Here is a 70,478-nt window from a genome sequence, read left to right on the forward strand (position 1 = left end):
ACAAATCTGCTATGACTGTTTTTGGCTTCAATTTAGAAAGCATGGAGTTCCTACTCTGGTTCAATGTAAGGTTTTGCTTCTCTGAGAGAAGATCAATGATCAAAACTAATCAGTTGGGCACACTGGCTCACGCCTGTCATCTCAGCACTTTGGGGGGCCGAGGTGGGCGGATCACATGAGGCCAGGAGTTCTAGACCAGCCTGGCCAACATGGTGAAACTCTGTCTCTACTAAAAATACAAAAATTAGCTGGGTGTGGTGGTGCACGCCAGTAATCCCAGCTGCTCGGGAGGCTGAGGCATGATAATCACTTCAGCCTGGGAGGTGGAGGCTGCAGTGAGCCAAGATCGCACCACTGCACTCCAGCCTGGGAGACAGTCTCGGTCTGTCTCTACATAAATAAATAATAAATAAATAAATAAGGTTTCTTTAAAAGGACTATAAGAAAATTAGTTCCCTGACTCACCTAGTCTAAGAGTTTCTATTACTCACTCTTTATATAATTTTCTAATCTATCTCAGGTGGAGAAAGGTACATCACTGTTCTACTTACTTAGGGCTAAAGAGCATTAAATATTGTACACTAATATGCTACAGGGATGCTTTAGGCTATGGTTTATGTTTACGGATTAAATTATCAAACAGCTATCCAGCAAACAAGTGGCATTTCTGAAGATCAAAATGAAAGCATTAACACCACTAGGCCACAACATCTCAGGACATTACTGAAAGCATGAAAACACTCAAAGCAAGGAAGCATTCCCTAAGAGAAGACATTTCGTGCCAGCAATTACCTCATAACACTTTTAACGAAAGGCCAGTGAAGTTTCTTTACAAGTTATTTACTAGATGTTTTACAGAATATAAGCAACAACTAGATTGAAACACTTTTGAACTCAGTGTTAGAGGAGAGTTCAGAAAACGAACAGAGTCAAACGTTTCTTCAATGGAATTTCTACTGTAAGTTCTCATTTTCTAGCAGTGCTGTTCCTGGCATTTTGTAGTTTCACATGAACAAAATCAAAGGTTCCTTTTATAAAACCATAGCCTGTGAGCGCTGAAAGGGACCTAAGAGCTCATCTAAGCCAACCTCTTTTTAGGAAGGAGGACAGCGAAGCCCCCAGCGGGTGTCCCTCAGCTAGGCAGTGAGTGGCAGAGCAGAGCTTCACTATACATCTGCTTTTCTGCTTTTCAAAATGTTTAACCAACTCCTTCAAAAAAGATTTGTATGGAAAAGAAACTATGCCTTAATAAAGGCTGCGCGCTAGTGTTCTGGAATTCCTAAGGGTACCGCAAAGATCCCTCAGTGGACACTTAGTGACTGTGATTAAATTTAGTTCCAGACCATCTTAAAGAACGAGACAGCCCACTTGACCCAATCGATTACTCTTAATCAGCACCAGTAACATATGTTATTAATGTGACAGTCTCTCAAGAATTGCCTGACCAAGTTAAAAGCAGAGTTCGATTAAAATAAGCACTGACCACCGCAGTGATCTGACACACACACATGCACAATCCACTGCGCGGCAACCCGGCCTCTCAAAGCACCGATCCGTAACGCTGCAACTCATGGGCTTTATTAACCGACTAGACTGCCGGCATAATCCATATACTTCGCAGACCCGCCCGCGAACAGAGGGACAGGGCGGACTTCTGGAGGAAACGGTCCGACCTGGCTGCCTCTTGGGTGACTACGGCCTGCCCTCTATTTCCAGAGCGTTCGGCTGGGAGGAACACCCGACTGCAAGGCACTGCCCGAGGAGCACGAATGCCACCCCGAAGGTCCGCCAACTACAACGCCCAGGTTACTTACGTTTTCAGTGTCTCGTTCATTCACCGTTGGCAATGGGGTCCTAGTGGACATTTTACTGCACTTTAATTCTGCACAATGCGAGGGTGAAAACAAAACAGCACAGCCCTAGAAGGCCGGCGACCAGCGTCCTCGAGTCCACGGCAGTTCTGAAAAGGCGCCGTGGGGAGGGCGGCTCCCTTCCCCCAACGGCCGTCTAGATCCCGGGCCTGGCCCGGGCCGTCCCCCGGCGGGTCCCGGGGCTCATTCTCTCCCTGCCTCGGCGGCCGAGGCGAGGAGCCCGGGAGGGCGGCAGTGGCGGAGCCGAGCCTGCGGGCGGCAGGCTGCGCTTCGGCCCGCCGGCGTCTCTTCGCCTCAGGGCGCCCCGCGATCCTGGGCCCCCTCGCCTCCTTCTCCACTCCCGCCCGTCGCGCCGCGAATTTCAGCTCGCGGGCCTCCACACAGCGCCGCCGGCGGCGCCTGAAAAAGAGGAGGCGGAGAAGGATGTAAAGGAAGTGGAGCGCAAGACAGGCCGCCGCGGGCTGTGGGCGCCGACCATGGAGCGGGCTGCAGAGGAGGCGCCTGCGCCCGACTGCTTCTCCCTCTCTAGCGAGCTTAATGCCTCAGCCTCCGCCCTGCTGGCCGCCGCTGCCGCCGCCGCACCCCGGCACCTCGGAGCCTCACGGACCCAAGATGGCCGGCCCTCGGCTTCCTCTGCTGCCTCCGGCTGCCGGAAGTGACGACAGGCCGCCACCCGGAGTCCCGCCAATCAGCGTGGCCTGAGAAAGCCGGCCCGGCTGTTGTTGCTAGGGGCGACTTGGTCCAGACCCCGCCGCTGGGGCGGTGCAGAGGGCGGGATAGTGCTGGCCGGGTCTCCGCTGACTCCCGCGGGCTGCGAGTTCCTCCTGTCCGGAGCGCGCCGGCAACCCCGAAAGAGCCGAGAAACGGCTCTGGGCGACAGCCGGAGCCCTCCCGCTGAGTTGGCATTTACAGACTACAGGCCTGGGTTGGCTGGATTACAGATCGAGAGCCTACTGTGCGCAAAAGTTGCGGTTGCATCCCTGGGACTGCGCTGCACCGAATGGAGCCCCAGCATTAATTAATGGCAGGGCCGCGGCTACGGGAAGGCGCCGGGCTCTTGCATCCTTAACTGTGACCCGGGCGTCAGGCTCTCGCCAACAAACCTTCCTGTCTCCGGATCTGAGCAGCTGCGGGCTGGGCGGGGACCCTGAGGGCAGCAGGCGTCTCTTGCCCTCAAGGAGCTGGTGGTCAGACGGATGACAGACCCGGACCCAGCTAAATGCTATCCGGATGGAAGAGTGCAATAACGAGGGTGGCACAAAGGGGATGGGGTCGGGGGCGAAATGAATCTGTAGAGGCACCCAGGGACCAGTTCCCAAATGCCTGTAGGGGATTTATAAGCAGGCATTTCTTACAGTCAGTGCGCTGCTGCTGGAAGACTGGAAGCATCTTTGGGTGCCAGCCTCGGGCTAGGCTCGGTAGATGCCTGCAGGCTGGAACACTGGAAATGCTACCTGACCTGGAAGCCTTCCTTGCCTGTTCACCTCTTCACGTGCTCGGTGCCTCTACTCAGCTCCTGGCCAGCGGTGGATGGAATCCATGGGTGCAGGGTCCGAAGTGGGAGAGTAGTGTGAGATGGGGGTGACACGAACTGTTACCGAGAGTCGAGTCCACCTTGTGGGTTCATGACATTTGTTACCTCATTTAGCCTCAGGGTAACCCTATGAGATGGGCAGAAACACATGTGATCCGAAGTCTAGACAGTTACAGTGACTTGGCTAAAGGACACAGGTTGGTTAGCGACAGAGCTGGGATTCTAACCTAGTTCCCAAAGCTGGGATAATAGGTAAGCCCTTGTAGTGGGTGGCTATGTCATGCTTGCTTTCCCTTTGTTCGTTGGCATCCCAACTGTCTTGCTATGTTTGAGACATTCCTTGCTCCAAGAAATATATGTATTTTTTTTTTTTTTTTTTGAGACGGAGTTTCGCTCTGTCGCCCAGGCTGGAGTGCAGTGGTGCGATCTCCACTCACTGCAGGCTCCACCTCCCGGGTTCACGCCATTCTCCTGCCTCAGCCTCCCGAGTAGCTGGGACTGCAGGTGCCCACCACCATGCCCGGCTAGCTTTTTTGAATTTTTAGTAGAGACGGGGTTTCACCGTGTTAGCCAGGATGGTCTCGATCTCCTGACCTTGTGATCCGCCCGCCTCGGCCTCCCAAAGTGCTGGGATTACAGGCGTGAGCCACTGCACTCGGCCAAATATACGTATCTTTAAACGCCAGATTCACTCCCAGAGAGGCCAGAGGCTCCCAATGCTAAAACACCTGAGGACTAAGATAACACTCAGGGCTCCCATCTAACCCTCAGAGAGGAGTGCTCAGGGGGCCAAGAGTGGTTCTATTCAAAATGTGAGTAGGGGCCCGGCGCGGTGGTTCACGCCTGTAATCCTAACACTTTGGGAGGCCGAGGTGGGCGGATTGCCTGAGCTCAGGAGTTTCTGACCAGCCTGGCCAACATGGTGAAACCCCATCTCTGCTAAAATACAAAAAAATTAGCCAAGCACGGTGGTGTGTGCCTTAGTCCCAAGCTACTAAGGAGCCTGAGGCAAGAGAATCTCTTGAACCTGGGAGGCGGAGTTGAAGTGAGCAAAGATCGCCCCACTGCACTCCAGCCTGAGCAACAGAGCAAGACTGCGTCTCAAAAAACAAAATAAAATAAAATAAAATGTGAATAGGGAGATGGCGTGCACATCTGTAATCCCAGCTACTTGGGAGCCTGAGGTGGGAGGGTCACTTGAGCCCAGGAGTTGGAGACCAGCCTGGGCAACAGAGTGAGACCTTGTCTCTACAAAAACTTAAAAAAAAAAAAAAAAAAAAAAAAAGGCAGAAGGATGATGCCCACTGCACTCCTGCCTGGGAGACGGAGCAAGAACGTGCCTCAAAAATAAATAAATAAGTAAATAAATAAATAAAGTTATTCTCTTTCTCCTTCTGGCCAAGAAGAGTTAGTGGAATTCCATTAGTTAAATGTGTGCTTCACACACTTCAACTGCAATGTTGGTTAGGATAAGACGGGGTGAGCATGAGTGTTGTGGGAGACCCGAGCAGGGACATGTAGCTCAACTTGGGGGTTTGGATCAGGGAAGGCTTCCTGGGGGAGAGGATGTTTATGGTGAGTCTAAAAGCATGAGCAGAGGTAGCTGTGGGAGGATGGGTAGGAAGGACAGTCCAAGCAGAAGGATGGCCTGATGAGCACCGCAATGAGAAGCCACACGGCGGGTCTGGGTAAGTAGTGAGACTGCAGGAGAAGGCCAGAGCCAGGCCGGGTTTGGACAGGGCGTGGCACCTGGTTCTGCATCCCATCCTGATGACAGTTGGGAAAACACGCGAGAAAGGGTTTCAGCCTCAGGCAGAAGCTGCGAGAAAGCGTATGGGAAGTTCAGAACAGTCCACATTGGCCAGAGAAGTAGCTGGGGGAGGAGGTTTCCACCCAGGTGCTTTTCTCACCCAAGCCACATATGAAATAATGAGTCAGCGAATGCCAAAAGTTAGGATATGAAGATAATAGTACTTAACTACTGAAGTACTATTAAATGAAGATAATAGTACTTAACTAATGAAGATGCTTCTGGGTTTTGTAAAAGCTAGAATTAAACGCCTTGAACTTTTCCTTGCACTTATGTTAAAGGACATCGTGACACTATAAAGAGTGGGAGATGGGTGTGTGTGTTTCTTCTTTTCTCTTTCTTTCTTTCTTTCCTTTCTTTCTCTTTCTTTCTTTCTTTCTCTTTCTTTCTTTCTTTCTTTCTTTCTCTCTTTTCTTTCTTTCTCTCTTTTCTTTCTTTCTCTTTCTCTCTTTCTTGCCCTGCCTGCCTCTCTCTCTCTCTTTCCTCCCTCCCTCTCTCTCTTTTTCCCCTTCCTTCCTTCCTTCCTCCCTCCCTTCCTCCCTTCCTTCCTTTGTTGTTGCTTGAGCCAGACAGGGTCTTGCTCTCTTGTCCAGGCTGGGGCACTGTGGTGTTATCATAGCTCACTGCAGCCTTGAACTCCGGGGCTCAAGTGATCCTTTGCCTCAGCCTCCTGAATAGCTAGGACTACAGGTATGCACCACCACACCCAAGTAATTTATTTGTAGAGACCAAGTCTTTTTTTTTTTTTTTTTGAGATGGAGTCTTGCTGTTTCGCCCAGGCCAGAGTGCAGTGGCGCGATCTCGGCTCACTGCAAGCTCTGCCTCCCGGGTTCACACCATTCTCCTGCCTCAGCCTCCCAAGTAGCTGGGACTACAGGCGCCCGCCACTGTGCCCGGCTAATTTTTTGTATTTTTAGTAGAGATGGGGTTTCACCGTGTTAGTCAGGATGGTCTCAATCTCCTGACCTCGTGATCCACCCGCCTCGGCCTCCCAAAGTGCTGGAATTACAGGCGTGATCCACTGCGCCCAGCCACCTGGGTGTGTGAATTACAAGCAAAAAAGAAAAGGAGAGGAAGAGAAGAAAGAGTAAAATATTGTTCTGTCCAAAGGACTCCCTGTGGCCCAGAATTATATGCATCTATGGTCTGGAAGGAATAGAGAGGAGGGTTTGGAAGTTGTCCTTGGAAAGCCTTCTTCAATCCCTTTTCATATTTCTTGTTTCCTGTCTTCATATTAAAATAGTTTCTACCTTGGGGCCCCAAGCTGAAAAGATATAACTAAATTTACTAAGGTGTATATGTGCATAAGCAATACTTACTTTCATGGCAAGAAGGAAGGCACCATGAGACGTCAGAAGCTGGAGATAATCTAGCCCTACCGTGTCCCCGTGGGACAGATGAGAAACTGAGTCTCAAAGAGGTGACATGCCACCTCTGAGCCATTAGGATAGCTACTGCCAAAAAAACAGAAAATAACAAATTTTGGCAAGAACGTGGAGAAATTGGAAACCGTGCACTGTTGGTGGGGATGTAAAATGGTGCAGCTTCTATGGAAAACAGTATTACGCTTCTTGAAAAAAATTAGAAATAGAATTACCATATGATCTAGTAATCCCAGTTCCAGGTAGATACCCAAAAGAATTGAAAACACAGTCTCAAGGAAATATCTGCACACTCATGCTCATGGCAGCATTATGCACAATAGCTAAAATGTGAAAGCAAACCAAGTGTCCATCCATAGACGAATGGCTGAACAAAATGTGGTATGTCCATACAATGGAATATTATTCAACCTTAAAAAGAGGGGAAATTCTGACATTAGCTACAATATAGATGAACCTTGAGGACATTATGATGAGTGAAATAAGCCAAACACAAAAGGACAAATTCTGTATGATCCCTCTTCTATGAGTTACCTGGAGCAGTCAAATGTATTGAGACAGAAAGCAGAATGGTGGTGCCAGTGGGGAGGAGGAAATAGAGAGTTCCTGCTTAATAGGCAGAGTTTCCGTTTGGAAAGAAAAGAGACATGAGGACGGATTGCACAACAGTATGAATGTACTCAGTGCCACTAAACTGTACACTTAAAAATGGTTAAGATGGTTAAGATGGGGCCGGGCGCCGTGGCTCACGCTTGTAATCCCAGCACTTTGGGAGGCCGAGGCGGGCGGATCACGAGGTCAGGAGATGGAGACCACGGTGAAACCCCGTCTCTACTAAAAATACAAAAAATTAGCCGGGCATGGTGGCGGGCGCCTATAGTCCCAGCTACTCAGAGAGGCTGAGGCAGGAGAATGGCGTGAACCTGGGAGGCAGAGCTTGCAGTGAGCTGAGATTGCGCCACTGCACTCCAGCCTGGGCGACAGAGTGAGACTCCGTCTCAAAAAAAAAAAAAAAAAAAAAAAGATGGTTAAGATGGTTTTATGTTACATGTTTTTACCACAATTTTATGTATTCATTTTTGAGATAGGGCCTCACTTTGTCATCCAGGCTGGAGTGCAGTGGCACAATCACAGCTCACTGTAGCCTCAACCTTTGGGGCTCAAGTGATCCTCCTGCCTTAGTTTCCCAAGTAGCTGAGTCCGCAGGCATGTATCACCATGCCTGGCTAATTTTTTGTATTTTTTTTTTTTTTTTTTGTACAGACGAGGGTTTGCCATTTTGCCCAGGCTGGTCTCAAACTCCTGGCCTCAAGCAATGCTCCCACCTCAGCCTCCCAAAGTGCTGGGATTCCAGGCAGGAGCCACTATACTCAGCCCGCAATTTTAAAAACAAATAAAGAAATGCAGTGAAAGCTTCAGAAGCTTTGTCTGAAGCTGCACAACTAGTTAGAACAGAGCCAGAATGGGGGCCCAAATCTCCCAAACTCCGGCAGAGGCCCCCCATATACACTATCACCAGAAAGTATCTGGGTCCCCGATGGCAGCTTCAAGTACCTGCACTAGCAGTGAGATTGCCATCCCCCTGATTTCTTATGCAAAAAAATAAGCACCTGCTTGTTGCACCCACTACAGTTGGGTTGTGTGTTACTCGCCGCCTAGCTTGGTCCTAACCAGTACCATCATGCTAAGTGTCACATCTGCTGATCCACAGGCCCGTGCTCTCTGCACCACATCGAGTTTGGATGGGCGTGGAAAGGCTGCTGTAGGCTCGTCACCCCATCACAGCCCTCACAAACACAACTCCTCTACCAGAGAGTGGGAACTACTGGGACCCGGGAGCCATTCCTCAGTGTGTGTGTGTGTGTGTGTGTGTGTGCAGATATGTTGCAGACCAAGAGCTGAACACTGAGAATATGTAAAGCCACAGAGATGGAGAAAAGCAGAGTGTGATAATTATGAGACACTGGGGTCATCATGCTTGGTGGCAGGGGAAAGAGGAGGGGCAGGGCAGTAGGTGTTCCTGGGACACTCCAGGTAGGCCCCAGATGCTTTGAGTCTTTGGGAAATATGAGGTCCATTTGGACTCCATTCCAGGCTGCTCCCCCCGCATTGGGGATGAGGGCAGACAAGCTGCTGTTCTTTAAATTTACCTCTCCAGTCCCCTTCTTCACTCCGGCGGGGTCCTGTTGCCTTCCGTGAGCCCTGCTTCAAGGCCCAGAAGGCACCCCAGGAATTCTCACTTCCAAGATTGTGTTCCTGGCCGGGCGCGGCGGCTCACGCGTGTAATCCCAGCACTTTGGGAGGCCGAGGCGGGCGGATCACGAGGTCAGGAGATCGAGACCATCCTAGCTAACACGGTGAAACCCCATCTATACTAAAAATACAAAAAATTAGCCCAGCGTGGTGGCGGGCGCCTGTAGTCCCAGCTACTTGAGAGGCTGAGGCAGGAGAATGGCGTGAACCCGGGAGATGGAGCTTGCAGTGAGCTGAGATCGTGCCACTGCACTCCAGCCTGGGCAATAGAGTGAGACTCTGTCTCAAAAAAAAAAAAAAAAATGTGTTCCTGCCATTCACCCACCTGGAAAGGCTCCCCTGCCTGCCCAAAGCCTCCCTGCTGTTACGCAGCCATCCTCTCATCCTGTCCTCATCCTGGGTCCTTGTCCTGGTCCTCGCTTCTTCCCTGAAGACTGTGCAGACCAGCCCCCAGGGTGGCCCACCCCTCTTTGCCTTTTCCTTCCTGAGGTCACAGTACATTTATTGAGCTCCAGCTGTGTACCTGGCACAAGACACCTATGCTAGGACTCCCTAACTCTCCAACGGCCTGTGAGACGTCAATGGGCAAGTGACAGGCGACTGACTGAGACTCAGGAGGGGCTGTAACTCTTCCAGCGTCAGGAGCAAGCAAAGGGAGAGCCAGGACTGGGCTCCAAGGCCGAAACTCTGCAATTGATCCTTTCATTCCTGGTCAGTGGAGAGCCCTCGAACCTCCTGTGCTTAGGTCAGTGTGGGGCCCAGTTGAAAACTCAGTAGAGCTGCATCAGTGATTCTCCACCTTCTGGCTTCCGGTACCCCAGCCTTTCCCAATCGCTCTGGATGGAACGCCTCTCGGGAAGAACACGGGCTCCCCTGCCTTCCTAAACACACTATTCTGAAAAATCATGTCAGCTTTTCCCACAGCTCGAAGGTGTCCTTTTCCCACATCCCTTGCTTCACTGCAGTGTAGAGACGGCCCTGGGGGATGCGGGAGAGAAAGGGCCGTTTGCTCCTGCAGTAATTCTCCAGCTCTTGGATCTGCTGAAGATGATTGATCCCCATCTAGTTCTAGATCAGTCAGTTCCCATCTAGATCCATCAGTTGCCTCTCATGCACACATACACAGTTGTCATTACCAGATTCTGGTAGCATAGCCCTCTGGAGCCTGCCCTGACCCGCGAGCCACTCTGCTCTGAGCTGGGGAAACCCACTGTCAGGAACTATATCTAAAGGTCTAGGGAGACCACAGTGGGGAGGGAGAGGAAAGGGCTTTGGAGTTTGAACTCTGGCTATGACCCTGAATGCTGTGGGACCTTGGGCAAGTGACTTCATGTCTCTGAGGCACGGTTTCTGAGCCAGTCAAATGGGAATGGTAATAGCTACCACTCACAGTTGCTCTGGAGGTCCATGGAGAAAATTCCCAGACAGCACCAGCACAGTAGGTGCAGAGTCCTCCCTTCCAAAGCTCAGAGGACTCACCACCTCCTGGGGCGCTGCCCTTTCCACTTCTCCCCACGAAAGGAGCACAGAGCTCAGAGTCTGTAGAACACAGATCAAGGCTTATTAGGCCGCACAGGGTGGGGAGTTAGAGACTCACTCCTCCTCCCCGGTTTCCTCCTCCAGTTTTGCCTACCTCACTGAGTACTGAGCTCATGATAGGAGACATAGAAGCCCTCGGTAAGGGATCCTGCAACACCAGATAAGGTGTTAGTGTTTTTATCATTGCCTCTGCTTTGCAGGCAAGGACTTGGAGATTCAGAAGGGCAAGAGGCTGTCTCAAGCTCACGAACCGAAAGCAGTGCCCTTAGACTCCAGTCTGCTGGCTCTGACACCCACTGGCTGCAAGGCAGGTGGGTGAAAAAGGATAGAGAGAAGGAATAAGTGGGTGAATAGACTACCCCAGCACTCCTGGAGCCTCAGACCTGCCCATTATTGCAGGGTTGACCTATTAAAGTAAGCACATCTCCCAAATACAAACAGGTCTTTCCAAGCTCTGCTTGAGGAAACACCGTTTCCTCCATCCCTTAGGCTGCTGCCCTACCCTTGGAGCCATTTGGGCTTCATTGGATGGAGTCATGAAAAGCCACATCGGCCTTTGGTGGCTGCCCCCCTACTCCTCTCTCCTTCCTTTGTTCCTTCCATCCACAGTGTTTATTGAGCACCTACTTTGGGCTCCCAACACTTTGAGAGGCTGAGGAGGGCAGATCGCTTGAGCCCAGGAGTTTGAGATCAGCCTGGGCAACATGGTGAAACCCCGTCTCTACTAAAAATACAAAAATTAGCAGGGTGTGGTGGCACATGCCTGTAATCCTAGCTACTCGGGAGGCTGAGGCACAAGAATGGCTTGAGCCGGGGAGGCAGAGGTTGCAGTGGGCCGAGATGATGCTACTGCACTCCAGCCTGGGTGACAGAGTGAGACTCCATCTCAAATAAATAAATAAATAATCCTTACTCCGTTCTCCCCTGTGGATCTGGTTTTACCTGGGAGTCAGTGCACCAGGGCATAGCTAACAGCAGACCCTCCACTGTTCTGGCCCTCATTATGGATTCCATGCAGGAGGCTGATGGGGGATGGTCACCAGGAGACAGAGATTCTACCCTGACTTTGCATTTGGCTGCCAAGTGGCCTTGCCTATAGCCTTCCTTCCCACCTTGAACTTGAGCTTCCTCATCTGAGGATCACAATGGCTCTGACTGTCCATAATTTTCCCCAGCACACATTAGCTGTCATCATTTTTTTTTTTTTTTTTTGCTGCTAGTATAATTTCAGGTCAAGGACAAGAGCAGAGTTGAAAGAGCAAAACCCTCAAAGGTCTAGCCCTTCATCTTGACAAATCCCTGACCTCACATGGACAGCTCAGCATGGCAAGGCAGCATGTAGGCTGGGAAGTTGTTACAACAAGATTCTGTTCACTCAGCTCTGCTGCCTCCTCTCCCTCGGATGTGACCTCAGACATGAGCTGGCCAGGGCTGGCCCTCTGAGTCAGCCCTGAGTCCCAACCATACGCCTTCCCCGTGGGGCTGCTGGCCTCAAAGCCTCCTTTAACAAAGAGGGCAGGAGGATGGATGACTCGGCGTGTGTAATATACCCAAGTGCAGATGAATAATTGATGTGTTTGAGTATTAATAAGCAGGAACTGGCTATTTTAGCCAGTAAAGCCAAAAAGATATTCTGTTAAAGCAAATCCTCCAATTTACACCTAAGGCAAAAAAACAAAAAACAAAAAACAAAAAAAACAAAAAAAACCCATAAACAACAACACCCCCAAACTTCCTAGAACCCCGGTTTTTAACAGAAACCTACTTGGAAAAGATTCTATTTTTATAAGCATGTTATTTTAAAAATTACAATTTTAGGGTTGAAATGGAAAAGGGACAGTGTGTAAGTGTGCGTGTGTGTGTGTGTGTGATGGTGCCACTGTCTTCCACTCCTCAGGCCTGGCCCTGAGCAGCACACTGTCATTCCTGACTCTGTTTTTTGTTTGTTTTGTTTTGTTTTGTTTTGAGACGGAGTTTTGCTCTTGTTACCCAGGCTGGGGTGTAGTGTGGCTCAATCTCGGCTCACTGCAACCTCCACCTCCTGGGTTCAAGTGATTCTCCTGCCTCAGCCTCCTGAGTAACTGGGATTACAGGCACCCGCCACCACACCTGGCTAACTTTTTGTATTTTTAGTAGAGACGGGGTTTCACCATGTTGGCCACGCTGATCTCAAACTCCTGACCTCAGGTGATCCGCCCACCTCAGCCTCCCAAAGTGCTGAGATTACAAGTGTGAACAACCGCGCCCAGCCAAAAACAATATAATCATATCAATAGGCACAGAAAAAGCATTTGACAAAATGCAACACCTTTTTTTTTCTGAGACGGAGTTTTTCACTCTTGTTGCCCAGGCTGGAGTGCAGTGGCGGGATTGGTGGGATCCTGGTTCACTGCAACTTCCGCCTCCCAGGTTCAAGCACTTCTCATGCCTCAGCCTCTCAAGCAGCTGCGATTACAGGCACGTGGCATCACGACTGGCTAATTTTTGTATTTTTAGTAAAAACGGGGTTTCACCATGTTACCTAGGTTGGTCTCGAACTACTGGCATCAGGTGATCTGCCTGCCTTGGCCTCTCAAAGTGCTGGGATTACAGGCATGAGCCACCATGCTCAGCCATGCAACACCTTTTTTTAGAGGCAGGGTCTAGCTCTGTTGCCCAGGCTATAGCGCAGTGGCACAGGCGTACCTCACTGTAGCCTCGAACTCCTGGGTTCAAGCAACCCTCTTGCCTCAGCTTCCTGAGTAGCTAAGAATACAGCTATGCACTGCCACCACACCTGGCTCATTCTTTTTTTTTTTTTTTTTTTTTTTTTTTTTTTTGGGGGCTCTCTCCTGCAGTGGCGCGATCTCGGCTCACTGCAAGCTCCGCCTCCCGGGTTCACGCCATTCTCCTGCCTCAGCCTCTCCGAGTAGCTGGGACTACAGGCGCCCGCCACCACGCCTGGCTAATTTTTTTTGTATTTTTAGTAGAAACGGGGTTTCACTGTGGTCTCGATCTCCTGACCTCGTGATCCGGCCGCCTCGGCCTCCCAAAGTGCTGGGATTACAAGCGTGAGCCACCGCGCCCAGCCTGGCTCATTCTTTAAAAACAATTTTTTTTAAATTAGAAATGGGGTCTTGCTATGTTGCCCAGGCTGGTCTTGAACTCTGGGCCTCAAGTATTCTCCAATCTCAGCTTCCCAAAATGCTGAGATTAGAGGTGTGAGCCACCATACCTGGCTCCAAGACAATTTCATGATAAAAAACAAAAAACCACCCTTAACAAACCAGGAATACAAAGGAACTTTGCATAAAGGGCATCTATGGGCCAGGCGAGGTGGCTCATGCCTGTAATCCCAGCACTTTAGGAGGCTGAGGTAGGTGCATCACCTGAGGTCAGGAGTTCGAAACCAACCTGGCCAACATGGTGAAACCCTGTCTCCACTGAAAATATAAAAATTAGCTGGGCATGGTGGCGCCCACCTGTAATCCCAGTTACTCGGGAGGCTGAGGCATGAGAATTGCTTGAACTGGGGAGGCAAAGGCTGCAGTGAGCCAAGATCATGCCACTGCACTCCAGCCTGGGTGACAGAGTGAGACTCAGTCTCAAGAAAAAAAAAAAAAAAAAGGAAAGGCAAGAAAAGACTGAATGCTTTCTTCCTAAGATCATGAACAAGACAAGGATGTCTGCTCTTGGTGTTTCTACTCAACATTGTACTGGAGGTTCTAGCTAGGGCAATTAGGCAAGAAAATAAAAGGCATTCAGATTGTAAAGGAAAACTATCTCTATTTGCAGATGTCATGATCATGCATAGCATTAAGAGATATACCTAATGTAAATGACGAGTTAATGGGTGCAGCACACCAACATGGCACATGTATACATATGTAACAAACCTGCACATTGTGCACATGTACCCTAGAACTTAAAGTATAATAATAAAAAAAAAAATCAAAGAACATGCCCAGGAAAAAAAAAATACTAAGAAATCCGGCCAGGCATGATGGCTAATGCCTGTAATCCCAGCACTTTGGGAGGCAGAGGTAGGTGGATCACCTAAGGTCAGGAGCTGGAGACCAGCCTGGCCAACATGGTGAAATCCCATTTCTACTCAAAATACAAAAAAAAAAAATTAGTCAGGCATGGTGGTGTGCACCTGTAGTCCCAGCTACTTGGGAGGCTGAGACAGGAGAATCGCTTGAACCCGGGAGGCGGAGGTTGCAGTGAGCCGAGATTGTGCCATCGCACTCCAGCCTGGATGGCAAAGCAAGCTTCCGTCTCAAAAAAAAAAAAAAAAAAAGGGAAATACTAAGAAATCCACTAAAAAACTAAGAAATAATGAACGAATTCAGCAAGGTTACAGGATACAAGATCAATATACAAAAATATATATATATACACACACACAAATATATGTGTGTGTATGTGTGTATATATATATTTTGTTTTGTTTTGTTTTTTTAGATGGAGTCTTGCTCTGTTGCCCAGGCGGGAGTGCAGTGGTGCAATCTTGGTTCACTGCAACCTCCACCTCCCAGGTTTAAGGGATTCTCCTGCCTCAGCCTCCCGAGTAGCTGGGATTACAGGCACCTGCCACCACACCTGGCTAATTTTTGTATTTCTACTAGAGTCAGGGTTTCACCATGTTGGCCAGAGTGGTTTTGACTCCTGACCTCAAGGGATCCACGTTCCTTGGCCCCCCAAAGTACTGGGATCACAGGCGTGAGCCATCATACCTGGCCCAATTATATTTCTTTCTTTCTTTTTTTTCTTTTTTTTTGGGATGGAGTCTCGCTCTGTAGCCCAGGCTGGAGGACAGTGGCATGAACTTGGCTCACCGCAACCTCCACCCCTCAGGTTCAAGTGATCCTCATGCCTCAGCCTTCCGAGTAGCTGGGATTACAGGTGTGTGCCACCACAAGTGGCTAATTTTTGTATTTTTAGTAGAGACAGGATTTTACCATGTTGGTCAGGCTGGTCTCAAACTCCTGGCCTCAAGTGATCCACCCACCTCGGCCTTCCGAAGTGCTGGGATTACAGGTGTGAGCCATCATGCCCAACTAAAAATCAGTTATATTTCTATGTAGTGGCAATGAGCAAACTGAAAAAGAAATTTTAAAAAGTTTATAAGATCATCAAAAGTAATAAAATACATAGAAATAAATTTAACAAAAGAAGTGCACATTTATACTTTAAAACTACAAAATATTGTTGAAAAAATTAAAGACCTAAATATATGGAGAGACACCCATGTTTATGGATCAGAAGGACTTAATATTGATAACATAGCAATGCCTTCTAAATTGATCTACACATTCAATGCAGTCCTTATTAAAATCCCAGTTGACTTCTTTGTGGAAATTGACAATCCAAACACTCGCATGGTAATTCGAGAGACTCAGAATAGCCAAAAGAACTTTGGGAAAAAAAAAGAACAGAGTTGGAGGATTCACACTTTCTGACTTCAAAACTTACTAGCAAAGCTATAGTAATTAAGACCATGTGGTACCGGCAGAAGGATAAACATATAAGTCACTGGAATAGAATTGAACCCAGACGTAAACCTTCACATTTGCAGTCAATTGATTTTAGAGAAGGTACCAAGGTAATTTTTTTGTTTGTTTGTTTTGTTTTGTTTTGTTTTTTATTGTTTTCGAGACAGAGTCTAGCTCTGTTGCCCAGGCTGGAGTGCAGTGGCACAATCTCAGCTCACCGCAACTTCTGCCTCCCAGGTTCAAGCGATTCTTCTGCCTCAGCCCCCGAGTAGCTGGGATTACAGGAGCCCGCCACCACGCCCGGCTAATTTTTATATTTTTAGTAGAGACAGGGTTTCATGGTGTTTGCCAGGCTGGTCTCTAACTCCTGATCTTGTTATCTGCCCACCTTGGGCTCCCAAAGTGCTGGTATTACAAGCGTGAGCTACCATGCCCGGCCACCAACGTAATTTAATGGGGGCAAAATGGTGCTGTGACAACTGAATATCCACGTTCAAAAGAATGAATTTGGACTCCTATCTCAAGTCATATACAAAAATTAACTCAAAGTGGATCAAACACCTAAATATGAGACTTAAAATTATGAAACTCTCAGAAAAAAAAGTAGGTGGAGGTCTTCACGACCTTGCATTAGGCAATAGTTTCTTAGCTATGACACAATGCACATACAGCAGCCACAACAAAATAGATGAAGTGGACATCATCAGAATGAAAAGCTTTTATGCTTCAAAGGAAACTACCAAGAAAGTAAAAAAAGAAGCCACAAAATGGAACAAAAATTTTGCAAATCATAGATCTGTTAAGGGACTTCTATCTAGAATACATAAAGAACTCTTACAACTCAATAATAAAAAGACAAAAAAATTAAAAGTGGATGAAAAATCTGCACAGACATTTCTACAGAGAAGACATACCAATGGCCAATAAGCATATGAAAAGATGTTCAACATTATCAGCCATGAGGGAAATGCCATCTAAACCACAATGAGATCTCACTCCACACCCACGAGAATGTCTCTCATCAAAACACCAGATAATACTATACAGCTGTTGACTGAATATAGAGAAATACACTGCTGGTAAGTATGTCAAATGGTGCAGCCACTTGGGAAAACAGATTAATAGGAATTACAGAAAAAGAGAACAGAGAAAACAGAGGGAAGAAAATTATCAGAGAAATAATAAATAAGGCTTTTCCAAAGCTGAAAAATCACCTCCAGTGACCAACCCAATGAGTGAAATTTCTTTTTCTTTTTCTTCTTCTTTTTTTTTTTTGAGACAGAGTCTTGCTCTGTTGCCCAGGCTGGAGTGCTGTGGCACAATCTCAGCTCACTGCAACCTCCACCTCCCGGGTTCAAGCGATTCTCCTGCCTCAGCCTCTCAAGTAGCTGGGACTACAGGCACCCGCCACCACGCCTGGCTAATTTTTGTATTTTTACTAGAGACGGGGTTTCACTGTGTTAGCCAGGATGGTCTCGATCTCCTGACCTCATGATCTGTCCGCCTCAGCCTCCCAAAGTGCTGGGATTACAGGTGTGAGCCACCGCGCCTGGCCCCAGTGAGTGAAATTTCATGACATCAAGGACAAAGAGAAAGCTGGGAGCTCTGCTTTCTGCAAAGACAGCTTACTTGGCACTCTGAGTGGCAAGCAGTGTGATTAGACCTTGGGTAGGGGATGCTCTCTGAGTAGTTTCTGGTCTCACAAGGGTTCTAAGAAAGGCCCTCCTTGTATTGTTGGGAAGGGAAGGTTAAGATGTTGCTTAAATTAAAAATTTTGATCCTTTTGTAGTTCATGAGTGTGCTGATTGGGTGTTCATGAATACGTGTGAGATGTGCCACTTTTAAACTTCGTTAGGATGTTGACACATTACCTTCTGATGTGAAAAAAATTAGATTTTGCTAAATTAAATATGCATGGTAAAACTTCAAGGGCAACCATTAAAAGAATGGAAATGGAATGCATACATTCCAAAACAGACAAGAGAATAAACTAGAATGGGAAAATAAGCATACCATCAAACAAAATACCACCAATCAGTCCCTCCAAAAAAGGCAGGAAAGGAGAAGAAACATAAAATTCAGAAAAATATAAATAATATTGTAAAAACTCAAATATTTAGTAATTATAATAAAATCGAATAAAACTTATCAGTTAAAAGAGTAGGAAGCTGGGCATGGTGGCTCATGCCTGTAATCCTAGCACTTTGGGAGGCTGAGGTGACGGGATCACTTGAGCCCAGGAGTTTGAGACCAGCCTGGGCAACATAGTGAAATCTCGTCTCTATTTAAAATTAAAAAAAAAAAAAAAGACTAGGAGACTGATTATCTTATTGAATTTTTTTAAAAAATCAAAATCCAAGGCTGGGCATAATAGCTCATTCCTGTAATCCCAACACTTTGGAAAGCCAAGGTGGGGGAATCACTTGGGCTCAGGAGTTTAAGACCAGCCTGAGCAACATGGTAAAAACCTGTCTCTACAAAAAATTAAATAATTAGCCAGGCACGGTGGCACGTGCCTGTAGTCCCAGTTACTTGGGAGGCTGAGGTGGGAGGATCAATTGAGCCTGGGAGGTTGAGGCTGCAGTGGGCAATGTTCACACCACTGCCCTCCAGCCTGGGTGACAGAGTGAAATCCTGTCTCAAAAAACAAAACAAAACAGGCCAGGCACGGTGGCTCACGCCTGTAATCCCAGCACTTTGGGAGGCCGAGGTGGGCGGATCACAAGGTCAGGAGTTTGAGACCAGCCTGGCCAACATAGTGAAACCCTGTCTCTACTAAAAATACAAAAATTAGCCAGGTGTGGTGGTAGGCGCCTGAAGTCCCAGCTGCTCGGGAGGCTGAGGCGGGAGAATCGCTTGAACCCAGGAGGCAGAGGTTGCAGTGAGCTGAGATGATGCCATTGAACTCTAGCCTGGGTGACAGAGTGAGACTCCATCTCAAAAAAAAAACAAAAAACAAAAAAAATCCCGAAAAATAAAAATAAAAATTCAGCTATATGCTGTTATAAGAGACACATTAAGCCCTAAGGACACAGAAAAGCTGAAATAAAAAGATGGAAAAGGATAGGCCAAGCAAATACTAATAAAAAGAAAACTGTTGTAACCATATTAATATCACACAAAATAGGTTTTAAGACAAAATGCACCGTTAGAAATAAAGTGTGTCACTATATAATAATAAAATGTTTAATTTACCAGGGTGATACAATAACTTAAAACTTGTATGCATCTAATAAAATAGCTTCAAAATATATAAAGCAGGGGCCAGGTGTAATCCCAGCACTTTGGGAGGCCAAGGCAGGCAGATCACGAGGTCAAGAGATCAAGACCATCCTGACCAACATGGTGAAACCCCATCTCTACTAAAAATAGAAAAATTAGCTGGGTGTGTGGCACACACCTGTAACCCCAGCTACTCGGGAGGCTGAGGCAGGAGAATCGCTTGAACCCGGGAGGTTGAGGTTGCAGTGAACCGAGATCGTGCCACTGCACTCCAGCCTGGCAACAGAGCAAGACTCCATCTCAAAAAAAAAAAAAAGAAAGAAAAGAAAAAAGAAAAAAGATATAGCAAACATTGCCAGAACTATGGAGGACATACTGACAAACATGAAAGATTTTAATAACTCCTTCAATTGTTGGGAAATCAAACATACAAAAATCATTAAAGATACTGATTGTTTGAACAATGCCGTTTATAAGCTTGATGTAATGGACATATACATAACTTTTTTTTGTTTTTGAGACGGAGTCTTGCTCTGTTGCCCAGGCTGGAGTGAAACGGTACGATATTCACTCACTGCAAGCTCCGCCCCCCCGGTTCAAGCCATTCTCCTGCCTCAGCCTCCCGAGTAGCTGGGACTACAGGCGCCCGCCACCACACTCGGCAAATTTTTTTGTATTTTTAGTAGAGACGGGGTTTCACAGTGTTCACCAGGTTGGTCTCGATCTCCTGACCTCATGATCTGCCCACCTCAGCCTCCCAAAGTGCTGGGATTACTGGCGTGAGCCACTGTGCCCGGCCCATATACATAACTCTTGATCAACAATTAAGGACTACATATTTTTCTGAACCACACATGAAACATTTTAAAAAAATGGGTCATGCCAGGCACAGTGGTGCATGCTTATAGTTTCAGCTACTGGGGAGGCTGAGGTGGGATATATTACTTGAGCCCGGGAGTTTGAGATCAACCTGGGCAACATAGCAAGACCTCGTCTCAAAAAAAATCATGTATTGGGCCATGAAGAAAGTCTTAAACCACTTTCAGAACAGATATCATAAGGCCACATTCTCTGACCATAAAGCAATTAAAGAGTCAAAGATAATAAAAGAATCCCACAAATTTGAACACACACACACACACACACACACACCACGCCAATAATTTATGGCCAAAGAAATCAAGAAGAGGCCGGGCGCAGTGGCTCACACCTGTAATCCCAGCACTTTGGGAGGCCAAGGCGGGTGGATCACGAGGTCAGGAGATTGAGACCAGCCTGGCTAACACGGTGAAACCCTGTCTCTACTAAAAATACAAAAAATTAGCTGGGCGAGGTGGCGGGCGCCTGTAGTCCCAGCTACTCAGGAGGCTGAGGCAGGAGAATGGCATGAACCCCACGGGGCGCAGCTTGCAGTGAGCCGAAAACGTGCCACTGCACTCCAGCCTGGGCGACAGCAAGACTCTATCTCAAAAAAAAAAAAAAGAAATCAAGAAGAAAATAACAAAGTTAGAAAAATAAAAAAAAGTTAATAATAAAAATTTTATTATACACATTAAAACTTGTGGGATACAACAAACGCAGTATTTACAGAGAAAATTATAGCCTTTATGCTTAAATAAGAAGAGAAGGGCTAAACATTAATAAGGTATGTGTTCATATTGTGTAGTTAGAAAAAGAACACATCCTGGCAGGGTGCGGTGGCTCACACCTGTAATTCCAATGAGGCAGAGAATGGGTAAGAACCGGAGGTGAGTTGCAGTGAACCAAGTATCCACTGATCAACCTGGGTGACAGGAGATCTGAAAAAAGAAAAAGAACACATCCTGAGATGTGACAGAGTTAAAAATAATAATAATAAAGAAAAAGAACGCAGGCCAGGAGCGGTGGCTCACGCCTGTAATCCCAGCACTTTGAGAGGCTGAGGCGAGCGGATCATGAGGTCAGGAGATCGAGACCATCCTGGCTAACACGATGAAATCCCATCTCTACTAAAAATACAAAAAATTAGCCGGGCGTGGTGGCGGGTGCCTGTAATCCCAGCTACTCGGGAGGCTGAGGCAGGAGAATGGCGTGAACCTGGGAGGTGGAGCTTGAAGTGAGCCGAGATCACGCCACTGCACTCCAGCCTGGGCTATGGGGTGAGACCTCATCTCGGAAAAAAAAAAAAAAAAAGAAGAAGAGGAACAAGGCAGGACAATTACCTCACTGCCTGTCAAGGCTTATTATAAAGTATGGTAATTAAGGCAGTGTGATTAGTGCACAAATACAAAAATCGTCCAGTGAACCAGCAAGAAAAACTCCGAAGCAGACCAACACACACGGATACCTGATTGACAACAGAGGGCATTGCAGAGCCTGGAGAACAGTCTTCTTCTTTTTTTTTTTTTCTCCTTTTTTTTTCTTTAGATGGGGTTTCTCCATGTTGGCTAGACTTGTCTCAAAGTCTTGAGCTCAAGCAATTCATCTGCCTCAGTCTCCCAAAGTGCTGGGATTACTGGCGTGAGCCACTGCACCCGGCCCGCCACTTGTATATTTTCTTTGGAAAAATGTGTATACAGACGCCTAGCCCAATTTTTAATTGAGTTGTCTTTTTATTATTGAGTTGTAAGAATTATTTACACAGCAGTGATATCATGGAAGATGACACAGTAGAAACTGCCAGGAATCTGTCGCCCCCATCTAGACAACAATCTGGCAGAATCTGTCTGATGCAACTATTTTGGAACTTTGGAGTCCATCTGAAGGCCTGCGGTTTCCAGGGGAAGGCTTGTATCTTACTCCTTTTAGTGCTGCTATAACACAATGCCACAGACTGGGTATTTACAAGAAAATAAACCCATCGGCTCACAGTTTTGGAGGCTGGGAAGTCCAAGATCAATGAGCTGGCAACTGATGAGGGTCTCTTAAGGCAGAAGGGCAAAGAGAAGAGAGAGAGAAAAAGAGAGCAAAAGGGGGGCCTAACTCTTCCCCCTTCTTTTTTTTTTTTGAGACAGAGTCTCACTCTGTCACCCAGGCTGGAGTGCAGTGGTGTGATCATAGCTCACTGCAGCCTCAATGTCCTGGGCTCAAGCAATCCTCCCACTTCAGCCTCCCCAGTAGCTGGGACTGCAGGCATGTGCCACCATGCCTGGCTAGTTTTATTATTTTTAGTAAAGACAGGATCTCACTATGTTGCCCAGGCTGGTCTTAAACTCCTGAGCTCAAGCAATCCTCCCACCTTGACCTCCCAAATTACTGGGATTACAGATATGAGTCACTGTGCCCAGCCTTCTCCATTTTATAATTAACCCACTCCCATAATAATAAATGCATTCCCAAGATAACGGCATTAATTAATTCACTCCACTCTTGTGGCATAATCATCTGTCATTTTTATGTTATTATTTTATTTTTTGAGACATGGCTTTGCTCTGTTACCCAGGCTAGCGTGCAGTGACATGATCATAGCTCCCTGCAGCCTTGAAATCCTGGGCTCAAGCCATCATCTCACTTCAGCCTCCTGAGTAGCTAGGACTGCAGGTGTGTGCCACCACATCTGGCTAATTTTTAAATTTTTTATTCTTTATTTTAAATTTTATTTTTAGAGTCAGGGTCTTGCTGTGTCTCCCAGGCTGGAGTGCAGTGGCATGATTACAGCTCACTGCAGCCTCAACCTCCCAGGCCCCAGTATCCTCCCACCTCAGCCTCCTGAGTAGCTGGCATGTGCCACCGTGTCCTGCTAATTTATTTTATTTTATTTTTTGTAGCGAGGGGGTCTCCCTATATTGCCTAGACTGGTCGTGAACTCCTAGGCCCAAGTAATCCTCCTGCCTCAGCCTCCCAAAGTGCTAAGATTACAGGTGTGACTCACCACCCGTGGCCCTAATCATTTCTTAACCCTCCCAACTCGTAATACTGTTAAAATGGCAATCAAATTTCAACATGAGTTTGGAAAGGGGCAAATATCCAAACCATAACAGCTTGAATGTAAATCCTGGTTAATTTCGGTCAGTGTCCTCTCTTTGCATGGTAGTGGCTATGCATTCCCCAGCCTCCTCAGCCCTACATGCAATCATTCTTGGAACAGCTTGCCGCATCCAGAGTTAGCACATAACCTTGTCCTCCAAATACTGGAGATGTGTGTTCTTTTTTTTTTCTCCTAAGATGAAGTCTTGCTCTGTCGCCCAGGCTGGAGTGCAGAGGTGTCATCTCAGCTCACTGCAACCTCCGCCTCCCGGGTTCAAGCAATTCTCCCACCTCAGTCTCCAGAGTAGCTGGGATTACAGGTGTGTACCACCAAGCCTGGCTAATTTTTGCATTTTCAGTAGAGACAGGGTTTCACCATGTTGGCCAGGCTGGTCTCGGAGTCTTGACCTCAGGTGATCCGCCTGCCTCAGCCTGCCAAAGTGCTGGGATTATAGGCGTGAGCCACCGCGCCCAGCCAAGATATGTATTCTCATCACTGGCTGTTGCTTCTGATTGCAGAGGTTCAGACACAGAGGTGACTGCCATTGTTACAACCCCACTGGCTAAAGCAGCTTCCAGGGCATTTAAAGAGCTAGAGACTGGTTTTTGAGTTTTTTTTTGTTTTTTACTTATTTATTTATTTATTTACTGAGACGGAGTCTCACTCTGTTGCCAGGCCGGAGTGCAGTGGCGTGATCTCGGCTCACTGCAGTCTCTGCCTCCTGGGTTCAAGTGATTCTCCTGACTCAGCCTCCTGAGTAGCTGGGACTACAGGTGCGTGCCACCATGCCCAGCTAACTTTTGTATTTTTATTAGAGACGGGGTTTCACCATGTTGGCCAGGCTGGTCTCAAACTCCTGACCTGAAGTGATCTGCCCGCCTTGGCCTCCCAAAGTGCTGGGATTACAGAGGTGAGCCACCGCACCCGGCTGGCTTTGTCTTTAATGCTTACTAGACAAAGCATTTTGTCTCATTAATAATGCTCAGAGAGCTAAAGAAAGATGCAGATAGAGACTAGCGAACAATACAGTCAGGATGGCTAAATGTGATCCCAAGAAACCAAAGGACAAGATGTCTGCTTATGCCTTCTTTGTGCAGATGTGCAGAGAAGGACATAGAAGAAAAACTCAGAGGTCCCTGTCAATTTTGCAGAATTTTCCAAGAAGTCCTCTGAGAGGTGCAAGACAATGGGAAAGAGAAGTCTAAATCTGATGAAATTGCAAAGGCAGATAAAGTATGCTATGATCGGGAAATGGAGGATAACGGACCAGCTAAGGGAGGCAAGACATTTCCTAATACCCCCAAAGGCCATCCTCTGTATTATTCCTGTTCTGCTCAGAATTCCTCCCCAAGACCAAATCCACAGACCCTGGCATCTCTACTGGAGACGAGGCAAAAAGCTGGGTGAGATGTGGAATAACTTAAATGACAGTGCAAAGCAGCCTTACATCACTAAGGCGGCAAAGCTGAAGAAGAAGTATGAGAAGGATGTTGCTGACTTTAAGTCTAAAGGAAAGTTTGATGGCGCAAAGGGTCCTGCTAAAGTTGCCTGGAAAAATGTGGAAGAGGAAGATGAAGAAGATGAGGAGGAAGAAGAAAGAGGAGGAGGATGAATAAAAAAAACAGTTTAACTGTCAAAACAAGAAAAGAAAGATGCAGACAAAGCAAAGCAAATTATTTAGGGACAAAATGGAAAGATCAATAAAAATATAGTGAACACAAGAAGGAACCAAAAGGAAATTCTGTAGCTGAAAAGTACAATAACTGAAATGAAAAATTCATGGAGGGATTCAGAAGCAGATTTGAACAGGCCAAAGAAGGAATCAACAAACTTGAAGATAAGACAACTGAAATGATTGAGTCTGAGGAACAGAAAGAAAGAGGGCTGAAAAAGAGTAAACAGAGTCCAAGAAACCTGTGGGACACCATCAAGTAGAAGAACACACACTGTCAGGGTGCCGGAAATAGAACAGAGACGGGGAAAGAGAAAACTAAATTGGCTGGGTGCAGCGGCTCACAACTGTCATCCCAGCATTTTTGTAGGCTGAGATGGGTGGATCACTTGAGGTCAGGACTTCGAGACCAGCCTGGCCAACATGGTGAGACCCTGTGTCTAGTAAAAATACAAAAATTAGCTAGGAGTGGTGGCAGGTGTCTGTAATCCCAGCTGCTTGGGAGGCTGAGGCAGGAGAATCACTTGAACCCAGGAGGCAGAGATTGCAGTGAGCTGAGATTGTGCCACTGTACTCCAGCCTGGGCAACAGAGCAAGACTCCATCTTAAAAGAAAAAAGAAAATGAGATTATTATTGTTTTTAATCAATAAATAATAAGAGATTATTTGAAGAAATAATGGCTGAAAACATCTCAAATTTGGTGAAATACATGAACCTAAACATCCAAGAAGCTCAGTGAACTCCAAGTAGGATGAATTTAAAGAGGCCCTCACAGAGACACACTATAATCAAACTACCCAAACCACAGATAACAGAATCTTTAATTTTTGATTAATTAGTTAATTAATTAATTAATCTTATAGATTAACTAACTAATTAATCTTATAGAGATAGGATCTTGTTATATTGCCCAGGCTAGTCCCAAACTCCTGGACTCAAGCAATCCTCCTGCCTTGGCCTCCCAAAGTACGGGGATTGCAGGTGTGAGCCACTGCACCCAGCCACAGGTGTGAGCCAAGAGAGAATCTTGAAAGCAGTGAGAGAGAAACAAATTGTTACACACAAGGGATCGCCAGTAAGATTAACAGCAGATTTCTCAGCAGAAACGTTGGCAGCAAGAAGGCAATGGGTTGGTACATTCAAAGAGATAAAAGAAAAAACTGTCAATCAAGAATCCTGCTGGACAAGTTAGCTCCTTCCTGTAATTCTAGCTACTTAGGAGGCTTGAGATGAGAGAATCACTTGAGATCAGGAGTTCAAGACCAGCCTGGGCAACATAACAAGACCTCATCTCTAAAAAAAAATTTTTTTTTAATTAGCCAGGCATGTCGGTGCACAACTGTAGTTGCAGCTTCTTAGGAGGCTGAGGCAGGGATGATCACTTGAGCTAAGGAGTTTGAGGATGCAGTGAGCTATGGTCATACCACTACACTCCATCCTGGGTGACAGAGTGAGACTCTGTCTCTTAAAAAAGAAAACAAAACAAAACAAAAGTAATCCTATACCTGGCAAAACTGCCCTCAAAAAAGAAGAAATGAAGGTATTCCCAGATAAACAAAAGCAGAAAGAGTTTATTACCACTAGATCTTTCTTACAGAAAATGCTAAAGGGACTTCTTCAGATTGAAATTAAAGGACATTCTGCCATTATATAGGCAGTAGGAAGAAAGTAAAAATTAAAAAAAATAAATTAAAGAACACTAGACAATAACTCAAAGTCCTATGAAGAAATAAAGATCTCCTATAAAGGTAAATACATGGACAATTACAAAAGCTAGTATTATTGTCATTTTGGGTTGTAACACCACTTTTCCTTTTATACATGATTTAAAAGACTAATAGTAAAAAGCCAGTAATAAGTCTATGTTTTTTGGCACCCAATGTATAAAGGTGTAACTTCTGACATCATTAACTGAGAGGATGGTGGCAGAGCCGTATAAGAGCAGAGTATGCTACAGTAGCCCCTCCTTACCCAAGGCTTTACTTTCTGTGGTTGCAGTTACTCATGGTCAATTGTGGCCCAAAAATATTAAATGGAAAATTCCAGAAGTAAACAATTCATAAGTTTTAAACTGTGCACTATTCTGAGTAGCACGATGCAATCTCTTGCTAGCTTGCTCCATCCTGCTTAGGATGTGAATCATCCCTTTGTCCAGCATATCCACATTTTATATGTTACCTGCCCCATTAGTCACTCAGTAGCCATCTCTGATCAACTCTCACGGTATCACAGTGCTTGTGTTCAAGTACTCCTGTTTTAATTAATAACAGCCCCAAAGGGCAAGAGTAGTGATGCTGGCATTTTATCATCTCACATGATCATAAGAAGGGTGAATACAGTATAATAAGATATTTTGAGAGAGAGACCACATTCACTTAACTTTTATTATAGTAGGTTATTCTAATTGTTCTATTTCATTGTTAGTTATTGCTGTTAATCTCTTACTGTGCCTAATTTATAAATTAAACTTTATCATGGGTATGTAGGTATACAAAAAAAAAATACTATATACATAGTAATCAAGTCTCTTTTTTTTTTAACCTCAGGTGATCTGCCTGCCTCAGCCTCCCAAAGTGCTGGGATTACAGGCATGAGCCACCTTGCCCAGCCAGACTGTATATATATATATATACTTTTTTTTTTTTTTTTTTTTGAGACGGAGTCTCGCTCTGTCACCCAGGCTGGAGTGCAGTGGCGCAATCTCGGCTCACTGCAAGCTCTGCCTCCCGGGTTCACACTATTCTCCTGCCTCAGCCTCTCCGAGTAGCTGGGACTACAGGCGCCTGCCACCATGCCCGGCTAATTTTTTGTATTTTTAGTAGAGACGGGGTTTCACCATGGTCTCGATCTCCTGACCTTGTGATCCGCCCGCCTCGGCCTCCCAAAGTGCTGGGATTACAAGCGTGAGCCACCGTGCCGGGCTTATATTCTTTAACATACATAAAACAGTACTTTGAGAAAGAAAGAAAAGAAAAATGTAAAAAGCAGGACAATTCTAAAAGCTCTCAGAGAGAGAGAAATTAACCTACTAAGGAATGAAAATACAATCACATCAAATTTATCAGCATCATTGGATGCTTGAGGACCCTGGAGCAATGCCTTCAATGTTCTCAGTAAAAATAATCTGAAACTTGAAATTCTATACCTAGCTAATTTACCAATAAAATGTAGGGGCAGAATAAAGACTTTTTTTTTTTTTTTTTTTTTTTTGAGATGGAGTCTCGCTCTGTTGCCCAGGCTGGAGTGCAGTGGCATGATCTTAGCTCACTGCAACCTCCACCTCCTGGGTTCAAGTGATTCTCCTGCCTCAGCCTCCCGAGTAGCTGGGATTACAGGTGCCTGCCACCATGCCCGGCTAATTTTTATATTTTTAGTAGAGACGGAGTTTCACCATGTTGGTCAGGCTGGTTTTGAAGTCCTGACCTCAGGTGATCTGCCCGCCTCGGCCTCCCAAAGTGCTGGGATTACAGGTGTGAGCCACCGTGCCAGGCCTGAAATAAAGACATTTTTAGAACTACATGCTGTGGAAGATTCTATCATTACCTAGCAAATATTCACTCCTTTCCCCTGAGCTCTGTGGGAGGTGCCAACTTCCTTGCCCCACTGTTGTTGGGCTGAGCCGTGTGACTTGCTTTGGCTAATCAGATGGAAGCAGATGTGACCCAGCAGAAACCTGAAATATGCTTGCCATGGGCCTGGGCTTGTGTCTTTCATCAAGAGAGACATCTGTCTGGTAGCTGCTGGTTCACGTGGCACAAAAGATGGCTAGAGCAGACTGGGAGCTGATCCGCAGTCCACAGTCAAGCGCCGCCAAGCCCGGCCTGGGCCCGTTGAACCACAGTTGAGCTGCAGATATGTAAGGAAGAAATAAATGGTTGTTTTGCCACTGTGCTTTGTGGTAGTTTGTTATACAGCAAAACCTAAGACACATGGCCTCAGAACAATTTCTCTCCCACATACCCTTTCTGGGGAAGTTCCTTGGGGATTTGCAGTGGCAGAGAGGGGAACACATGGGATCCAGGAAACAGAAGATTCAACTCAGACAGCAGTGGAGGAAGACCTGGAAGACAGTGGGTGCAGGCTCGGACTGGAGCAGGGCACGACAGCAGCGGGAGAGGGGCGTCCCGAAAACAAGGTGATTCCACAGATGCCAGAGCATCCTTGAGATTCTGGAAGAGCCTTGAGATGCAGTAAAGGAAGACGACGCAACAAAGAAAGAACAGCAACTTGCCATCGGGCTTGGTGGCTCACGCCTGTAATCCCAGTACTTTGGGAGGCCGAGGTGGGTGGATCACGAGGTCAGGTGATCGAGACTGTGTCCGGAATTGGTGGATTCTTGGTCTCACTGACTTCAAGAATGAAGCCGCGGACCCTCGCGGTGAGTGTTACAGTTCTAAAGGCGGCGTGTCCGGAGTTTGTTCCTTCTGATGTTCAGATGTGTTTGGAGTTTCTTCCTTCTGGTGGGTTCGTGGTCTCACTGGCTCAGGAGTGAAGCTGCAGACCTTCGCGGTGAGTGTTACAGCTCTTAAGGCAGCACGTCTGGAGTTGTTCTTTCCTCCCGGTGGGCTCGTGGTCTCGCTGGCTTCAGGAGAGAAGCTACAGACCTTCGCGGTGAGTGTTACAGCTCATAAAAGCAGTGTGGACCCAAAGAGTGAGCAGTAGCAAGATTTATTGCAAAGAGCGAAAGAACAAAGCTTCCACAGGGTGGAAGGGGACCCGAGCGGGCAGCCTGCTTTTATTCTCTTATCTGGCCCCACCCATGTCCTGCTGATTGGTAGAGCCGAGTGGTCTGTTCTGACAGGCCGCTGATTGGTGCGTTTACCATCCCTGAACTAGACATAAACGTCCTCCACGTCCCCATCAGATCAGTTAGATACAGAGTATCCACACAAAGGTTCTCCAAGGCCCCACCAGAGGAGCCAGACACAGAGTGTTGATTGGTGCATCCACAAATCTCGAGCTAGACACAGGGTGCTGATTGGTGTGTTACAATCCCTGAGCTAGACATAAAGGTTCTCCACATCTCCACCAGACTCAGGAGCCCAGCTGGCTTCACCCAGTGGATCCTGCACCGGGGCTGCAGGTGGAGCTGCCTGCCAGTCCCGCGCCGCGCGCTTGCACTCCTCGGCCCTTGGGTGGTCGATGGGACTGGGCGCCGTGGAGCAGGGGGTGGCGCTCGTCGGGGAGGCTCGGGCCGCACAGGAGCCCATGGAGGCGGGGGAAGGCTCAGGCATGGTGGGCTGCAGGACCCGAGCCCTGCCCCGTGGGAAGGCAGCTAAGGCCCGATGAGAAATCAAGCACAGCGCTGGTGGGCTGGCACTGCTGGGGAACCCAGTACACCCTCCACAGCCGCTGGCCTGGGTGCTAAGCCCTTCATTGCCCGGGGCCGGCAGGGCCGGCCGGCTGCTCCAAGTGCGGGGCCCACCAAGCCCACACCCACCCGGAACTCCAGCTGGCCCGCAAGCGCCGCACGCAGCCCCGGCTCCCGCTTGCGCCTCTCCCTCCACACCTCCCTGCAAGCTGAGGGAGCCGGCTCCCGCCTTGGTCAGCCCAGAAAGGGGCTCCCACAGTGCAGTGGTGGGCTGAAGGGCTCCTCAAGTGCAGCCAAAGTGGGAGCCCAGGCAGAGGAGGCACCGAGAGCAAGCGAGGGCTGTGAGGATTGCTGGCACGCTGTCGCCTCTCAAGACCATCTTGGTTAACACGGTGAAACCCCATCTCTACTAAAAATACAAAAAATCAGCTGGGCGTGGTGGTGGGCGCCTGCAGTCCCAGCTGCTCGGGAGGCTGAGGCAGGAGAATGGCGCGAACCCGGGAGGCGGAGCTTGCGTGAGCCGAGATGGCGCCACCTGCACTCCAGCCTGGGCGACAGAGCGAGACTCCGTCTCAAAAAAAAAAAAAAAGTGTTGCCCAATCTTCACCGTTAGAATCAACCTATAGGTAAAGGACAGAAAGCTTTATTCTGGGCCAGGTGCAGTGGCTCACGACTGTAATCCCAACTCTTTAGGAGACTGAGGCAGGGGGATTGCTTGAGTCAAGGAGTTCAAGACCAGCCTGGGCAACATAATGAAATCCAATCTCTACAGAAAAATTTAAAAATTAGCCAGGTGTGGTGGCATTGACCTGTGGTCCCAGCTACTTGGGAGGCTGAGGTGGGAGGATCCCTTGAGCCCAAGACGTCGAGGCTGCAGTGAGCTGTGATGGCACCACTGTACTCCAGCCTGGGTGACAGAGTGAGACCCTGTCTCGGGAAAAACCCAACAACAACAACAACAACAAAAAACCAGTTTATTTTGATTGCAAGCAGATTATAAATACTATCAATTCTGACAGTATAAAAGTAATAGTGCAGATAACTTAAGTTGGGAACTGGAAGGTGGAGGTTATAAAGCCAAGGTTAGAGAAACAAATATCTTCATCTTCCTTTGTTGGCAATCAAGAGAAGCCTCTATGGATAGAAGAACCAGTAATAAAATCACAAATATTATGTTTAAGCTTATAGAAGGAACCAATAGAAGGACTGAAAATGATAATGGCCAGGCGTGGTGGCTCACATCTGAAATCCCAGTGCTTTGGGAGGCCGAGGCAGGCGGATCACCTGAGATCAGGAGTTCGAGACTAGCCTGGCCAATATGGTGAAACCCCGTCTCTACTAAAAATACAACAACAACAACAACAAAAATTAGCTAGGCGTGGTTGCACATGCCTGTAATTCCAGCTACTCGGAGGCTGATGCAGGAGAATCGCTTGAACCTGGGAGGTGGAGGTTGCAGTGAGCTGGGATCACACCACTGCACTCCAGCCTGGGCAACAGAGAGGGGCTCCATTTAAAAAACAAATGAAAATAATAATAGAAAATAGTAATAACTACGTTGAGAGGAAGATGTGGGGGGATGGGGTGGCGAGTCACCTCTACAGGTGTCACCTGAGACCCCAATGGATAATGTCTCAAAATGACAGCAACTTGTAGCTATGTACCCATGTTATATAGTAGTTAGAGGTTAATCACCAGAAAAACCTCAAACAGAAAGTTCAGTTACTACAGGCCAATTCCAAAGCTTGTATTTTTTTTTTCTTTTTTTTTTGGAGACAGACTCTGTCTCTGTCGCCCAGGCTGGAGTGCAGTGGCATGATCCCGGCTCACAGCAACCTCTGCCTCCCAGGTTCAAGCAATTCTCCTGACTCCATCTTGGTTCACCGCAGCCTCCCCATCCTGGCTCAGGTGATTCTCCCACATCAGCCTCCAGAGTGGCTGAGACTACAGGCATGTACAGACACGTCCTGCTACTTTTTGTATATTTCTTAGAGACAGTGTCTCACTATATTGCCCAGGCTGGCCTCGAACTCCTGAGCTCAAAAGATCTGCCCTCCTTGGCCTCCCAGAGTGCTGGAAGGTGGGAGCTGCCAGGTGGGAGCCACCGTGCCTGGCCTCTTGCTGTTTCATTATCCATTAGATGTGCAGTGTTATTATCTTGGTTCTGTCTGCTCCTGCCCTGTGTCTGAGTTGTTGCCTCACCACGTCACAGTCTTATGAGCTCTTTTTTTTTTTTTTTTTTTTTTTCAGATGGAGTCTTGCTCCGTTGCCCAGGCTGGAGTGCAGTGGCGTGATCTTGGCTCACTGCAACCTCCACCTCCCCGGTTCGAGCAATTCTCCTGTCTCAGCCTCCCGAGTAGCTGGGATTACAGGTGCCTGCCACCATGCCCGGCTAATTTTTGTATTTTTGTAGAGATAGGGTTTCACCGTGTTGGCCAGGCTGGTCTTGAACTCCTGACCTCAAGTGATCCACCTGTCTCGGCCCCCCAAAGTGCTGGGATTACAGACGTGAGCCACTGTTATGTGCTCTTTTACAGGGAGATGGATCTGGGGACACCTGCTTTTCTGCCTTGGATTGAATTTCACCATATCTGTTTTTATACTTGTCCTTGTTTGTTTTTTCCTTTGCAGATTGAATAAAAAAAATCAGACTCCAACTGAGGATCACACATTGCATTTAGTAGAAATGTATCTTTAGTCTGCTTTAGTTACCATAACAAAATACCATAGACTGATTGGCTTACACAATAGAGATGTATTTTCTTATCCTTCTGGAGGCTGGAAAGTCCAAGATCGTGGTGTCAGCATGGTCAGCTCCCGGTGACGGCTCTCTTCCTGTGACCCCCACAGGGAACAGAGAGAGAAGAGAAGAGAAGACAGAAGAGAGAAGAGAGAGAGAAGAGAGAGAGAGAACACACTCCAGAGTGCTTTCTGTGCTAAGTGTGGTGGCTCATACCTGTAATCCCTGCACTTTGGGAAGCTGAGGCAGGAGGATTGCTTGAATCCAGGAGTCAAGACCAGCCTGGGCAACACAATGAGACTTTGTCTCTACAAAAAATAAATAACAAAATTAACTGGGCGTGGTGACACATGCCTGTAGTCCCAGCTACTTGGGAGGCTGAGGTGAGAATCACTTGAGCAGGGGAGGTCAGGGCTGCAGTGAGCTGAGATTGTGCCACTGCACTCTAGCCTGTCTCAAAAAAAAAAAAAAAGGAAAACAAAAGTGCTTTCTGGTGTCTCTTATTATAAGAGTACTAATCCCCCCCATGAAGACCCCACCCTTTGACCTCATCTAACCCTGTCACCTCCCAAAGGCTCTATCTCCAAATACCATGACATTGGGAGTTTGGTCTGCCATATAGAAATTTTGGGGAAGATACTGTTTAGTCCATAGCAACCTTCTTTCCAGATTAAAGAAGACTTTTTAATTTTAGTTTTTTTTTTTTTTTTTGGTGCTTCATGACACTGACCTTTTTGCTTCCTTGCCTGGCCCTGTATATGCTTGCATATCTCCCAAGCTGTTTACTTTCATCTTGCTTGTGGTGTGTTCGGGCTGCTCTGGCTAGGCCATCTCTTCTGATGTTGAGTGGGAGAGTTCTCTGACACTCACATCGTTCTTGGGGATATTTATCTTCCCCTGTGTATCAGCTTTGACTAGTTTTGGCTGCATACATAAGAAAAAAATATGCAAAACAAGGCAAATGTTTATTTCCCTCCTCTAAAAGAACCCTGAAGGGAATCAGCACAGTGTTGATATGACACTTTCACCAGCATCCGGGGCCAGCCTCTCATCTTTCTGCCCCATTCGGACCCACTTACTTCTCACTGCAAGGTGGTCCTGACCAGGCACGACTTCTCCATGACTCTGGTTGATCACACTTTTTGGGGACATTTACAAGACAAGAGTTAGTGAGAAGAACCACAGTCTGGCTGCTGCCAATGCCCTGAGGCTGTACTTGATACTCATCATCTTCCTGCACCCTGAACCATCTAGACATTCTGCAAAACAGCATGTTGGTCACCATATAGAGGGTGTCACGTTAATCAGAGCAGATGCCGTGGTAAGACACATGCCATCCAGAGGATTGGAGATAAAGCCTATGAAGAATCAGGAGCCTCCACATGGACGGTTTAACCCATCCATCAGGTCACATGGAAGACTGCTAGTTTTGCATTGGGCCAGGAGCAGAAAGAGCTCTCCAGCAGCCGAGGCTGCCACAAGAGCAGCTTCCTGCATGCACCCATGACTCAGCAGGTGCAATGGAACTAGAGGGGGCTGTGGTTGGGAAAGATGCTACTTCCCAGTACAGACCCCTTGGGTTCTGGAGAAAGTCTGTGCCTTACACAACAGAGAACTACAAACCATTCAAAAAGCAGCTCCTGGACCCTGCTAGAAACTGTCCGATGGTTAGAACTTCCTAAGATGAGTTCATTCTGGCTGGGCGCAGTGGCTCACGCCTGTAATCCCAGCACTTTGGGAGGCCGAGGCAGGTGAATCACTGAAGGTCAGTGGTCAGTGACCACTGAAGGTGGATCACTGAAGGATCACCAGCCTGGCCAAGATGGTGAAACCCCATCTCTACTAAACATGCAAAAATTAGCCAGGCGTGGTGGCAGGTGCCTGTAATCCCAGCTACTTGGGAGGCTGAGACAGGAGAATCGCTTGAACCCAGGAGGAGGAAGTTGCAGTGAGCTGAGATCATGCCATTGCACTCTGGCCTGGGTGACACAGCAAGACTCCGTCTCCAAAAAAATAAAATAAAAGAGCTGATTCTGCTGGACCCACCAAGTCTTCAGGTCAGGTGGACCCAACAGTAACCCACAGTGAGATGGAAGTGGTACATCTGCAGTACAGCATGGCAGGACCAGGGGGTGCAATGGGCTGCACAGCAGGTGGCTCAGACACCCAAGTCATCTGCCACTATTGCACCAACACCTCTCCCTCAGCTACACCTATGGCCTCATAGCGGGAGGAGGGAGATGATGAGTATCACATCCAGCCTTAGGACATCTGCAGCAGCCAGGGTTCAGGTCTTGAATTATATTGTGACAGAGAGCTGGACAATTCACATTGCTGTTGGGAAGGTCATGAATGGATGCTGCTGTGATCCCAGGGCACCACAGGTGAAAGTTTTAGCCACTGCAGGGCTCGGGCACTTCAGGGACTGTCAATATTCCACCTGCTGGGTCGTCATTACCATTCAGCCAGTGAGTTACCCTTAAGGAATCCCATCCTTGCAGTCTCCGTCATGGGATGGCTCTGCTTGACCAGCTATCCTAGGTCAAGTTCCTATAAGCAGCGCCTGCAATGGGGATTCTTGTAGAAGTAATTTATTACAGTGTGCATATGCATTAAGCCGTTTCTTACATTGCTATAAAGAAATACCTGAGGCTGGGTAATTTATAAGAAAAGAGGCTGATTTGTCTCCTGGTACTTCAGGCTGTACAGGAAACACAGTGCCAGCATCTTCTTCTGGTGAGGCCTCAGGAAGCTCTTACCCATGGCGGAAGGCAAAGCGGGAGCAGGTGTTTCACCAGGCAGGAGAGGGAGCAAGAGAGTGGGCGGGAGGTGCCACACACTTTTAAACGTCCAGATCTTGTGAGAACTCATGCACTATCATGAGAACAGCACCAAGAGGATGATGCTAAACTATTTCACGAGAAATCCGCCTCCATGATCCAGTCACCTCCCACCAGGCCCCACCTCCAACACTGGAGATCACATTTCAACATATTTGGGTGGGACAAATATCCAAACTGTATCAGCGCTCTAAGGAGAAGAGAGTGAGGAAAATCGGAGAGGGCAAAGGAAAAAGTGTAAGCATGGCTGTGGTCTCGGGTGGAGTCTGTCTGGCTTCAGTCTGGTCCCATGGAAAGCTTGGAGCAAAAATTGCATCTGGGTTCATCCCACCTTAAAGCAAGGGGTGGGCATTTTACATTGTCAGTCTGTCATTGGCTGCTGACTTATCAGACAAGGCAGTACCTAGTCTTCCAAGGCAATTGGCTGGAGAGAAGGGGGCAGTGAACTCGTAGTCAACACTCACGGGGCTCATGATTCTTAGACAATCAGGAGATGTGTGCAGAGACAGAGAAGAGCACTGTGTCAAGATGCCAATTGTGATGCTAAAATGGATCATAGAAAAGAAATCTCTGGCCAGTCACAGTGACTCATGCCTGTAATCCCAGCACTTTGGGAGGCTGAGGCAGGTGGATCACCTGAGGTCAGGAGTTTGAGACCAGCTTGGCCAACATGGTGAAACCCCGTCTCTACCAAAAATACAAAAATTAGCCAGACATGGTGGCACGTGCCTGTAATCCCAGCTACTCGGGAGGCTGAAGCAGGAGAATCACTTGAACTTGGGAGGTAGAGGTTGCAGTGAGCCAAGATCATGCCATTGGACTCCAGCTTGGGTGACAGAGTAAAACTCCATCTAAGAAAAAAAGAAAAAAAATCTCCATGACTCTTCGGATGACCATACCCTAGATGAGTTTTCTTAAATCCAAGCATCAATGAGTGAACAATATGCATCTAAGGACAAAAAGGAAATCTGGATCTTGCTCCTGTTGCCCAGGCTGGAGTGCAGTGGAGTGATCTTGGCTCACTGCAGCGTTGACTTCCCAGGCTCAAGCAGTCCCACCCCAGCCTTCCTAATAGCTGGGACTACAGGCTCGAGCCACCATGCCCAGCTACTTTTTGTGTTTTTTGTAGAGACGGAGTTTTGTCATGTTGCTCAGTCTGGTCTCGAACTCCTGGGCTCAAGTGATTCACCCACCACGGTCTCCCAAAGTGTTGGGATTATAGGCATGAGCCACCGCACCTATCCATATGCAGTCCTTCAACAGGAAGAACTAGCAACACAACGTTTTGTGACAAGAAATTGGATACATTTTGTTAAAAGGATGCATGATAATATTTCTTCATCTTTTATGATGTTTGTATACACATTTTACTTGATACATTCAGTAAGTGGATGATTGATAAAGTTGGATACACAGGGGTGATTGGAAGGAAATAGATGATGAAGAAATGAAAACAATTCATTGGATTGACCATTTAATTGGGGTTTGTAAATCTAACCATGACAATATTTCACAATTATGGAACAAAGAAGATGGCCATCCTCTCAACAAAATTATGAGTGTCAAAGTTTTCAAAAGTATTGCGTTTTGCAGATTCAGAGAGAAGAGTGAGAAGTAATGATAAGCTAAAACCTGCTAAAGATGTAGTTGAAATCTGGAAGCAGTTTTCACAAGATGGATATGTTCTAGATTCAACATACAAGACAGGGCCTGAGCAGTAAGTGGCAAGCAAACGACATTGCCTAGTCTTTTCTTTTTTAACAGAGACAGGATCTCGCTATGTTGCCCAGGCTGGTCTTGAACTCCTGGGCTCAAGCAATCCTTCCACCTTGGCCTCCCAAAGTGCTGGGATTACAGATGTGAGTCACTGCATGCAGTCCATTCTTGGTATATATACTTTCTTTCTTTTTTGAGACAGAGTTTTGCTCTTGTTGCCTAGGCTAGAATGCAATGGCGCAATCTTGACTCACTGCAACCTCCATCTCCTGGGTTCAAGCAATTCTCCCGCTTCAGCCTCCCAAGTAGCTGGGATTACAGGTGCCCACCATCATACCCGACTAATTTTTATTTTAGTAGAGATGGGGTTTCACTGTGTTGGCCAGGCTGGTCTCAAACTCCTGACCTCAGATGATCCACCTGCCTTGGCCTCCCAAAGTTCTGGGATTATAGGTGTGAGCCACCGCGCCTGGCCTCCCTCTTTCTTTCTTTCTCTTTCTTTCTTTTTCTTTCTTTCTTTCTTTCTTTCTTTCTTTCTTTCTTTCTTTCTTTCTTTCTTTCTTTCTTCTTTCTTTTTCTTTCTTTTTTCTTTCCTTTCTTTTTCTTTCTTTCCTTTTTCTTTCTTTTCTTTCTTTCTTTTTCTTTCTTTTTCCTTTTCTTTCTTTCCTCTTTTTCTTTTCCTTTCCTTTTTTTCTCTTTCTTTTTTCTTGTTTTTGCTTTTTCTCCCCCATTCCCTTCCTTCGTTCACTTTCTTTTTCACAGAGTTTCACTCTTGTCACCCAGGCGGGAATGCAGGCTGGAATGCAATGGCACAATCTCGGCTCACCACAACCTCTGTCTCCCGGGTTCAAGCGATTCTCCTGCCTCAGCCTCCCAAGTAGCTGGGATTACAGGTGCGTGCCACCACACCTGGCTAATTTTTGTATCTTTAGTAGAGACAGGGTTTCACCACGTTGGCCAGGCTGGTCTCTAACTCCTGACCTCAGGTGATCTGCCCACCTCGGCCTCCCAAAGTCCTGGGATTACAGGCGTGAGCCACCACACTCAGCCACCTCTTTCTTTTTTCTTTTTTTTTTTCTGAGACGGAGTCTCGCTCTGTCGCCCAGGCTGGAGTGCAGTGGCGCAATCTCGGCTCACTGCAAGCTCCGCCTCCCGGGCTCACGCCATTCTCCTGCCTCAGCCTCTCCGAGTAGCTGGGACTACAGGTGCCCGCCACCACGCCAGGCTAATTTTTTTTTATTTTTATTTTTAGTAGAGACGGGGTTTCACTGTGGTCTCGATCTCCTGACCTTGTGACCGCCCACCTCAGCCTCCCAAAGTGCTGGGATTACAAGCGTGAGCCACCGCGCCCGGCCCTCTTTCTTTTTTTTAAGACAGCGTTTCATTCTGTCACCCAGGCTGGAGTGCAGTGGCTTGATCTTAGCTCACTGCGAACCTCTGCCTCTTGGGCTCAAGTGATCCTCTCACCTAAGCCCCCCAAGTATCTGGGACTACAGGAATGCACCATCACACCCAGCTATTTGTTTTGTTTTGTTTTGTTTTGTTTGTAGAGATGGGGTTTTGCCACGTTGCCCAGGCTGGCCTTGAACTCCTGACCTCAAGTGATCCACCCACCTCGGCCTCCAAAGTGCTGGGATTACAGATGTGAGCCACCATGCCCAGCCCTCTCTTGGTATATATACTTTCAAAACAGGAAAATTTGGGGTTGAAATTTGGGTTTCCTACACTTACATTCTTATTATAATTTCTAATAAGGTTGTTTGTTACGATCCCTTTATTCTTCTGTAAATTATTATAAGGCTACTTAAAGTATAAATAAAATTAAAAGGGTCCTTTGGACCCAAGGTAAATTATTATATAATTCTTTTTCCCAGTATACTGAAGGTTAACCCAGTATTGTTTGTAATAGCAAAAGATTGGAAACTTCTCAAAGGTCCATCAATAGGGCACTGGTTAAATAAATAAATATTGCTACCTTCTAGCAATGGAATATTATTTTGCTATAAAAACTGATGAGGAAAATATACATGTACTGCTATGGAATAATTTCCAAAATATAAAGCGAAAGAAACAAGGTTCAGAACAGGATGTAAAACATGCAATCGTTTGTGTTATAAAAAAGGAGAAAAGGTATGATTTCGCTTGAATATGCATAAACTATTTCTGATAACATTGACTTTTTTCTGTAGAGGGCATCTGGGTGGCCAGCCACAGGCATGACAAAGAAATTTTCAGCAAAAATCCCTTTTACATACTGACATAGACTAACATAGACTGACATAGACTAATGTAGACTGACACAGACTGACATGGACACGGACTGACACAGACTGACATGGACTGACACGGACTGACACAGACTGACATGGACTGACACAGACTAACATAGACTGACATAGACTAACGTAGACTGACATAGACTGACATGGACTGACATAAACTAACACAGACTGACATAGACTGACGTAGACTGACATGGACTGACATAGACTGGCGTGGACTGACGTAGACTGACGTAGACTGACATGGACTGACATAGACTGGTGTGGACTGACATAGACTGACGTAGACTGACATGGACTAATGTCGACTGAAATGGACTGACATAGACTGACATGGACTGACATAGACTAACAAAGACTGACATGGACTGACCTGGACTGACATAGACTGACATGGACTGACATTGACTGACATAGACTGACCTGGACTGACATAGACTGACATGGACTGACATGGACTGACATAGACTGACATGGACTGACATTGACTGACATAGACTGACCTGGACTGACATAGACTGACATAGACTAACATAGACTGACATGGACTGACCTGGACTGACATGGACTGACATAGACTGACATAGACTGACATAGACTGACATGGACTGACATGGACTGACATAGACTGATGCAGACTGACGTAGTTACTGAAAGGAGAACTTAGAAACGGACACGCTTAGCATCGGGCACACCTCAGTCAAGGAGGCTCTGCTGACCACCCTGTCCCCGTCTCAGTGACTTCCTACAACAAAGGTGATTTCTCACTGATGTTCCAGCTCCCTTGAGGGTCCACTGGGGGCTCTGCTCCACCCATTCTGGGACCCGTGCTGACACCACAGCTGCCATCTTGAGAGACACTGGTTGCCATGGCCACTCTGAGAATCTTAGACATGTAATGAAATACATAATTTCATATTTTATATATTTTAATTGAAATACCTGTCTATACAATACATACCTTGTATATCTATTTTATCTATTTTTTTTTTGACACAGGGTCTTACTCTGTCCCCCAGGCTCAAGTGCAGTGGCGTGATCATGGCTCACTGCAGCTTCAACCTCCCAGGCTTAAGCAAGCTCCCCATCTCAGCCTCCTGAGTAGCTATGACTACAAACATGCACCACCGCATACTGCTAATTTTTTTGTACTTTATTTCATTTTATTTTTTGAGACAGAGTTTTGCTGTTGTCGCTCAGACTGGAGTGCAATGGCCGATCTCGGCTCACTGTAACCTCTGCCTCCTGGGTTCAAGCGGTTCTCCTGCCTCAGCCTCCCAAGTAGCTGGGATTACAGATGCCTGCCACCACACCCAGCTAATGTTTGTATTTTTAGTACAGACAGGGTTTCACCATGTTGGCCAGGTTGGTCTCGAACTCCGGACCTCAGGGGATCCTGCCGCCTGGGCCTCCCAAAGTGCTGGGATTACAGATGTAAACCACCGTGCCCGGCCTAAGGTAAAATTTACATGCAATGAAATGAACAAGTTTGGGACAAATGCATATACCCATACACCTATGTAACCCAAACTTCTATCAAGATATAAAACATTGCTGTCACCATGGAAGGTTCCCCTGTGCCCCTTCCCATCAGTCCCCACCCCACACCATCCACAGAAGCAATCACTGTCTTGATGTCTTCACCACAGATTAGTGTAGCCTGTTTTAGAACTTTATATAAATGGAACTGTACATGTGTATTCTTCTTTGTAAGGCTTCTTTCATTTAGTACATTTTTGAGACTCATAACTTTTGTTGTGCACATTAGTAATTCATTCCTTTTTATTGTTAATATCCAATGTTAAGCATGTGGTATAGTTTGTTTATCCATTCTCCCGTTAATAGGTCCTTGTGATGTTTACAGTTTGGCGTTATTATGAAAAAAGCTGCAATGGCCGTTCTCATAAGTCTTTTCAGGAACATTTGCTTTCATTTTTATCTATTTATTTATTGCGTCAAAGTCTCTCTCTTTCGCCAAGCTGGAGTGCAGTGGCAGGATCTCAGCTCACTGCAAGCTCCGCCTCCTGGGTTCAAGTGATTCACCTGCCTCAGCCTCCTGAGTAGCTGGGACTACAGGCGTGCGCCACCATGCCCAGCTAATTTTTGTATTTTTAGTAGAGACAGGGTTTCACCATGTTGGCCAGGATGGTCTGGATCTATTGACCTCGTGATCCACCTCCCTCAGCCTCCCAAAGTGCTGGGATTACAGGCGTGAGCCACAGTGCCTGGCCTCATTTCTACTAAGTGTGGAGTTCTCTAGGAGTGGAATGGTGGGTTTAGAAGGCAGGTGTATGTTCAGTTTTTGTAAGAAACTGTTAGAACTTTTCCTAAAGTGTTGGTACCATATTACATACCAACCCACAGTATGTAAGAGTTCCAGTGGCCCCACTTCCTCACCATCTATTTGGTGTTGTCAAGTTTCAAATTTCCGCTGTTCTGGTGGGTGCGTAGTGGTATTTTACTATGGCTCTTTCATAAACTTTTGCTTTATATATTTTGAGAGTATTTCATCAGGTGCATTCAATGATAGAACTGTTCTTTTTTTTTTTTGAGACAGAGTTTTGTTCTGTCGCCCTGGCTGGAGTGCAGTGGTGTGATCTCAGCTTACTGCAACCTCTACTTCCCAGGGTTCAAGCAATTCTCCTGCCTCAGCCTACTGAGTAGCTGGGATTACAGGCACTCACCTCCACGCCCTGCTAATTTTCGTATTTTTTAGTAGTGGCCAGGCTGGTCTCGAACTCCTGACCTCAGGTGACCCACCTGTCTCGGCCTCCCAAAGTGCTTGGATTACAGGCCTGAGCCACCGCGCCCAGTCAGAACTTTTATTTCTGATGTGTTGAATTGTCCATCAGATTGTGCCGATCCTCTTTATTCCTAATGACTTTTCTTGGTTTGTCAATAAAATAGAGAGAGGCTCTCTCGAAGAAAAAGGTATCTGTGAATAGGGCATTGCAATGGGAATATGCATGTCATAGTGAGCTATGTGAGTACTTTAGGGAGGTAAAGTGAGGAGGATTACATAATTGTTTTGAGATAATCAACCTTGGCCACGAAGGTCAATAACAAGGCCGATGCCGGTCCAGGGTTGGACAGGCAGTTGCTGGGTAGATGTCCTTGCAGAAGTATTATTTGTGGAAGGTTGTGACGGCCTTTGTGCAGGTTGTGGTTTTTGCAGTCTTTTGTGATCATTTAGTTGATAGTCGTGATAGGACAAACAAGCATGAGAATGTTCTCTTCACAGCCTCACCTGGCTCTATTTCTCAGAGGTTTTTTTTTTTGTTTGGTGTTTGCCTTTTAAAATACAAATGACTCCATTCTCATTCTGACAGCCTTCACATTTCCCCCTTCTGGTCAACATCTTTCTCTGAAAGCATCACTGGTCAATCATCCTGTGGTTAGGTTTTGATTGTCCCTTGATATCAGGATGGATCTGTCCTGGTTGCCAGTCTTGTCCCACACTGCAGGGAGTGATTGGTGACTAGGAGCCAGTGTCAAAACCCTTCTAGCCACCTATGAACAACAAAGGAGGTTTGAAGGGAGTGGCTGTCAGCTAAGTCTACCTAGAGTCCATTATTGAGTTCAATTTTGTCTGTTCCATAGTTTTTTTGCGATCATTTCACAGCGCCAGGCCAGCATTATTCTGTTAGGAGTTGTACTTCTGTAAATTTTCTTTTTTTGAGACAGGGTCTTGCTCTGACACCCAGGCTGGACTGAGTGGTATGATCATAGCTCTCTGCAACCTTAAACTCTTGGGCTCAAGGGATCCTTAGCCTCGAGTAGCTGGGACTACAGGCGCAAGCCACTGTGCCTGGCTAAATTTTTCAGTTTTTTTGTAGAGACAGGGTATCACTTTGGTGCCCAGGCTGGTCTCAAACTCCTGGCCTCAAGTGATCCTCCTACCTCAGCCTCCCAAAGTGTTGGGATTACAGGCATGAGCCACTCTGCCCTGCCACTCTGCAAAAAAAAATTTTTTTTTTGAGACAGGGTCTCAATCTGTCACCCAGGCTGGAATGCAGTGGCATGATCTCAGCTTACTACAACCTCTGCCTCCCGGGCTCAAGCAATCCTCCTTCCTCAGCCTCCTGAGTAACTGGGACTACAGGCGCATGCCACCACGTCTGGCTAATTTTTTGCATTTTTAGTAAAGATGGGGTTCCACCATGTTGCCCTGCTGGTCTCGAACTCCTGGGCTCAAGTGACCTGCCCACCTTGGCCTCCCACAGTGCTGGGATTACAGGTGTAAGCTATTGTACCAGGCTTTGCAAAAATTTTAACCTAACAGTATGAAGTTTTTTGTTTTGTTTTTGAGATGGAGTTTTGCTTTTGTTGCCCAGGCTAGAGTGCAATGGCGCTGTCTTGGCTCACTGCAACCTCCACCTTCCGGGTTCAAGCGATTCTCCTGCCTCAGCCTCCTGAGTGACTGGGATTACAGGGACATGTCACCACACCCAGTTAATTTTTGTATTTTTTTAAAAATAAAGACGGGGTTTCACCATGTTGGCCAGGCTGGTCTCAAAGTCCTGACCTCACGTGATCCACACACCTCGGCCTCCCAAAGTGCTGGTATTACAGGCGTGAGCCACCACATGTGGCCAAGAGAATGGCTTTTAAAGGATAAATGAAGATTACATAACTGTTTTGAGATGACTACTTGTGGCTACAAAGATCCATAACAAGGGTGATGCAAGTCCACAGCTGGACACGCTGTTGCTGGGTAGATGTCCTTGAAGTATTTTCTGTGTAAGGCTGTGATGCTTTTTGTGCAAGGCTGTGGTTTTTGCAATCTTTTGTGATAATTTTGTTATTGGGCATACCAGCATGAGACCCTTCACTATCACAAAAGACTACAAACCCTACTCTATTTTGTTCCGGTTGTTTTGTTTTTTGTTTCTTGAACACAAGTGACTCCATTTTGATTCTGACAACTTTCACACTTTATTAAAATCTTTTTTTCTGAGATTCAAAGAGCTACATTTTTGGTTAGTGTATGTCTACTATACCTTTTCTCATCCTTTCAGTATCTTTTGTCACATTTTAGGTGATGCTCTTGTCAACAGCGTAGTGCTAGACTTAAAAATCCAAGTTTACAACTTGTCCTTTACCTGACAGATTCCATTTACTTTCATTTGGATTTTTAAAAATGTTAACTTAATACATCTCTTTCAGATTTCCCTTTTTAGTTGTTTTCTACTCTCCTAAACGAAAAGACTTGATTTTTTTTAGTTAATTGACCGTTTTTAAAAAGAGGTTTTAGGCTCACAGCAAAATTGGGTGGAATTTCCCCTACTGCCCCAGCCAGGCATTGCTTCTGACTGCAGCATTAGGCTTCTAGTGGGATTCTGAGTGCTGCACACAAGGGTCTCCACCCCCACCAGATATGGAAAGGCAGTCCCCTAGTTTTACAGTAAGGCCCAGGACAGAATCCAGATTTGATCCCAATACCCAAGTGAATCCTCCTCCTCTTAAAAAGAAATAATTGACTGCATAACCAAACAGCAGGGTCAACTCAGATCCTACCATTCACCTGGAGGTCGACATTGCACCTCCCAGTCTAGGCCCCAAGAACAGAACTCCGTAGCTTCTATTCTCACATCCCAGCACACACAAGTCCTTAAATTTCTGCCCATAAAAACCACAGAAATTTGATTCCCAGAAAAAACTGTCTGGCTAGACCAGATAGATGGACATAAACCCTGAGCTCCCAACCTATTAACAAAGGCTCACAGGGTCACTCTGGTGCACAAACCTACAATGAGACCACTGGCAAGTCATTTGCTGTCACCTCACTTACGGAAGTCATTATGAATCAAGATCTGTACTGCGGACAGAGATGACCAAGTGACTCCCTGACCCCTTGGGGTCACACAGCACATGCTAGGAAGTAGACAAAAGTGCAGCACTTTCTGCTACTAAGACTGCTCTGGCTTTGGAGTAGTCAGGGAGGCTGAAATTTGAACCATCAAAGACGATTCAGGAAGAAGGTCAACTTTGCATTTGCTGGTTACTCTGGAATACTGGTAGGTCAGGCTGTAGCAATTAGGAAAATAGTTGGTTAGATAAGGATTGTCTACAGACTTGTCAGAGAAATTTAAAATACATGAAGGGTTGGTTATTTTGTTAGATAAGTGACCTTGGTACAACAGCACCTATGCCTCAGGACCATGAGGACCGACTGAGCTAACAAAATGCAAAAGGTTCAAATTCACTTATCTGCTTTTTGCAGATGGCCAGCTTTCACTTCTGCCATCTCCAGGCCAAAGGCATAAAGTCAGCACCTGGTACACTGGAACAAACAGCTTGGGGCTCAATTTTGATACCCCTCCCTTCTCAAGTGGGAAGCAGTGGATCAGAGACCTCCTTGCCCATCTCTAAACTTTAGGACCCACACTAAAAATTTTTAAGTCAACTTCAGAATGTACTTGTTTAGAAAGCAAACCTCCCCATTCTCTCATTCTTAACTAGAGACATATACAATTATTCAGTTACATAGCTGTATATTTGAAGTCTGAGTTCCCTATTAAGCACCTGCCAAGATTTCAAGAAATAAAATTGAGGCAGATTCTCAATTCACAGACCACAAGACTAGCAAATAAAGCCAGTGACCCAATGAAATGAACAACTTTTGTGAGTGGGGCTGGCAAGTGTAACTGCAGGATACATCCAACACAAATCCAAAGCAACAGCTACAAAACAGGTCAGATTCCAATGCTTTGATCTCATTATAAAATGAAAACTTAAGTTAATTTTAATATTAAAGCAGAGACAAAATACAATTTTATCATTATTTTAATCAAGTAACTTAGCTGTTTAAACAAATCCTTAAGACAGTTCAATAGAGCAAAGTGAAGAATTACTCTATTAGGATAACCTGTGAACAAAGTTCAGATTATGTGAATTTGTATTCCATTGGAAGTTTGGCACCAGACTGAACACTGGTTTAAGCCAAATTTTTTAGTGTTCTAGAAGCCCTGAACATGTTTTTCCTCAGATTAAAGGTAAAAGCTTTATAATAGAACCTCATTAGCTTGACACTGAGTATGTTGAGTGCAACTTAGCTTAGGTCACCAGTATCTCCTACAGAATTCCAGTTAATGAAAGCAAATCAGCCTTGCGGCAAAGAATTTGAAACCTAGGCAACATACAAGTTTGAAGAAAAAAAATCCTCTTTGGTGTGACAAAGCACATTCCCTCCAGGTATATGGCTCCTGCTCCACTTGCACCCGAATCTATCAAAGGCAGCTGGAGACCAACTTTTGTCTCTCCAGTAAGACTGCTAGGTTTCAATTCCTTGAAATATCAAGCCAACAAGATTTTATTACATCAAATGTTTGTATCATTTCAATGTGAAAAATTTTTTCTGCCTATTTCTTATTAAGGTCTCATTATCTGTGAAGTAAGTCACAAAAAAACAGGTGAATGGTATAAGCCACTGCTCCAAAATTAACCCTATCGATTCTCGATTCCCACTGTGCACTTTGTGAAAAGGGTTAACTGCCAACAGGTTTAACCTTGAAGATGATTACTCAAACAGTCAGAACCCATCATGAGTTTAGATCAGGCAAGGAGTTCACGAGGAAGTTATCAATTCTTGTGTGTCCAAATCTAAAGCCCTGCATGGGTTCTTGTCAGGTCCTTGTCACCTGCACTCAGGTGGCCATCAGACTTCTTGGGTGCCTGGCTATATTCAATGTGAAGTAAAAAATATCCCAAGTCTTACACCAAAATAGAGGCTCTGACTTAGAAGTATACTTTTAGCTTTCTTTTTAAATAAGACATTCTAGAAGGAAAAAAAAAAAAAAAAGAAAAAAGAAAATCAAGTTTGAAACACAGTTAACACTTATTTTGGCAAGAAAGCAACCAAAATCTAAAAAGCATAAACTATGTGTCCAAATGTAAAAGGCATTACAGAACAAACCTAAAATGGGAAAATTAAAGCCACACTGAACAAAAAGATATAGTATGTTTAACATTTTGGAATTGTAATTTAAACCCTAAGGGCAAAAGCTGAAAAATCATGTTTAGGTTGCTTGTTAAGTGCACCCTTCCCTGTTTCTCCCAAATAAAATCAGTTTATTGTTTAATTGCACCCCAAAGCAAGTTCTCTCAGTACAAAGTAACTACTACATACACACAAAATGCTTGTTAATGTAATAATTTCCCTGGCTCATCCAACGTGCAATGCACACAACTTCAAAGACTACAATTTGGGGCAAGTGTACATGAAATGAGAAAACAGTTCTCCAAGTTTCAAATCCTGCTCTTGCATTATTTATAGGACACTCAGGTCATATTTACTTCTTGATAAGATGTTGCACTGTCATTTGATTATCAGTCTACCCCACAATGTACATTACCAGATGCCAATTTGAGGAACTATAGAGGTAAAACTTTAGTACTTTCTTAATGGGCTGAATAAATTAATTACAATTAAGTTTGCTTTACATCCTGTTGAAAACCTCTTTGCAGCCCCAGGACCTAACAATATCTGGCAGGCTCCAAGAATGCTCATCAGGTGAAATGATGGCACAATATTTAAAATAAGGAGCCAGTTACTTCAGCTTAAGTCATTCAGAGCCAAACATCTGAAGAATGACCAAAATCAAATCTTTATTTTTATAACTGTATAAATGTGATCCAAATGTGTCCACCACTAGTTTTTTCAAAAAGAAACATGCTATAAATAAGCAAACTACATCTGCTCACTGATGTGTATGGACTCCCTAGATGTCTCATTGGGCTTAATTACAGACCACTCACAGTAATAGATTTTTAGTGTAAAGTGTAGCATGATGTTAAGCCATTTTAGCTTTTGCACATACATGTTGCACTTCTGGCTGATAATGGAGAAAAATTTGCAGCATTATACTGTTAAGCTAGGTTGCATCCATCCCTTTAAATGGCATCAATATCGATGTCGTCATCCTTGTTGTCTGACTTTACAGTTTCAACTTTCGGTACACTGGCAGTCTTCGAATACACCACCTGATAAGAGGAATGATTTTATTCAACATAAGCTGATAAATCTGTTTATAAAACAAATCAATGTAAATTGTGGTCACAGAGGAGGAAAACTGCCTAGATACAGCTATTTCTTCTTCACCGAACAGCTTTGGTATGCAAACACTGCAAGTTCTCTTACACAGGCTCCAGTCTAAGAGCATTTTAAAAGTTTTTTATAGACTATAATGTGTAGGAGTAGGAAGTTTCCATCACCCTATTATTTTCCAAATTATTGAGAGGCTGTATTTTATTGCATCTTAAATTCTAAACTTGAAATTACCCCAAACTGCCATTTTATCACTCCTCACAAACCTTTTTAATCTCAAACACCCATCGCCAGCACTGTATCCAATACCCTCCCCTCCCCTACTATTTACCTCAATGTTCTCATCTTCATCTTCTTCTTCACCACCAGAAGATTCTTCCTCTGCCTCCTTTAACCATTTTATAAATGGTTCTGCTTTGACACGAATCTCTTTGGCAAGTTCTTTGGAGACATATTTCTTAGAAGCCTAAAAAATGTGAGTACAAGTCTCTTAGTTGAGAACTTTTAACAACTTTTGATTATTTATACAATCCCCCTTACTGAGCTGAGGGGACTGGGTCCTAACAAGTCTGAATCCTCAAACAGAATCAATGTACTCAGTGAACACATTAGTCTCAGCAGTCTGCTATGACTACAAAGCTGACATGGTGCGAATCACAATCTACAGCACAGGGACTGAACTTTAGCTATAGGTATCAGACTTTTTTTTTTTCATCTCAAAACCCTATCTCAATACTTGTGAATGGCTGGGCGCAGTGGCTCACACCTGTAACCTCAGCACTTTGGGAGGCCAGTGGATCAGGAGTTCGAGACCAACCTGGCCAACATGGTAAAACTCCATCTACTTAAAAATACAAAAATTAGCTGGGCATGATCGCAGGTGCCTGCAATCCCAGCTACTCGGGAGGCCGAGGCAGGAGAATCACTTGAAGCCAGGAGGCGGAGGTTTCAGGGAGCCGAGATCATACCACTGTACTCCTGCCTGGACAACAGAGTGAGACTATCTCCAAAAACAACTAACCAACCAAAAAATCCCCCCAAAACTTGTGAACTTGAACAGCCCACCTATGTATTCCCCACCTTTTCCGACCAGCTGATGATGACCTCTTCTTCTAAAAGGTCTGCATCGTACATCTCCTTCAAGATATGTGGAATCTTGGAGATAAGCTGAGCTTGATGCATTGCTACCACACACTCCAAACCATGAAGAAGGTACCGTTGAGCTTTTTTGTTGTTGTGACAAAACTGCAAAGAGACACCTTGGTGTTAACAAGCTTTTTTATATGTTCTAAGTTGACAACTCTATTACCCAAATAAGAGTGTCTGCAAATGCATGGCCCATACCATAGTGGTTCAAAAAGGTCAACGCATAAACATCCCTATTACTTTATAAGGGCCTAGGTACGGCACTTTCAAATACTCAGAGGCTTGTAAGGTGGGTCAATTTCCCCACTTTCAAGCATGACAGGACAAGCAAAAGTGGTTAAAATGACCATTTCGAAAGCCACACAGCTGTAATCTCATTTATGAATCCAGAGCAATTTGCTTACTCGTAGGAAATGGCGCCTGTATTTCTTAATCTGTTCTCTAATCTTCTCATTAAAAAGAACTTCAGTCAGAACAAGAGGGCCCATGGCTTTTACATCCAGTCTTTCTGCTTCAGCAACAATTTCTTTGTCAGATGAATCAATAACACCCTCTTCTTTCTTTTTCTGCAAATAAAAGGAAAACAATTCAGTGCAATGGAGGCATACTTTGCCAGGCTCAAGATACCAGCCAGTCCTTGCTCTGATGGACATATTTTTCCTAATTTGGCAGTTGTGACACATAGTGCCTGGAATCATGCACAAAAAATGTTTAAATGAACAAGAGTTCTAAAAAGTGCATTAGAGTAATTACACTGCTGAAGTATCACATATCTAAAGGCACAAACAAGGCTGGGTTGAAGCTGATTTACAGACCAAGCAAATGTTTTACCTTAACAAAATCAAACAGGATATTGACCCGCTCCTCAATTGTTCTTTCCAAATCATCACTGAGTGTCAGAACTTTTGCATGGTCACTGATTTCATCCATTCGACGCCTTTGAGCTTCCTCAGTTGTATCTTCTCCCCAGTCATCGTCCTCCTCTTCTTCCTGTTTACGAAAACAGAGCTACTTGATCAAAGGCCTTAAGAACAAACAAAAAGGTTCAGATTTTGCCAAGTTAATGGCATCAAGTCCATCTCCCACCAAAATTGGGTTCACCTTAATTCAAACAACCAACAGTACTTGAAATCCAAAATATTAGTGTATTACACACTGAAGGCTAGTTTCAACATTTCCACCCACCTCAACCAAATGCCATATACTTTACACAACTTTAGTGCCCACTAGGCCATCAACCCTGTACTCACCATTGTATGTGGAGGAGGACTAATTTCATTTGGTGGTGGTGGTGGTGGTGGTGTCTCACTGCTGGATACGGAGCCATTTTCCTTGTCTTTGCCCTTTCTATTTTTCTTTTCTTTTTCTTTCTTTCCTGTACCACTGTCACTATTCTCTTCAGAAAAAAAGGAAAATAAAAATTTAACCCCATAACTTACATTACCTCATTGCCCATCATTAACGTTTAAAACCCTGCCCTTATTTTCCTATGGATCCCCTCAGAAAAACCATACAGCACACACAATGCTACCTAAGAGGCTTCACAGATCAAATTCTTAAGTATTTCATACTTAAGAATGTCAGTCTAAGAATGGAGTGACACAAAATATTAGGGGTATTGTAACTGCTAGGTAAGATTAAGATGAAGTGATGATGCCTCCACTAGAGAGAGGTGGCCCTAAGGATCCCTCCCTGTCATCCCTCATGAACAAAGTCATTAACTCAACCCAGCTTTAGCCAACAGGTGGAACACTGTTTAAGTCTATATAACGGCTTGTCTCATGGAAGAGAGAACACCGGAATAGGTTAGACTTTCTTGCTATAGCAAGCTCAAATTGTGTCAGACAGTTTTGATCATCTGCCACAGAGTGTTGCTTGCAATACTCAAGCTAAATGAAGAGGGCCCTCTTTACCAAACAATGCCAGTAAAAGATCCTTTGCTGGGTTTCCAGCAGAATTTTAGTCATTACTTAATCTACCCTCAGATAATGTCTTAACTGATATGACACAGTTTAACTGGCAGCCTATTTTTCACCTTTAATGGTAATTAACAATACACTTAGATTTGATAAAATACAGTACAAGGACTAAAAGGTTCCTTATATTGTTTTTTTTCAGACAGAGTCGCTGTTGCCCAAGCTGGAGTGCAGTGACACGATCTCAGCTCAGTGCAACCTCTGCCTCCGAGGTTCAAGCAACGCTCATGCCTCAGCCACCCGAGTAGCTGGGATTACAGGAGCACACCAGCATGCTAAGCTAATTTTTGTATTTTTAATAGACGGGTTTCACTATGTTGGCCAGGCTGGTCTTGAACTCCTGGCCTCAAGTGATGTGCCTGCCCTGGCCTCCCAAAATGCGGGGAATACAAGCATGAGCCACCGTGCCCAGTCTCCCTTACGTTCCTATTACAAAAAAACCTTCTATTTTGTTCCCAACAGTTAGTCACTTATCTTAGGATCTTAGGAGTTCATCATGCAAGACTCACCAGGTGGGTTTTTGAGAATGAATGTGCAGAGTTTATGATGTGTGTCAAGCATGCCTCGATAGCCACAGGCTTTACAAGAATTACCTATTGTTTGCTTCTTTGGATTGACATGCTGCCAAAAAAATAACAAATATGTTATCCACAATATAACATGAAAATATCTAATCAGAAGACCTCTAAACCACAGACAGCTTCACATGCAAAGAAAACTTTTTTCACACAGTGACCTACCTTAAAAAAATGGAAATATCTCCAAAACTGGAGTTTTGTGTTTGATTTAAAATTACATTTGCTCTGCCTTCTCAGGAAGGTGACTTAGTGGTATCACAAAAGTAAGTATATGGCTTCTTCTTTTGACAACCACAAAAGCACTTACCAAATCTGTTTCAGGATTCTCACATTCAGGACAGAGAACAAATTTTTTAATGAATCCATCCAACATGTCTTGCAGCTTATTCGCCTCATGAGATCCATTGACAATGTAACGGTCATTCTTAACATCAAACTGGGTCTGTGCTCCCAGCTCACAACCAAAATATTTGGTGGGATCTATTTGAATGAAAGTAGAGTTTGGATCATTACAGTTAACTAGATCTTTGGCTACTCACTCACATTTGTATGAACACCCCCCACCCCCCTTTTTTTTTTTTTGAGACAGAGTCTCACTCTGTCACCCAGGCTGGAGTGCAACAGCGTGGTCTCAGCTCACTGCAACCTCCGTTTCCGGGGTTCAAGCGATTCTCCCGCCTCAGCCTCCCAAGTAGCTGGGACTATAGGCGCATGCCACCACGCCTGGCTAATTTTTGTACTATTAGTAGATTCAGGGTTTCACTATGTTGGCTAGGCTGGTCTAGAACTCCTGACCTCGTGATCCGCCCGCCTCAGCCTTCCAAAGTGCTGGGGGTTACAGGTGTGAGCCATCGCGCCCGGCCATCCACTCTTTAAATGTGTTCCCCTGGTAGTTTTGTAAACTCATGGCAACCAATAAACCATGGTTCCTCACTTAACTTGTAAGCTAATTAGCTAGCATACAATTAGAACAAGTTTTGCAGCTGAAAGACTTTGAAGACTCTATCCATAATATGCCCTTTATGGACCGTTCCAAGCTTTACTTACACGTTGGAGGCCGATTAAGCGCCTTTGCAACGTCAACCATGTTGACTATAACTGTCTTGATTCCATTTCCTTTGCCCTCAACCTAAAGGAAGTAAGAATTTTAGTTGCGCAGTTTCCCCCGACAAACGCAAACTTCAAAATTCTACAAAAACAGCTATCAACTAAATTGAAGAGCAGTTATATTACCTTGGCAATCAGACGGGGCATCTTGTAGCGATAGAACTGGTCTGACACGCTGCGGTTGACATTGACAGACATTTTGGCTTATTAGTGGCTTTATCAATAAGATGAAGAGATCTTTGATTGCAACTTTTTGGTATCTTCTGTCTGGAGAAGAAGGGATGACATAAACGACTGCAAGAGTTCTCGGTCTCTGACATGAAAAAATTTTCGCCACTGAGGCTGTAAGCTTCTTGCTTGTATGCTATGTTTCCCCAATACAGGTACCAATGGCTGCGCAACAGCTCTGAAAGAGAAAGGGAAAGAACACACAAAAATCCCCCAAGGTTTAACATCATCGCTGGATGGAAACGCCTCCTTTTACATCCTAGTTATGCTTCTGCTTAATTCTACCTTAAAAAGCATCTGAGATCACATGCAAACAGCCATTCTCATGTAACACAGTACAATCTGCGGAAACATAAAAAGGCCTCCATTTCGACTAAGCTGTGACTCTGGTAGGGAAATGCCTGACAAGAAAACACAAGCTGTGCTGCCTCGGCCGCCGTGAGTTTCCATCGGACCTAGGGCAATCCGCAGGTCTGCCTCTGCGGCCATCCTGGAAGTGCTGAAGAACGAACCCGAGCCCTCACCGCCGCCCACCCCTCCTGGCTAAGCAAACTTCTCAGGCACACCCCCGTTCGCCATCATTTTTAAGGGCAAACTAGGGAACTGTTCTCTACAACTAATTGTTGCTTCGGCAACCACGGCTTACTTCAAAGCAGCACTTCCTTAAACGCAGCGCTCGCCCACAAGTGCCATTAAGCAAGAGCGCGAGCGAACGCCAGGCTCGGCCCGGCCTCCCTCTTCCTCGCTATTCAAACACTCGGTCAACCTTCGCCCTGGTCCCCATGGCTACCGCGCTCCGAGGCGTTTCCGCGGGGGCCGGCGAGCCGGGCAGCTCCGCGAAGGAGGACGGCGCGCGACCGGGGCGTCTGGCCCCATCCCCAGCGCGTCCCCCGAGAGCCGGCGGCCCCGGAGGGTGCACAGCTGGGAAGCGACACACGGCCGAGGGGTGCCGGGATCGGGCCGCCCCCGCCCCGGAGCGCGCGATGACTCACAAATGCAGCAGCTGAAGCCTGAGTCAGCCCGAGCGGCGGGCACGCGCGGCGCGCTCCCGCCAGGCCGGGGAGGGGGCGAGGCCGGGCCGGGGAGCGCGCGGGGAGGGGGCGGCCGGTGCCCGGGCCCGCGCCCGCCCGCCGTCCGCCCAAACTGCGCCACACGCCGCGGCGGGGTCACGCGGCGGCCGCCGCCATCTTGTGCGGCCGCCATCTCCTGGCCCGCCGCGCCCGCGACTCACCGTTTTCGTCAAATAAAGACATAAACCCAACGCTGCTCGCCCGGGACTGGGATGAAGTGAGGCGCGATATAAACCCGAGTCCGAGTCCGAGGAGGCGGAGGCGAAGCGCAGCGAGGAGCGGCCGGGCCAGGTGCCGCCGCCGAGCAGCGGGGAGGGGCTGTCCCAGCGACGTCCGCGGTCCACACCCGTCAGCGCCGGAGCCTGGCGACCTGGCGCGGAGAGACGGCGCCGTGAGCCGCTGGCGGTCGGGGGGTGCGCCTTCCCCGCCAACCAGCGGCCCGCGGGGTCGAGGGGGCGGGAAGCACCAGGCAAGGGGCGCGGGGCCGCCGCCCCTCCACCAGACTCACCTCTGGAATGTTCTCGCTCTGACTGAACAACGCCGCCGCCGCGCTCAAGCTACCCTCGGCCCCAGCGTCCGCCCCCCGCGTCAGGCCTCACTGCCCATTGGCTGGAGGCCTGCCACAGCTCGCTCGTCATTGGTTCGCTTGCGACGTCAATCGCGTCTTTCCGCGCCCCTTCTGCTTCCTGAGGCTCCACTCGCGGCCTCGGCCCGCCTCCAGCCCGGGCCCCGCTTCCTTCCTCTCCCCTCCCCCCGCCTTTCCCAGAGGTCTTCGCGGCGCAGCCCTTGGGTCTCGCGAGACCCGGAGTGGCCCTGGTAGCGGGGCCAGGGAACCGGGGGCAGTGCTTTGTCGGTTTGGGCCTTTCGGGGAAGATGGCGGTTGGTCCCCTCCCTCCCCGGGTCTGGGCCAAGGCGCGGCGTCGCTGCGACTCCCGGGACGCAGGAGCCATCGTCCTCGAAATTGCTTTCGAGGCCGTGTTTTTGCGGCCGCCACCTTCGGGGAGAGGAACCCGACCGCGTTCTCCCCGCAGCGCGCGCTCGTTTGCCTTTCCCTTCCTGCCGGGACACCCGTTTCCGGGCCTCGAGAAATGGATTGTTTTTCCACCTTAAGCCCCAGGCCTGGGTCTTTCATCCCAGGGCTGTCTTCTGTTTCGGACTCGGGGTGGATTGGCCGCTGGCAGAACGAGCCCGTGACTCGCCAGTGACCGCCCAGGGCGGTCGCGAGGCCGCGCCGCCTCGGTGCCGGCCCGCATCCCAGCCTGCGCGCTTAGCTCAGCGCGTCGCCTCCCGTTTTCGGAAGAGGAGGCCCTTAATTGGTTTGGAATCCCGGGGCCTCCTGAAGGCGCTTCGTGGTGGGTTCCCACCTTCTGGTGAAGGCCTACCTGCGCTCCCAGGGTGGAAAAGCGCTGTCCTTCGTGCTTCTCTTGTCACCTTGCTCCTAGTGGGCATCACGTCGAGTCCACCCCTCCAGTTTGTGACTTGTGAATTCCTTGACAGGCAAATCGTAGCCCAGAGCAGGCGTTTATAATGAGATTCCAATGTATTCCGTTGAAAATTATTATTATTTAGGCCGGTCGCGGTGGCTCACGTCTGGAATCCCAGCACTTTGGGAGGCTGAGGTGGGCGGATCACCTGAGGTCAGGAATTTGAGACCAGCCTGGCCAATATGGTGGAACCCTGTCTCTACTAAAAATACAAAAAATTAGCTGGATGTGGTGGCTCGCTTGTAATCCCAGCTACTCGGGAGGCTGAGGCAGGAGAATCCTTGAACCCGGGAGGCACAGGTTACAGTGAGCCGAGATCACACCACTGCACTCCAGCCTGGACAACAGAGCGAGACTGTCTCCAAAAAAAAAAGAAAATTATTATTATTTAGAGAGAGGCTCTCATATTTTAGTTACGTTGAAACTCTCCATTCTTTCTGAAACTTGGATTTTTTTGTGAAAACCTGAGTCTTAAAAACACATCCATAGGTCACCCTGAAGTTTGAAGACCTCACTTGACTGATGGAGGGAGAGCCCCGCTAACCTGCACTCTGATCTCTAACGTGCAGTCATCCAGAAGTCCTGAGCGGCCGTGCAGGTTTCCCGATCTGGAAAAGAGCAATGTTGCTGAGGACAGGATGAGGTAGATAAGGGGCTGCCCTTTGTTTTAGACCAGTTGCATTTGCACTGAGGTTAGAATTGGCAGCTATGTTGATTTTTATCAAAATCCAAGATCGTGCTTCCATAACTAAAAGCTTTATAAACAACTTAAAAATTGGCAGTGTTGGTAGGAAGAAATAAAGGCACGATCCAGAATTGAGAGGTGATTTGTGTCCTTTAGGGCAGGGACTTTTATAATCCCGCAGTGTGTACCTTGGTGTATAGTTGTTAAGCCAAATGCACAGTGCCTTAATGAGTACCAGGGTTCCCATCAGACAGACTAGAAAAGGGGATCCCAGACATGCTGCTGCTGTTTCACTGTGGAGCATGACTTAGCAATATTGAAACAGATCTGACTTTGCTTGGCAGCACAAAAATGATGTTATTTTAGAAACTCTGTTGTGAAGTATAGGCATTAAACTAGTCTGAGGTGAGAGGCCTTCCTTTTCAGAAAAGTTTTAATAATGAAACACGAAGCAATTACCTTTTTCGTATGTTTAGTGGCACAATTTTTAATTTCATTGAAGTTTGTAGTAATCTTAACTGCTTTTTAATATGTGTACCACTCATTTGTATGCAACCATGGACAACTTTAAAAAATTAGACTTGTGTTTTTTCTCCCTTTTATTTTTAGTTAATACATAATACATTTGTGGGATACAAAGCGATATTTCAGTACATGTATACAATGTGTAGTGATCAAAGCACAGTAATCAGCATTTACATCACCTCAGATATTTATCATTTCTTTGTGTTGGGAACATTCAGAATTCTCTCTTCTACCTTTTTGAAAATATACAATAGATTGTTGTTAAGTATATTCACCCTGAAATACTACATAGCACTAGAACTTATTGAGCTGCAATTTTGTATCAACCTCTCCCTCTCCTCTCCTCCCACTAGCCTTCCCAGCTTCTAATAAACCACAATTCAACTCTCTACTTCCATGAACTCAAATTTTTTTTAGCTCCCACATGTGAATGAGAATATGTGGTATTTATCTTTCTGTGCCTTACTTCACTTAATATGATATTGTCCTCCAGTCTCAGCCATGTTGCTTCAGATAAAAGGATTTCATTATTTTTTTATGACCGAATAGTATTCCAGTATATGTAAAACTTTTTTTTTTTTTTTTGAGACGGAGTCTCAGTGTGTCACCCAGGCCGGAGTGCAAGTGGCCTGATCTCAGCTCACTGCAATCTCCGGCTCCCGGGTTCAAGCGATTCTCCTGCCTCAACCTCCCAACACGCCTGGCTAATTTTTGTATTTTTTTAGTAGAGACGGGGTTTCACCATATTGGACAGGCAGGTCTTCAACTCCTGTGTGATCCACCCGCCTTGGCCTCTCAAAGTCCTGGGATTACAGGCGTGAGCCACCACGCCCAGCCTATAACACATTTTCTTTATCCTTTTTTTTTTTTTTTTAAATAATAAGATGGCGGTGGGGGGGGGGTCTCACTATGTTGCCCAGGCTGGTCTCGAACTGCTGGCCTCAAGCAGTCCTCCCACCTCGGCATCCCGAAGTGCTGGGATTACAGGCATGAGCCACTGCAACCAGCCTATCCATTCATTTGTTGGTGGATGCTTAAGTTGATTCCATATCTTTTGCTATTGTGACTGGTGCTGCAACAAACATGGGAGTGCAGATATCTCTTTGATAATATTGATTTGATTTCCTTTGGATAAATACCTAGTAGTGGGATTGCTGGATCATATGGAAGATCTATTTTCAGTTTTTTGTTTGTTTGTTTGTTTGTTTTTGTTTTTTTTTTTTTTGACACGGAATCTTGCTGTCGCCCAGGCTGGAGTGCAGTGGTGCGATCTCGGCTCACTGTAGGCTCCGCCCCCCGGGGTTCACGCCATTCTCCTGCCTCAGCCTCCCGCACAGCTGGGACTACAGGCGCCCGCCACCTCGCCCGGCTAATTTTGTGTATTTTTAATAGAGACGGGGTTTCACCGTGTTAGCCAGGATGGTCTCGATCTCCTTACCTTGTGATCCACCCGCCTCGGCCTTCCAAAGTGCTGGGATTACAGACGTGAGCCACCGCGCCCGGCCCTATTTTTAGTTTTTTGAGAAACCTGCATGCTGTTTTCCATAATGGCTGTACTAATTTACCTTCCCACCAACAGTGCATCCCCACCAACAGAGTTCCCTTTTCTCTGCACGTTTGCCCGCATTTGTTATTTTTTGTCTTTGTGGTTTTGATTTGCGTTTCCCTGTTGGTTAGTGACATTGAGCATTTTTTCATACATGTGTTGGCCACTTGTATGTCTTTCTTGGAGAAATATCTATTGAGATCCTTTGTCTATTTAAAAATCAGATTTATTTATTTTTTGTCACTGAGTTGTTTGAGTTCCTTGTTTATTCTGGATATTGGCACCTAAAAATTACTCTTAATAATACCATTTGTTAAATGCTTATCATATCCTAGGAGTTTTCTAAGTCCTTCGAATACATTATCTTATTTCCCAGACCCTATGAGGAATTTGTATTTTCATTTTACAAATGAGCGAACCAAGGCTTAGTGGAAAAAAATTAAGCAACTTACCCAAATCATGTACCTAGTAAGTGGCAGAGCTAGGATTTAAAGACAGATCTGTCTGATCCCAAAGCCTGTTCCCTTAAAAATTATGTGGCATAGCCTCTCCAGATAAACACAAAAACAAACAAAACTAGGCATTTTACATATGTAATCCCATTGTTTAATAATCATGTAAGGAGATGTTATACCCATTTTACAAGTGAGGAAGGAGACTCAGGAAGGTGAAGCAATTTTCCCCAAAGTCGCCTCCCTAATAAATGCTGGACAGCGTTTGAACTCCAGCTTGTGTGACGCCAGCTCATTGCACAATTCCACTTCCCCTTTCTGGATCTCCACCTCATTTGGCTGCATTATTTTCCCCAGTCAGGTGCTCACTGTCCATGAACTAATGGACACTTGGTGCTTGTGAAAACCTTGTTGAACGGGTGCATGAATTGCACACCTCATTGCCTGCCCTGATGACAGACAGGAATAGCTGCTGGAAAGGTAGATTGGTAAACTGGCCTTCTGGTTGTTTACACATTGACTGTGACTCTGTTGAATGTGAATGAGTGTCCCCTCCTTCCCACCCCCCATCAAGATCAACTCTGCGTGGACTGAGAGCCTTGTGTTTCTGAGCTGTGGGCTCTCAAATGGACTCAGGTATTGTACTCTGTGAGGGGCAGTCTGGCTGGCCAGCTGGTCCCCTTCTGTGACACCTACCTCTCAACTTTTTTTTTTTTTTTGATACAGAGTCTCGCTCTGTTGCCAGGCTAGAATGCAGTGGCACGATCTCAGCTCTTGCAACCTCTGCCTCCTGGGTTCAAGTGATTCTCCTGCCTCAGCCTCCTCAGTAGCTGGGATTACAGGCACCTGCTACCACGCCCGGCTAGTTGTGTATGTTTAGTAAGAGACGGGGTCTCTCCATGTTGGTCAGGCTGGTCTCGAACTCCCAACCTCAGGTGATCTGCCCGTCTCGGCCTCCCACAGTGCTGGGGTTACAGGTGTGAGCCACCGCACCCGACCTCTCAACTTTTAAAGCTGCACACTGTTAACTTAAGTTCTTGTCCCCCGTACTTCAGGACAAGCTACAGGGTATATGCATAATTTTTCTTCTAGCGCCAGCCAGTCACAGGGGTGTTCATAGAGCAGACATTTGAAGCTGCTGGAAGGGAACTGAAGGTTATCTGGTGAGTACAGAGGCATCGGTTGACTTGAGGGCTGGTGTCCTAAACCATGGTAATCTAGTACATCCCTATCAATACATAATTCTGTGCTAGGCAGTGAGGGTTCAGGCCCTCCTACTTCACAGACCCTGCCCAGGAGGTCACATGTAAACAAGTAGAGGCAAATATGTGCTTGCTGGACGCCCCACTGAAGCTTGCCCTTTGTGAAATCTCTGACCCTCTGAGCAGCATGTTTCCCTGCCTTCGTGACCTGCCCATCCCATGGCCAGGCCGCACCTACCCCACACCACTGGCATTCATGTCACTTGATTGCAGTTGCCTGTTTCCTTCTCTGACTTCCTTATTGGGCCAAGCAACTGGAGGGCAGGGGACTCATGCTTGAGAAGAAAGGACGCTGGACTTTGGCTGAGGAAGAGGCCTTTAGTTCCAAAAGGGACAGAGGCAGGAAGCAGAGGTGTTTGAGGAAAGATAGAGGTCCAGGTGAGGGATCACTGGAGATTGACATAAAGTCTTCCTCCTCCGAAGTGTAGAGCTGTGATCCCACCCAGCAACCATCCTGCATTGTCCCATTCCTGGAAAAAGAAAAAAACGCAAAATGGCATTGATTCTGCCTGCGCAGCGTCCTACATGCAGCAGATGACAGAGAAACGTGGATGGATCAGAGCAGGCCCTACAATGTTGGATTTGTGTTGTCTTGGTCACATTGAAGCCACACACAACACCCCAGTGACAAATTCCCAGGGGATGCAGGAGCTGCTGATCCCAGGACTGTCCTGTGCCTTAAAACTGGGGGACCCCCATGATGTTGGAACCTAAATACCCTTCTTCCCGTCAGCATAGTTTCAGCAGCTTTTGAGATATTCGAGCTGCCCTAATTTAGATAGTCTGTTTGTGGATAAGAACAACAAAATCTCTGCCCCAATGGGTGTGTTGGAGAAGTGGTCCCCAGGTCTAATGGTGACGTGGTGGGAGTGGCATTAGACTGATCACGGCTGTTAGAATTAGGAAGATGCCAATGGCCTTGCCGTGCTGACAAAGCCTCACCACCCATGCTCTCTCACTGTCCCCCTCACACTGTGGGAGGTGCCAAGTATACATTTTATTCCTTCATTTTATGGACAAGGAAGCCGAGACTCAGAGAGATGATTTGCCTCCAGCTGGGGGTCAGGTGTCCTGACTCCCAGCTTCAGAGCTCTTCCCCCTGACTAGGGACTAATAGTCCTGTGTGGTGCATCTAAGTCCCAGGAAGTTGCCTCTCTTCCCTCAGCTGGATTTCCTTTACTCCAGTGCTTTTTTAAGTTTCACATGAGAGGAGGCAGGATCTAAGTCATAACCCTGGTAGCTAACACTGTCCAGGAAGATCCACTCAGGGGTGCTGTCTTCAGACCTGTGAGGATACGTTTTCCTTTATGCTGCTGATTTTCATCAGCCACTGCATATCCTGCCCGGGGGGTGCCAGACACTGGAGATGCAAATGGACCCCAGAGTGGGGACTTCTTTTGTAAGACAGCATTGAAAAACATGGAAGATTTTAGGCCGGGCACAGTGGCTCACACCTGTAATTGCAGCACTTTGGGAGGCTGAGGCGGGCAGATCATGAGGTCAGGAGATTGAGATCTTTCTGGCTAACACAATGAAACCCTGTCTCTACTAAAAATACAAAAAAATTAGCCAGGCGCAGTGGCGGGTACCTGTAATCCCAGCTACTCAGGAGGCTGAGGCTGGAGAATCGCTTGAATCCAGGAGGCTGAGCTTGCAGTGAGCCAAGATGGTGCCATTGCACTATAGCCTGGGTGACAGTGTGAGACTCCGTCTCAAAAAAAAGAAAAGAAAAGAAAAACATGGAAGATTTCACCTAAAAATTCAGATTTCTGGTTCCTTGGACAATCGGAAGCCCTTGTACTCTGGGACATACCCACATGATAGATTTTCCAGGAGCCAAGTTTCAGCTGACCTTTTAGACCCAAAGTTGGGGCCTGAATGCTCACAGAAAAGAACGAGTGACTCCCTATCCAGGTGTGTGCATGTACTCTCCCCTTCCAGGTGTGTGTGTGCTCTCCCCCTCCAGGTGTGCATGTGCTCTCCCCTCCAGGTGTACGTGTGCACTGTCCTCCTCCAGATGTGCATGTGCTCTCCCCCTCCAGGTGTGCATGTGCTCTCCCCTCCAGGTGTACGTGTGCTCTGTCCCCCTCCAGGTGTGTGTGTGCCGTCTTATTGTCTCTCCCAACTGTGTGGTTCCTCAGGTGTCGTGTGTCTGTCCCTCCCGTGGTGTGTCTGTACCCTCGGTGTGTCTGTCCCCTCAGGTGCCTGTGTGTTTCCCCCAGGTGTATTTTTCCTCTCAGGTGTTGTGTCTCCCTCAGTGTCTGTCCCCTCAGGTGTGTGTGTCTGCCCTCAGGTGCTGTGTCTGTACCCTCCGTGTCGTGTCTGTACCCTCAGGTGTGCTGTGTCTCTCCCTCAGGTGTGTCTCCTTCAGGAGGGCCTTCCCCCTCAGGTGTATGGTGTGCATGTGCTCTCCCCCTCCAGGTGTGCATGTGCTCTCCCCCTCCAGGTGTGTGTGTGCGCTCTGTCTCCCTCCAGGTGTGCCTGTGCGCTGTCCCTCTCCAGGTGTGCATGTGCTCTCCCCCTCCAGGTGTGCCTGTGCACTGTCCCTCTCCAGCTGTGCCTGTGCACTGTCTCCTTCCAGGTGTGCCTGTGCACTGTCCCTCTCCAGGTGTGCCTGTGCACTGTCCCTCTCCAGGTGTGCATGTGCTCTCCCCCTCCAGGTGTGTGTGTCCTCTGTCCTCCAGGTGTATGTGTGCTCTGTACCCCTCCAGGTGTGCATGTGGTCCTCCAGGTGTATGTGTGCTCTGTACCCCTCCAGGTGTGCATGTGCTCTCCCCCTCCAGGTGTGCATGTGCTCTGTACCCCTCCAGGTATGTGTGTGCTCTGTCCTTCTCCAGGTGTACATGTGCTCTGTCCTACTCCAGGTGTACGTGTGCTGTGTACCCCTCCAGGTGTGCGTGTCCTCTGTCCTCCTGCAGGTGTACGTGGGCTGTGTCCCCTCCAGGTGTGCGTGGGCTCTGTCCCCCTCCAGGTGTGCATGTACTCTCCCCCTCCAGCCGTACGTGGGCTCTGTCCCCCTCCAGGTGTGCATGTACTCTCTCCCTCCAGGTGTGCGTGGGCTCTGTCCCCCTCCAGGTGTGTGTGTGCTCTGTCTCCCTCCAGTTATGGATGTGTAGTGTTCCCCTCCAGGTGTGCGTGTGCTCCATCCCCCTCCAGGTGTATATGTAGGCTCTGTCCCCCTCCAGGTGTGTGTGGGCTCTCCCCCTCCAGGTGTGTGTGTGCACCCACACCTGCCCCATCATTTATTCCCTATTGCTTGCCTTACCTCTGTGTTTATCTTTACTCATTTATTCATTCATTCCATGGATATGTATTACATGCCCTCTATCTGCCAGCCCTAGAGGATTTAAACAGCTAAGACATTGTTTCCCAGGGCTGTTGTAACAAAGCAACAGAAACTGTGTGGCTTAAAACAACAGAAATTCGGTTTTAGTTTTTGGCCGGGCACGGTGGCTCATGTCTGTAATCTCAGCACTTTGGGAGCCCAAGGCGGGCAGATCACCTTAGGAGTTTGAGACCAGCCTGGCCAACATGGTGAAACCCTATCTCTACTAAAAATAGAAAAATTAAACAGGTGTGATGGTGGACACCTGTAATGCTAGCTAGCTACTCGGGAGGCTGAGGCACGAGAATCGCTTAAAACTTGGAGTGCAGTGAGCTGATATCATGCCACGGCACTCCAGCCTGGAGCCTGGGCGACAGAGTGAAACTCCGTCTCAAAAAAAAAAAAAAAAAAAAGAAAGAAATTCATTTTTTCACAGTTTCATAGTCCAGAAGGTACAAAATCCTTGGGTTGGCCGCTGGATGCACTCTCCAGCATCTGGTGGCTGCCAGCAGTCTTTGGCGTTTCTCAGCTTGCAGCCATAGAGCTCCAAATCTGCCTCTGTCATCACTTGGTTTCATCGCCTTTGTGTAAAGTATCTTCACTTGGCGTTTTCCTCTCTGCGTCTCTTTTTTTTGTTTGTTTTTTCTTTTTTTTTTGAGATGGAGTGTCGTTCTTGTTGCCCAGGCTGGAGTGCAGTGATGCGATCTCGGCTCACCACAACCTCTGCCTCCCAGGTTCAAGCGATTCTCCTGCCTCAGCCTCCTCAGTAGCTGGGATTGCAGGCGCCCGCCACCACGCCTGGCTAATTTTTGTATTTTTAGTAGAGACGGGGTTTCGCCATTTTGGCCAGGCTGGTCTTGAACTCCTGACCTCAGATGATCCACACGCCTTGGCCTCCCAAAGTGTTGGGATTACAGGTGTGAACCACCTCGCCACTGCACCCGGCCTCTGTGTCTCTTCTTATAAGGACACCAGACATATTTAATTAAGGACCTGCCCTATTCCAGCATGACCACATTGTAACTCAATTAAATCTGCAATAACCCTATTTTCAAATAAGGTCTCATTCACAGGTACCTGGGATTAGGTGTTAAACATACTAGATTTTGTTTTGTTTTGTTTTTTCTTCTGGAGGGTCTAGTGAGAGAACATATCGCTTTGGGGACATGATTGAAAAAAACCTCAAATCACATGAAATGTAGAGCATGGCCCTTGCTCATCATCCACTCTGGGAGACTCCTAAAGTGTCAGCCAGTGCCCGGTGGCAGCTGTGGTTTGGTGGCCTTGTTGCTTCAGATACACTAATCACTGAATCCCCACAATAGTAGTCCTCTGACAGAGATTCTGTTGCTGCTCCACTTCAGCACAGATGAGGAAACTGAGGCACAGAGAGGTTATATAGCTTGACCGAGGCTTCAATTAAAACCTAAGTGACTATATCCAAATATAGACAAAATAAAAACCAGGCACGGTGTTGCCCACCTATAATCCCAGCAACTCTGGAGGCTGAGGCAGGAGGATCACTTGAGCAAAGCTGGTGTGTGGATATGGGCGGGAGGCAGGGTCCTGATAGATGAACAGCATGTGTTTCCTGGTAAGGCGCGGCAGGCTGCGTTCTCTTTCCCATCAGACTCCTCTCTTGTGATATGGACAGCAGGAAACTAACCTATATTTTGGTCACTCTCCTGAAACCAAGTCTGCAGTCATTTAAATATCCTCACAAGGTAGGACAGGCTATCCTGCCAATTTCCTCGGGTGACCACCTTTACAAGGAGACGGACGGTACAGAAGCAAGGGCTTCTGGTATAAGGTAAAACGAATCTGATTATCTTCTTGACCCAGAAGGTGATATTTCTTTTTTTATTTTTATTTTTCTGAGGTGGAGTCTTGCTCTGTCGCCCAGGCCGGAGTGCAGTGGCACAATCTCAGCTCACTGCAACCTCCGCCTCCCAGGTTCCAGTGATTCTCCTGCTTCAACCTCTTGAGTAGCTGGGACTACAGGTGCATACCACCATGCCCAGCTAATTTTTGTATTTTTAATAGAGACAGGGGTTTCACCATATTGGCTGGGCTCCTGGTCGGGAGTGTCGAACTCCCGACCTTGTAATCCGCCTGCCTCAGCCTCCCAAAGTGCTGGGATTACAGGCATGAGCCACTGCGCCCGTTTGTTTTTTTTTTTGTTTTTTGGTTTGTTTGTTTGTTTTTTGACAGGGACTTATGTAATGGCTTGATCTAGACTCATCGCAGCCTCTGTCTCTTGGGTCCAAGTGATTGAAGCCTCCCAAGTAGCTGGGACTACAGGCATGCGTCACCATGCCTGGCTAATTTTTGTATTTTGTATTTTGTATTTTTTGTAGAGAGTTTCACCATGTTGGCCAGGCTGGTCTCCAACTCCTGGCTTCAAGTGATCCACCCACCTTGGCTTCCCAAAGTGCTGGGATTACAGCTGTTAGCCACCACACCCGGCCCAGAATGTGATGTTTCTAACCTTCCATTTACACAAATTTATGTCCATATTTAGGGTCAATTTCTTGGGTCTCTGTCATGTTCTTGCATGCTCTAAATAACCTTTCTTTTGTGGTACTGCTTTCTCTAAGCAAATATAGTTAGCACCAGATGGGACTGTTGCAATATAGAGTTTTTAACAACAACAAAAAAATGGATTCATTTAGGGTTTCCTTAAATTAGGTGAAGGATTTTTTTTCTTGAGTGGTGAACTCCCACATTCAATATTCCCGGCGTGACATTTTGTGCTGTTATACTTGGTAAGTGAAGCTCAGCTATTCTGAGCTTTATGTGCCAGGAGCCTGTGCTCAGAAATCCTTTTTTTAGTTCAGCTCATAAAGGCTACTTGTATGTTTGGGTATTTCATGCAGAAGGACGTCTTCCGGGCTGGGTCATTCACATGCTATGCTCTCTTGCTAGGCATCTACAAAGTTCATAGCCATTTTTAACACACACCTTTGCTGCGATAAAATCACAGTCAGAATTTAAAGCCATGACTGGTCTATTTCCTCTAGCATAATGTCTTCAGGGTTCATCCGTTAAGCTAAGGGAAATAAGCCAGTTTCAAAAGGAGAATTACTATAGAATTCTATTAGTATGAGGTACCTAGAGCAGGCAAATTCATAGAGACAGAAAGGCTGGGGCAGGGGCTGGAGGGAGTCATGGTTCAATGTTTTGGAGTCTCAGTTTTACAAGATGAAAAAGTTCTGGAGATGAATGTTGGTGAGAGTTGAACAATAGACTTAATGCCGCTGAACTGTACACTTGAAAAGGGTTAAAATGGTAAACTTTAACCATTATTTTACCACAATAACAAAAAGCCACTACCCTACAATAATAGCCTAAGTGACTATATCCAAATATATACAACATAAAAGCTGGGCATGGCGTTGCACACCTATAGTCCCAGACACTCGGGAGGCTGAGGCAAGAGGACCACTTGCGTGCCCAGCAGTTCAAGGCTGTGCTGTTATGATCACACCTGTGAATAGCCACTTCTTTCCAACCTGGGCAACATAGTGAGACCCACATCTCTTTAAAAAAAAAAAATGCAAATATCTACAAAATGGTGAATATATAAACGATTACGTTTCTGCAATTAAACATGATGTATACCATAAATATTAATTATAATCATGTGTATATGAAATTTGCTTTTGGTTTGTATATTTCCAGATTTTTCAAATTAAAACTTTCCTTGGCAAACAGAAATTATTTTAACTCTCTGACTTACTCTGTGACTTTGAACAAGTCTCTTTTGTATTTTGAGCTATTAGTGTCCCGTATAATAGGAATGATAGTACTCTATAGGGTGCTCATCCCCCTCCAAATTGTAAAGCTATGAAATTTGCTCAGCAACGCAGGTAGAAACCAAAGTAAATTGAGATCATCTTTCAGTAGGGTTTAAGTGGTAATGGGAACAAGTGCAGTGCTGGAAATCCCTTAGCCCCATAGCGCCGCAGTCCCAAGCCTGAGTCCTTCAGGGGCCAAGCAGGTGATGGCAAAGAGGGAAGCAGGCTGGGGCAAGGCAATAAGGAATGGCAGTGATTGTGGCAAACTGGAGGGCCTCAATTTAGAGGCATTTATATTCCGTCAGAAAAAACCAAAAACTCCATGCAGGCCAAACAAAACATGGAGGGATTTTATCTGGCCAGTGGGCCACCAGTTTGCAATTTATGCTTCACTTTTTAATTTAATTTAATTAATTTGTTTATTTATTTTTGAGATGGAGTTTCACTCTTGTTGCTCAGGCTGGAGTGCAATAGTGCAATCTTGGCTCACCGCAACCTCCACCTCCCAGGTTCCATTGATTCTCTTGCTTCTGCCTCCCACGTAGCTGGGATTACAGGCATGGGCCGCCATGCCCGGCTAATTTTGTATATATATATATTTTAAATTTTTATTTGTTTGTTTGTTTGTTTTGAGACAGAGTCTCACTCTGTCTCCCAAGGTGGGGTGCAGAGGTGCAATGTCAGCTCACTACAACCTCTGCCTCCTGGGTTCAAGCAATTCTCGTGCCTCAGCCTCCCAAGTAGCTGATATTACAGGCGTGCACCACCATGCCTGGCGAATTTTTTGTATTTATCACATTGTCTTGGTCTTGAACTCCTGAGGTCAGGTGATCTGCCTGCTGTGGCCTCCTAAAATGCTAGGATTACAGGCGTGAGCTGCTGCACCCAGCTTGCAATTTCTGTTTTAGAGTCAGAGATGCTTAGATCTAGAAGAGACATGGAAGGCCTTTTGGTCTCAACCCCTATTTTTCAGAAGAGAAACCATGACTAAGATATGGGCTGCTTTAGGAAGAGCTGGTCTAGAATCCAGGTCTTAGACAATTATTTTCAGGGCTCTCTTCTACTTCCCTGCCAGCTAGAAACATTTTTTATTTTCAGATAATGTATCCTTCCAAGTTTGAATTTGACTCTTTTTTCAAACGTAGATACATTTGTTTAATTTTGTGTTACTGCCCAGATCAAGTCAGCTCCTAGTACTTTTCTGTTTTAATGATAGCTGCCACCTCCCAACAAAACCCAACATTCAATGTTCAGCAGAAATTCTGATATGCATACTATGTGCCTACACAAGCCTTTTAAAATTGCAATGACTCGGCCGGGCGCGGTGGCTCACGCTTGTAATCCCAGCACTCTGGGAGGCCGAGGCGGGCGGATCACGAGGTCAGGAGATGGAGACCACGGTGAAACCCCGTCTCTACTAAAAAAAATACAAAAAATTAGCCGGGCGTGGTGGCGGGTGCCTGTAGTCCCAGCTACTCGGAGAGGCTGAGGCAGGAGAATGGTGTGAACCCGGGAGGCGGAGCTTGCAGTGAGCTGAGACTGCGCCACTGCACTCAAGCCTGGGTGACAGAGTGAGACTCCGTCTCAAAAAAATAAATAAATAAAATAAAAAAATAAAGTAAAATAAAAATTGCAATGACAGTGTTTTTATTTGGTTCTTTGGATCAAATTGTCTAAAGAATTTATTGTGAACATTATTGTATCTCTGATTCTGTTGGCCTTCTATGAAATTTCACACATCTTGAGACAGACAGATTTTTATTTTTGGTTCTCAGGTTATTAACATGTACTGTGAAAATTTAGATTGTTTTAGTAGAACTCTAACCCGGGGCACAAACTGGCAGGCCTGGGATGAGCAGGGCCTCCACAGACATGTCATGCTCACCAGCACTATGCTTCAAAGTACCTTTTTCCAGGCTGGGCACGGTGGCTCACGCCTATAATCCCAGCACTTTGGGAGGCTGAGGTGGGTGGATCACGAGGTCAGGAGTTTGAGACCAGCCTCACCAACATGGTGAACCCCCATCTCTACTAAAAATACAAAAATTAGCTGAGTGTGGTGGCGGGCACCTATAATCCCAGCTACTTGGGAGGCTGAAGCAGGAGAATTGCTTGAACCTGGGAGGTGGAAGTTGCAGTGAGCCAAGATCGTGCCACTGCACTCCAGCCTGGGAAACAGAGTGAGACTCCGTCTCAAAAACAAATAAAAAAAGTTTTTCCTTGGAATGACATACCCTCAGGGCAGCATGTGCTCGGGGGAGCCCTGCAGGTTCCCCACTTCCTCCAAACAACATTTTCCTCTTTTGAGCTCTTATAGCCCATCCCTGGCCAGTGGAGACGTATGTGGTTGTGATGGGTCTCAGTAAAGGGGAATCATGGTGCCATATGTAGTGCAGGCAGTGCTATTGAAGTGAGGGTGGTTCTTTTTTTTTTTTTTTGAGACAGGGTCTTGCTCTGTCACCCAGGCCTGAGTGCAGTGGTACAGTCATGGCTCACTCAGCCTCAACCTCCCAGGCTCAGGTGGTCCTCCCACCTTAGCTTCCTGAGTAGATGGGACTACAGGCACACGCCACCACACCTGGCTAATTTTTCTATTTTTTGTAGAGATTGGTGGGGAGGGGATCTCACCATGTTGCCCAGGCTGGTCTCGAACTCCTG

General features: G+C 46.5%; 2 protein-coding genes, 1 long non-coding RNA gene, 2 other non-coding genes and 2 pseudogenes across 16 annotated transcripts in view; 2 read left to right on the forward strand and 5 right to left on the reverse strand.

Annotated features, from left to right (window-relative positions):
- MARK3 (microtubule affinity regulating kinase 3) overlaps positions 1 to 2,502 on the reverse strand; it is a 117,412-nt gene extending 114,910 nt beyond the window's left edge. For 7 of the 11 annotated variants that reach the window (XM_032134661.2, XM_032134656.2, XM_032134660.2 and 4 more), the window contains exon 1: positions 1,815 to 2,010. In XM_032134661.2, the coding sequence (XP_031990552.1) occupies positions 1,815 to 1,865 (51 nt within the window). In that variant the 5' untranslated portion in view covers positions 1,866 to 2,010. Of the gene's footprint in view, positions 1 to 1,814 lie in introns of all 11 variants that reach the window. The other 4 variants (XM_032134663.2, XM_032134662.2, XM_032134659.2 and 1 more) reach the window with 1 other exon arrangement.
- Positions 2,055 to 2,777, reverse strand: LOC131381575 (uncharacterized; annotated as a pseudogene).
- Positions 2,778 to 17,640: 14,863 nt separating this feature from the next.
- On the forward strand, positions 17,641 to 17,743 carry LOC116456491 (small nucleolar RNA U13). The gene has a single exon (XR_004244714.1). It is a non-coding gene; the product is annotated as a small nucleolar RNA U13 (small nucleolar RNA).
- Positions 17,744 to 24,065: 6,322 nt separating this feature from the next.
- Positions 24,066 to 24,647, forward strand: LOC116456237 (high mobility group protein B3-like; annotated as a pseudogene).
- Positions 24,648 to 30,708: 6,061 nt separating this feature from the next.
- LOC116456264 (uncharacterized) lies at positions 30,709 to 37,901 on the reverse strand. The gene is made up of 3 exons (XR_004244588.2): positions 33,835 to 37,901; positions 33,486 to 33,679; positions 30,709 to 33,063 (listed from the first exon to the last, which is right to left on the reverse strand). It is a non-coding gene; the product is annotated as an uncharacterized LOC116456264 (long non-coding RNA).
- An 8,460-nt stretch (positions 37,902 to 46,361) lies between these two features.
- EIF5 (eukaryotic translation initiation factor 5) lies at positions 46,362 to 55,367 on the reverse strand. Of its 2 annotated transcripts, XM_032134946.2 has the most exons (12): positions 55,253 to 55,367; positions 54,906 to 55,114; positions 53,573 to 53,852; positions 53,387 to 53,468; positions 52,647 to 52,819; positions 52,271 to 52,382; positions 51,036 to 51,181; positions 50,617 to 50,775; positions 50,190 to 50,351; positions 49,720 to 49,884; positions 48,971 to 49,105; positions 46,362 to 48,575 (listed from the first exon to the last, which is right to left on the reverse strand). In XM_032134946.2, the coding sequence occupies exons 3-12, from the start codon at positions 53,642 to 53,644 to the stop codon at positions 48,486 to 48,488; spliced, it is 1,296 nt and encodes a 431-aa protein (XP_031990837.1). In that variant the 5' UTR covers positions 53,645 to 53,852; positions 54,906 to 55,114; positions 55,253 to 55,367; the 3' UTR covers positions 46,362 to 48,485. The 2 variants fall into 2 exon arrangements, with proteins under 2 accessions (XP_031990837.1, XP_058285556.1); XM_058429573.1 differs by lacking the exons at positions 54,906 to 55,114; positions 55,253 to 55,367 and adding an exon at positions 54,321 to 54,616.
- LOC116456466 (small nucleolar RNA SNORA28) lies at positions 51,537 to 51,662 on the reverse strand. The gene has a single exon (XR_004244694.1). It is a non-coding gene; the product is annotated as a small nucleolar RNA SNORA28 (small nucleolar RNA).
- Positions 55,368 to 70,478: the final 15,111 nt, after the last annotated feature.

This window comes from Hylobates moloch, unplaced genomic scaffold (genome assembly GCF_009828535.3).
Source record: "Hylobates moloch isolate HMO894 unplaced genomic scaffold, HMol_V3 SCAFFOLD_16, whole genome shotgun sequence".
Classification (NCBI taxonomy): Eukaryota; Metazoa; Chordata; class Mammalia; order Primates; family Hylobatidae; genus Hylobates; species Hylobates moloch.

Coding starts and splice junctions, on each gene's coding strand:
- EIF5 (XM_032134946.2), bottom strand. CDS start 53,644: ATGTCTGTCAATGTCAACCGCAGCGTGTCAGACCAGTTCTATCGCTAC. Junction 50,776..51,035: donor GTCCTCCTCCACATACAATG/GTGAGTACAGGG, acceptor TTTCGTAAACAG/GAAGAAGAGGAGGACGATGA. Junction 50,352..50,616: donor TCCTGTTTGATTTTGTTAAG/GTAAAACATTTG, acceptor TTTTATTTGCAG/AAAAAGAAAGAAGAGGGTGT.